Source organism: Drosophila teissieri, chromosome X (assembly GCF_016746235.2).
Source record: "Drosophila teissieri strain GT53w chromosome X, Prin_Dtei_1.1, whole genome shotgun sequence".
Taxonomy (NCBI): Eukaryota; Metazoa; Arthropoda; class Insecta; order Diptera; family Drosophilidae; genus Drosophila; species Drosophila teissieri.
Window position 1 is genome coordinate 22,508,548 of NC_053034.1, and position 72,089 is coordinate 22,580,636.

The following is a 72,089-nucleotide window of genomic DNA, read 5'->3' on the forward strand; positions in this document are numbered from 1 at the left end:
ACATTTTTTATTATTTTTATTTTTCCATAACGCGACCCCATATGCCCTAGCATTCTTATTCAAAAATATTTCTAACCTTATGCATAGTTCGTTTAATAGAAACCCCAACATTTAACCATAAATATTAATATAAGACATTACAAAATGAAGTAAATGAAATACTTTTAGATCTAAGGAAATGTAATGAATGGAAATTTCGATAGTAGTTTAAGTAAATGAAGGAGATTTTTTTTTAGTTTTCTTAATTTGTTTTGAGTAAGCGCTCAATGAAGTTGCATAAATGAATACTATTACTACATTTTATTTGTTCGGCCATCCAGCCTCTTTTGTAAATAAATTTATTATATGAACTTAAAAAAAATCATGAATTGCTAAACCTGTAATTATCCTGAGTTGACATGGCAGCTTAAATAAAATCGGAAGTCTCTATAGGGAATCTTCGAAGATGCTATCGTGAAGATTATGGTCGGGTTGGGTAGAGAAAGCGAGGTTCAAATTCCACCAAAGACCTTGCTACCGTTTAGTCTTGCTGTCGTCTGTAACATTTTTTTTTTTTTTCACTTGGCGAGTTCCGTTTTATTTTTTTCAGTTTTCTTCTTTTAGTATGGAATGTACAAGCCTAGTAACTTATAGTTTCCGTAGGAATCCTAACAATTAAAGTATGTGTGGACCGTTATGAAAGGCAATCCGACCCACCCCATCGCCGAAAGAGCTAAGGCACCAGAGGATTCCGCCCGCCGTTATTCATAATCGACTAGAAGAGTGAGAGCACGAATCACCAGAGTTTGGGTACTGTTATACCCCTCGGCTTCTCATGCTTAAGTCAACCATTACAGATAAAGGATTATGCTGGTCAGCTGGAGATATTCCGTATACATGTCGCAATGAAAACTTGTATCATTTAACAAGTATAATATAGTTATAGTTTTGTACTGAAATTAAGAAGAGCTTAGCAAAATACATTGAAGCTCTTTTATTTTACACCGTTTTTCGAACTACACACCAGCCCAATTAGCATAAATAATACAGAAAAAAATAACATTCCAACATAAGAGTTTTCAATGGAAAATCACACAGACGCTAGCTTCGCGCCCAAATTTAAGCACAGTGTAGCCCTGGGATTCCCACCCAGCTGGACACACTAAGCATACCAATTCATCCGTGCAGCCCTGGGATATCGATAAAACGTTATCGAAATTCGGCAGCTGGCCACACTAAACATACCAGCTGACCAAGGCAACTGCGCGGTCTCGACAGCGCATTATCGGAAGGTGCCCTCAATCCCCTAGTACGACCTGGGCACACTAGCTGTGGGCTATATAATCAGCGCAAAATTCCAAGCTAAGCTTAGTCACGTTTCGATGGCAATCGAGGAACATCAGAAGTAGCACTTGTGAAGATATGTAATCGTATCGATGATATATATTAAATTAAAGGCAAGAATCTGCATGTCTAATCTAAACTTTTTATCTTCTATAGTTTTCGAAATCTCAGCGTTCATGCGGACATGACGAGATCGCCTTGGCTATTGCTCTTGATTATGAATAAACAAAATAATTGATTTTTATAAATGGATCCAAATTCTTTAAGAACTGAAATTTAAAGTCATTTGGAGTAAATCCTTCTTAAAATTTAACCAGAACAGCTCAATCACAAAAGATTAATATAGATAGGATTTACCTCATAGCACTGGTTATGTTTTAAATCCAAAGAAATTAAGAAGTTATTGATCGTTTTAAAAAAGATAAGGATGCTTTACGTTCAAGGAAGCCAGAGTTCGCCGATTTATCTTCCGAATCTAATGATGAATATAATAAATTATTTTAAATTAAAAAAAAATTAAATTAACAATTAATTGCCGCAAGGCACAACACGAATCAAAAGAAGCGTTTCAGAACCTTTTACTTTTCAGAAGTATACTGCGAATATGATCCCGTGATTGAAATTGATAAATACTTTACAAACTTAAAATGTGTTTAACACAATCCATTTTTAAATGGGATCACTTCGGACCATCTTTCAAAAACTATTTCAAAGTCTCTGGCTTAAATTGTTTGGAACGCCGATGCTCAGATCAGCCCGGGTCTTATTAAATTTTGTTCTATTTCGAAAGTTGCAGATCGGCAGAATTTTTCGATATCGACATTCCCAGAATAAGAAATTCGACATTTTTAAAATCGATCGCTTGTAAATATTATAACTGCAGGGATATTTTTCTAATAGTTTTCTTTGTAAATGTAACAAGAAATCTCTTAATAATTTCTTCAAACATTTTAAGAGAAATTACTTTTTATATGATAAATTATGATAAATTAATACTTGAAATGTTATTGTTGAAAAGTCTAATTTTAAAAAATTAAATGCAAGATATTTAAGAAAATCTATTGAGTTTATTATTTGAGTCGGTGCTATACAAATCTTTTGTTTAACTTATAATATTTTAACAAGATATTGAAGTCCTCGTCTCTTAGAATCATAAGCCTATGACACTGGCACGTATCTGGTCCTTCCGAAGCGTTATCATCACTCCAGGGGCAAAGCTTGTAGTGGAATCCATATTTAGAATGGATCAGTTCTTTATCCTCCAAGTCCTCCAGAGTGCTCTTCAAATATATAAGCTGCGTTACGTGCTTCTCAAATATCATGTCTTCGAACTGCATCAAGAAGAGCTCAATTTGTTTGGAGTCCATTTTAGGTTGATTGTTTTACTCTTTAAGGTTCTTTTAATGACTGATGTTGGATTAAGAAAACTCAAACTGAATATAGGCAGACAAATGTTTGACGATACAATTGCTGCTGCTGTTCAATCGTGTTACGTACAATATATATAATATATATAAGTTATGCAACTCATGGTTGCAGGGGGGGTGACAACCTCTTGTCACTGAATAGCTCACCTAGTGAGTGTAACCAAAATCCTTGTCATTCTATAATGGTGAAAGTAGCGATCCTCAGAAATAGACGAGTCAGATGATTTAAACGTTATAATTCTATTTATTGAAATATTTTAGGCGAGATGATTCGATTTGAATAACAGCTGGATTGCAGTCGGCTTCGTTCTGGTGTCAGGAAAAGACTGACTTCTGTCGCCGGGCCTGGTTAGCACTAGAGCCACGGCTCCAGAGTCGTGGGAAGTATTTGTGGCCGGTGCGGGGTGAGGGGCGACTCCGCAAAGCACTTGGGTAAGCGGCCGTAATTTGATCCATGCCAAGTCGGCGGTCGCTTATCCAACGTCCGGCGGTTCTGCCGCTCTGCAACAACAATTGCAGATGCAGCAGTTTTTCGGCGGCGCGATCGCGGCCAACAACAAGAAGTGTCGCTGGCTGGCGTAGCGGTCTTGTAGCTGTGTCGCCTGCCGACGCAGCGCATCGCAACCGGCGGGTCATTGAATACACTGTTGCGTTGCTTGACGAGGGAGGGGGCGAAGTCAGCGTTTTGAAGTGGGCATAGCGGAGTTGAGTGACCGTCAAGTGGCGTAAGAGGAGGAAGCGCGTGTTAGGCAGGCTGGTGGGAGGGGGTAAGCAAAGGGGAAGGGAAGAGGGTTCATAACTCCTCCCCCCTCAAGATCTGCGTCCCGCAGATTATTGGGCCTTGGGTGCCCTGTTAGCTTCTTGTACCTCCAGGTCCAATGTGCCGTCTCTTATGATTGGGATCCCCTTGGTCAATGTTAGCTTCCTCCATACGGTGTATAGGGCCACTCCGATAACCAAGGCGACCAATGCTTCCACCAGGAAGGAGAAGGAGACCTTCTCGGACATACCGGAGAGTCTCTTCAGGTTCTCCATATTAAAGGCGTTGACGTAGTGCAGTGAAGGCGCGTATCCCGTGGCAGTTATAGAAGTGAGTACTGCCGGCATGACTGTAAAGTGCGTCGAGGAGTAGCTCGTGTAAGTTCTTCCGGCCACACTGATCGTCTCATTTGCGAACTGGACTATGTAAGTTCCAGCCAAGTGGTGGGTTCTGGATCCGACCTCCATCGTCCCGTTGAAATTAGACAGGAACATTGTCCCATCTTCGACCAGTTCTAGGCGCTCCTCATTGTTCCTGAGAAGTTCGCATTTAGCCTGGCCGCCCTTTAACAGCTTGGGGATGCATCCGTTCTCGTCTAGCTTCAGAAGACTCTTCTCCGGGCAAACAGTCGTGTTTCCCATGGAGAGGCAGTCGTCTACTACGGCGTAGGTCTCTTCGGTGGTTACGGCGACTTTGTCATATTTGACCATGACTTGTTTCCCTCCATGCGTTGTCGGAAGAAGAAGAAGAAGGCGGTAGTCCTTGGGGGCGACCTTGGGCATAGACAAAATGTACAGCAGCGCCGTTCCATTTGTTAGCACAGACGGGCGGGAAAATTCCAGTGCTTCTACTGTGTTCTGGTACGGCAAGTTCCTGACCTCAGTCAAAATTGTTTGTACCTCCCCGTGGTCAAGTAAGCGGGAGTTTACAATTCCTGTCTTAGCCCATTGGCAAGCTTGGGTCAGCTCGCCGACCTGACTATCGATGATCAGGGCCTTGTGCAGTAGCGTCGTTGCCGTGTGTACATCTCCATCGATGGCATTGACCCTCGCAGCTACCTCGTTCAGTTGTCTCAGGGACTCATGTGAGGCGTCGAACAGGCCAGCGTTTATCCTTACTTGCTGGTCGGCTGTTTTGACGACGCTTTCCTGCGCGCGAATTATGGCGTCCCAATCCGATGCGTCCGGAGAACCCGCAATCCACTTCCACGCGGACCCAATCCAGTCCAGTGAACGTCGTCCGCGCCGCGTTCCCATCAGTCTTGACAGGCCTTCCCGCGATTCTTCCAGGTAGTGTGTTACCAGCGCTTCAATCCTGGGATCCATTAGTAGCTTAGCCTCGCGTTGAACCTCCTGAACCAGTGCCTCGAGCCTTGCCAAGTCGATTACATGCGCCAGTTTGAATTGACCGTTGACCCGCCAAACTGTGCCTTCCTGCAGCGGCACAACCGGAGCTTCATATTTGAAAATGTCCGCAGCTCCCACCATTTGGGCCACGATGATGCTTGTAGCTTGCAGTATTAAATTTTTTGGGGTAGGTGTTTGATTCCTTATTGTGTGTTATGTGCTTAGGGTTACGTGTAGTAGGGGGGGGGCACAAGTGTGTGTGTGTAAGAAAGTTTGTGAAACACACATGTACTGTCCAGCGCTTTTTTATCTTTATTTTTTTTATATTTTTTATATTTTTTTATTATTATTATTACTATGATTTTTTATTATTTCCGCAAATCGGACTTATGAAAAATTTTTCCTGTCTTGGTTTTAATCGTCACGTTCCTATCCTCAGCAACCTCTTCGGCCCTGAAACGCGGCTTTTCTTTGGTCTTAATTTGTTTATTTGCGACAAATACCCTGTCTCCTTGATCGTAAGACACGGGTTCAGAACGGGTCTTATTGTGGGCCGCGTTTGTGAGTTTCTGCCTATATTCTATTAAGCCTCTAACATCCTCTAGGACCTTTGTCCTGAAGTTAGTCAGACCCTGATAGTTGATCCTGGCTGGGCGGTCGAAGAACAGGTCCGCCGGCTTATTCCCAGTCACCGAGTGAACAGAATTGTTGTATCTGTCCACTGCTATAGCGACCAATTCGTTGAACTTGAAGTCAGGGTGTTCACCTTTCAAACATCGGTAAATCTCAAGGAAGGTGGAGTGAAACCTCTCGATTTGACCATTGACTTCGCTTTTCTGGGTCGGAGTATTGTAGAGCGCAATCCCCAGCGTACGCAAATAGTTCAGTACCGTCGGGCACAGGAGGCCTCTCTCATTGTCTGAGACCAATACCTTCGGGACGGTGAAATAATGAAGCACCTCTACTAGTCTTTCTCGTAGATGAATTGAAGATTTTGATTCTAATGGGAAGAGCTTGGCAAATTTGGTGAACTTGTCTATACAGCTCAAGTAGATTTTCTTTTCTAAGGTAAAAATATCGATGTGAAGGATTTCGCACGGATATTTTGGGATAGGTGTCGATTGAAGGAGCGGTTTATTGGGGTGTCTCTCGTACTTGTAGAGTTTACAACACTCGCACGACGAGAGTTGCTTGCGGATCGTGCTGGCCATCTGAGGGAAATAAAATTTCTCCAAAATTTGCAGGCGCACCTCCTTAGCGCCCCTGTGAGCTCTGCGATGTTCTTTTTCAATAACTTCGCAGACATCCTCGGGATCCGACAAATCTGTCACCAACCTTTGCGTTATTCGTATTTTGAACGAGGCAAAATTCTCTAAGCATTGATGTTGGAATGATGACAGGTAAATTTCCGGAATCTTAACCCCGTTGATCACCGATGGTTTGAGGTATTTTCCCAGGGTAACGACCAAATCGGATAGAAGACCAACTCCAACCGGAATGAGATGACGCACGAAGCCCCTGTGCGGTTGCTCGCACAAATATTCCGATCGGTTGGGATCGAAAACCAATTGGTTGCGGTATACGTTAATGGGGACTTCTACGTGGGGGAGTAGGTGAGACGAGTCTTCGTCCGCGCTATGAATGGTGGTCAGATTAACCTGAAGCCGGGCCTTTTTAAGGCATTCAAAGACCAGGCGAAGGTTTTCCCAGTGGCTATCATAGTCGTTACTAAAGACGATGATATCGTCAATATATACGTAACAAATTTTGCCGATGTGTTCCCGAAGGACATCATCGATCATACGTTGGAAGATAGCCGGGGCGTTTTTCAAGCCGAAGGGAAGGCGGAGGAACTCATATTTCCCGTTAAGGGTGGAAAATGCCGTTTTCACGGTGTCGGATGGTTTCATGTGTATTTGGTGAAACCCCGAAGTAAGGTCAAGTGTTGTAAAATATTTGGCTCCGCCGAGGCTAGCCAGTGTGGAATTTATGTCCGGGATCGGGTAGGTGTCGGAAATCGTGTCCTCATTCAACCGTTTAAAGTCGATGACTAATCGCCATTGCTTTTCGCCATCCGGTTTCGGCTTTTTCGGTACTATCCACACCGGAGAGTTATACGGACTTTTAGACGGACGTATGATACCCTCACTCAAGAGTTCTCTGATTTGCTTATCCACTTCAGACCTCAAGTTCGCTGGGTAGGGGTAACTTTTCGCGTAAATTGGGTCTGAAGTGTTTGTGCGGATTTCTGCCCTTACACAAGTATCGACGGCCTCGCCCGGTGACAAGGGGTCGAAGAGCTGCGAATACTCGTCAATTAAGGCCTTTAAGGTCTGTTTTACACCATCCGGATGTGTTGGGTCTATTAAGGCATTCACGTTGGGGGACCTTTTGGCAAGAAGGGGGATCTTTATCCCAGGGGATATGACCAAGCAGTTGTTCTTTCTGTCTACTAAAGCCTTTAGATCTTTGAGGGTGTCGTCCCCTATGATACCATCGAAGGTATTCAGTTCGGGGAGGACAAAGAAGGTGAGGGTCAGGCCATTTCCTAATTTCTTAAAAAACTTCCCGGCTACGCAGCGCGTTATTGTAACGGAGCCCGTAGCCGATTGGACGCGGAAGGGGATAGGGAGGACAGTCGACCCGACGGCGATTCTGGGGCTGATGAAATTTTTGTTTGAGCCGGTATCGATCAGAAATTGTAATTTAGCCCCATCTTTCCCTTCGTATTCTAGGTATGGGACGCTGGAGAGGCCTCGGTCATAAAATTTGGGCCTTCAGTTCCCATTTCAGGGTCGTCCCTCTCTTCCACAGCCTCCTGGCGAGGCATCCTAGCGTCTTCAGCACAGAGCTGATCGTAGTAGCGGTCAGCTGGAAGGACCTCGCCATGCTCAACAGGAATTGTAATAGAAGGGTCGGGTATGGGCTCCATGTGGTATAGTTTTGTTGCCCTTTGGAACGGGTTCTGGTATTCGTTCGATGTTCGCTTTGTTCCAGAACCCTCGTTCTGGGGGGACCTATAGTCTGAGCGGTGGGATTGGCCCGACCGGTTCGACTCCATTTTTATGGCTGGCCTCGGGCCCTGGAAGCGGTTGTTGTTTTGGGGCCCACCATATCCCGAGCCTGGTGAAGGTCTACCGTTTCCCTGATAGGGGGAAGAAAAGCGAGGAGCGTTTGGCGGCCGGTAGAACCGGGTATTTGGTACAAAACTCGCCGGCGCGGAGGACTGGGTAAAGTGACCCCCTCTTGGGGCAACAGCCTGTAACTCCTTGCAAAAGAAGTATGCTTCTTGTAAATCTTTTGGTCTGCGCATGACCAGTAGCCTCGAGGCATCATTGCCGACTCCCCGGATAAAGACGTCAAGAGCCTTGTCCCTCGAGTGTTCTGAGAGGGCCCTAACTGCCTCCATTGGATAACCCATAGCCTTCAATCCGTTGAGGATAAGGGAAAGGTGCTTATTCACCTCCAAATAATACTCCTCTAGAGTTTTGTTCCCCTGGGTCAGTTGGCCAAGCTGATATTCTAGCGTACGCACATCGCGCTTGTCTGCGTAGTGCAGTGCCAGAACTCTCTTGATTTCCGGCCAGTCGTCGTCTTGAACCCCATAAGAGTCAAGAGCTTCCTCAGCCTCGCCTCTTATTTTTTGCCTAATGTGACAGACTATGGCGCGGAACAGAGGTCTCCCTTTGATAACCTCGTAATCGTTTAGAATTGCCTGCGCACGGTTAACCCAAGAAACGTATCTCTCGGCTTGACCTTCGAATGTTTGAAGTTCCTTAACGCAATCTGGAAGCGTAAAGACTTCCTTCAATTCGTATTCATTGCGCGCACGGCCAATGGCACCGGAGGCGTGACCACCGGATTACGACTTTCGTTTTCGGTCTCTAGCGTACTGAGCCTACCATTTATTTTTCTCATATCATTCTGTAACCCGGTCAACTGAGCAAGGAGCGCGTTAAGGGATTCTTTAATTTCTTCCATTACTATGAGCGTGGGGGTATCGGAAGTAGATATGATCGGACAGGCGGACGGTTAACCAAGGGGTCGTATTTTTAATTTTTATTTTAGAGGGTCAATTTTCAGGGCGTATTTTATTTTATTTTTTTTTGAAAATCAATATCTAGAACGTATTTTATTTTTATTATAGGGAATCAATTTTTAGAACGTATTTCTATTTTTTATTACAGAAAATCAATATTTAGAACGTATTTTATTTTTATTATAGGAAAGCGAGAGCTGGATGTAGATGTGGTTTCACTCACCCTTGACAACCGATGTTTGCGTGTTGAGGTGTATTGTTGTCTGTTGTGTACTTCTTTAAAATCTGAGGAAAGATAAAGATGTTTCTTTTTAGAAAATTCAAGCAGTAGTTGTGGGCAATGGTTTTTCGTTTTTTTTTTTTTATATTCGTTTAAGTTTCATGTTTTATTCTTTTATCTTTCATGTGGTTTTGGTTTTTTTTTTTATTTGGACAGTGACGAGTGAATTTAGTGAACTGGGTGCGGTGGTCCGTATTCTTCCTTTTTGGCCTTGGCCTACTAATGGTACGGTTGCCACACAATCTACTGGGCAGCTTCTTCGGGTGCCTCCACACCACTCAGCCTATCCAGCAGATTACCACATATTTCAGTTAGAGTTTATCTGGTGATTATTTCATCTTTTCATTTTATTTATTCCTTTTTTCCTTTCGGCACTATGTACATTGCACTCGCGAATAGGCTACAGCGAGTGTAGGCAAATCGCCGCAGTGGGTCATTACATAGGCTTTCACTATTATTTTTTATGAAGACGCTTTTGCGCCCGCGTATATCGCTCCTGGATGGAGACAGTATTAACGCTGTGGCGGGTGGTCTTTTTAGTTAGTTATGTGCGACTTTTTTACGCCCGTGCAGAATGTTATTCCCGCTACAGACTGTAGGGGCATTCTCACCGCGGCGGGTGGTCGTTTTTATTGTTTAATTGTTCACTGTCACATCACTGTCACTCTAATTTTTCTAATTTTTCACATTTCCACATTTCATTTTTTCTTGTTTCAATTTTATTTGCTTTATTTAATTTTTTTGGTTCGGGCGCCAGTTATGCAACTCATGGTTGCAGGGGGGGTGACAACCTCTTGTCACTGAATAGCTCACCTAGTGAGTGTAACCAAAATCCTTGTCATTCTATAATGGTGAAAGTAGCGATCCTCAGAAATAGACGAGTCAGATGATTTAAACGTTATAATTCTATTTATTGAAATATTTTAGGCGAGATGATTCGATTTGAATAACAGCTGGATTGCAGTCGGCTTCGTTCTGGTGTCAGGAAAAGACTGACTTCTGTCGCCGGGCCTGGTTAGCACTAGAGCCACGGCTCCAGAGTCGTGGGAAGTATTTGTGGCCGGTGCGGGGTGAGGGGCGACTCCGCAAAGCACTTGGGTAAGCGGCCGTAATTTGATCCATGCCAAGTCGGCGGTCGCTTATCCAACGTCCGGCGGTTCTGCCGCTCTGCAACAACAATTGCAGATGCAGCAGTTTTTCGGCGGCGCGATCGCGGCCAACAACAAGAAGTGTCGCTGGCTGGCGTAGCAGTCTTGTAGCTGTGTCGCCTGCCGACGCAGCGCATCGCAACCGGCGGGTCATTGAATACACTGTTGCGTTGCTGGATGAGGGAGGGGGCGAAGTCAGCGTTTTGAAGTGGGCATAGCGGAGTTGAGTGACCGTCAAGTGGTGTAAGAGGAGGAAGCGCGTGTTAGGCAGGCTGATGGGAGGGGGTAAGGCAAAGGGGAAGGGAAGAGGGTTCATAACTTATATATATAATCTAATATCTCGGTGTTCATGTGTGAACAATATATTTGAATGATATAAATCCTAGCACTTCAAAACTAAAACCAAAGTTTTCACCACTTCCTAATGTGTTGTGTTGTGTCTTGTGTTTGATAAAAATCTTCTTCTGAAGATTATATAAATTAATCTGTATCCATATTTATTATTTTCGTATAATGACTTTTATTTAAAAGGAAGTTATAATAATATTCATACATTAACCATTTTGAGAGTTCTAAAACCGTTACTCCTATTATATAGGTTTATCAAACATCATTTTGGACGGTGTTGACTCAATTGCTGCTAAGTTTGAACCAAATATTTCTACGCTATGAAAATCATTTCTAGCTATGCGCTGTCTAAAACCTGGAGAATTTTGTTTCGATTGATAATGTTTAACTAAAGCTACTTGACGACGCTTTGCTACATTCTCCATTGTTTTCCCGTAAACAGCATTATACATTAGCTTACAACATTTTTTTTTCAAAATCGTTGTCAGCCAATTTTCTCTGATGTGTGTTTAGGTCGATATAAGGCTTCAGCCAGCATGATTGCGTAAAGGACAAAACTCGGTGTACCTTTCTTACAATAAGACCATGCTCTAAACAAAGTTGAAGCTGTTTTAAGTGAATTATGTATACACTTTTATTGGTTAAATCAGCTATAAGCTTTCTTTGCTTGACCCCGGATGGAATTTTAATTTCAGGACAGAATGGTAAATAATTATGTAAATCATGCTTATCGGCAGGGTACTCTAGATCAACTTCTAGCATATACCCTATACCACCATCACATGCTATATTTTTATAGTCGAATGAATCAACTTCTTCTTTATCCAAAAACTGAAACCCTGATTGGGGTAAGGGCTGACTCATAGCCCACCCATATAAATTATTGGCATCAATATAACTTAAAAAATTGTTCGGTTTTTTTGGATCGAAGTTTTTTAAGTATTTATTATTTGCTATAGAAATGCGCTGAGTGCATTGAGACATCCCTCCCCGAATTGCTCCTTTTAAAAAATTATACATATCACCATCACTTATTAGTTCTAAATTTACATTAGTGAACTTAAGCATAGCATCCCATGATATTGATGGCGCAGTAACATAATTAACGGGATCTAACTTATAAATTTTGTTGCAAATTTTCCTAAAATTTTCAATCACATCTGCTAAAATTAATACGTCGCTTTCTAAGTATAGTTTTGAATAGTCTTTAATAGTTCTACAGTTAAATGTCTCTCATACTTTCTGTGCGATATTGAAGTCATCTATACTACAATTTTCTTCACTAAGAGAATTATAAAAACTATCAATGCTTGGTTGGGTATGAGTTGGGTATCATTAAACTTTTCAAAACTATCTAACACCCCCTTTCTCCTCACTTGCTTAAATTTTTCTCCCTAAAATTTCGTACTTAGAATTTTAAAATATTTATCCTCCATATAGCTTGATAGATTTTCTAAACTTGAATTTAAAAATCGGACTGAATCTATGTATCTTATTTTATATCTGCTTCTAGCATTGATTTTGATAGTTTGCGTAAGTGCTATATAGAGTTCTTTATTGCAAGGTATGGGACTTAATTCCTCCTCTAATTCAGTAATAAATAAATGGATATCATATTTAGATAAATTATGGAACACTACAGGAAAGAAAGGGGCACTTAATCTAAACCTAGGCTTACAATTCTTATGAATAGGACCTACGTATTCTCCAGAAAATTGGTCGAAGAATTTATCCAGGTCGCTCGCATTTATCTCTTTCTCACAGGCGCAACAATTACCATTTTGAAGCTGTTCATCTAATAAGTCACCACTCGGTTTCTTGCAGTTGGCCCAATATTTGCAATATAGACTCAAAGTTTATTCTTTAGGAGTTTTACAAAATGTTTGTATACAATCAACTCCTGAAAAATTATAAAATTTTTTAATTTTATTTCCCTCTGTAGGTAGATTAGGGTAATATTTATGAGCAACATAGAAAGATACTGCACATGCTGTATGCTTTTGTACTTGGGTGGTTGACGTAGTAGCAAAAGCATTCAAGCACGTTCTGTAATTGTAAAGAGGCTGCAAAATAAGCAAACGTCTACATTTGTTGAGTTGATCTTTCAAGCTGCATTTTATTTCTCTGAGCCCTAGCTTAGGGAGCTAATATGAAATTAACATGTTCTAATCATATCTCTAACTAGGCCAACGCAGTGGCCATATGTTCCCCAACATGGGAACGGATCTTAAGTGCGGGAATTTTCCACTGCACGGCATTCCTTATCTTCAAGGAAATGCTATACGACCGCTTGCATCCTTGTTTAAGGGATGAACCCACGGAGGAGTTCGTGGTAGCTTTCCAGAATTATATATCTAACGCCCAAGCGTTGTTTATTTTTAAATATAGGCAGACACATGTTTGACAATACATATGCTGCAGCGGTTCAATCGATTTACGCACAATATATATAGTGAAATGTTTGTGTTTTATGGGTCGAACTAATGTCCCGTCAGTTGACTAAGGACAACGCGTTGTGCAGTGCACTGCACAGTGCACAGTGGTCTGGCTTATATGGGGAGAGCGGCCAAAAACACGGCCAAAAACAGCAGACATATCGTTGTGAAATTTTTACAGTAAGCTCTTTGAAAAATAAGATTTGGAAAAAATCAAAAAAGTGGACGTGGTCGTAAGTATTTACGCCCACCAAAAAGCAAAAACCAAAAAAATTAATATATATAGAAAAAATACAACAAAAGGATAATATATATATCAAGATATACAAAAAATACTTACAGCAATTTTCGCTGTCCCGTTACTAAAGGATCTGAAAATTTTCCTGTATGCTGCAGTCGAAATTTTTGTATATTCTCATTTCTTGATTCAGCAGCTTCCTCTGCCAACTCGCCGATCGATACGAGAGCATTTTCAATTATGGCAGGCCCGTGTATTAAAATTTTATGAATGGTGGGTGGTGGGTAATACCAGGAATAAGTGGTTGTTAGTACCTTGGCTATGTTTAGTGCGAACGACTTAAATTTTTCAGCGTTAATACTGTAGCCTGAAGAGACCGCCTGGAGTGAAGTATCACATCTTTCAATGAGTTCTTTATCGATTCCAGTTATATCAGCTGATAAGACTGCATTATTAAAAAGTTCTCTAGTAGTATTTCCATCATTAGATGTACCACTTCCAACAACCTTTGGCTTGTCAACTATTAAGCCCATTTTTGACCGAAACTTCTACTTTTTCTTCTTTCTTTTCGTCGACCATAGTGAGTTGTAAAACATGATTAATACATAATTTTCTATTATCAACAGTTACTTCTGTTGGAAGAAGCATCTCTATTTTCTTCTTAAAATAATTTTCCTCCGAGAGGCTCAGTGCAGTTGATTTTTTTTAAAATGGAAATCGAATAGGACGGCAAAATCAAGTTGATTCACGCCAGTTTAGAAGAGGCGTGATTTCCTTTTTTACAATTTCGAAAGCCTTTTGACAATCTTTAGTCCACATTTTTCTTGAGCAAAGAATACAATGGTAGTATTTTTTTGGAAATAAATTTTAAATAGTGATTAGCCATTCCTATTAACGCTCTCACTTGAGTGACATTTGAAGGAACAGGACAATTTATTACACTTTTGTACCTGCCGTCTCTACTAATAGTAAAACCTAAATACGATACTGTATCCTGTAAGAACTTGCATTTGTTTGCATTTAATATTGTAAACGCTTGAACCAACTCCGGTGCGACGCTTTGCTTAATTAAGTTTTTCTTTATTATCGACTTTACTCTCCAAGAACCAGCGACCGAATGCCGGGCTTTGCTTCTTCGTTTTACTTATGCTCTCTCATGCGTGTCTGTATGCGTGAGAGCTAGGTGTATGTACATTGTTATCTCCTAAAGCTAGCTTATAAGTAAGAGCGGGACAACAGTATGGTTCTTACTTATAACGGGGATATGATCGTATACTTCTCTCTGCCACCATGGGCTTCATACGTTAACCTAAACTACTACATGATACATACATGGTACTGTGGGCCTAAAGGGTATCTATCCTACTACAATATACTAGAATATAATAAAATATAATAAAATATAATTGTTACCGCCGTAATTTAAATTCAACCGCCAACTAGGCGAAAAAGGCGTAACCCTGAAAACCTGTGGCAAAAGTTGTAGTAGTGGCTCTGCTGGGGGTTGTTGCGGCTGAGAACTGGATTGTTCTGACTTGAATTGAAAACGCAGAGGCGAGGGTTGTGGTTTCTCCAAAAGATAGTCTTTATTCAGTGGTTATATATGTGTTTAAAAAAGGTTGCTCCAAAATCGTGTCTTCGTGTTCTTGTAGAAAAAATGTAAGTAAAAAAAAAGAAAAGGTGTGACCAGCGGTCCCTAATGGAAGAATACTCCCTTTTTCAAAAGAGAGAGAGAGAGAGAGAGAGGGAATCCACCGATTCCCTTCTCCATTTAGGGACGCGTGGAACTGGCACACGGGAGCTGGAGTAAACATCCCGCCCGCCTTGCAATGCCACAGATTGCAAAAGAATCCGCGATGCATCAGTGGGTGTATGTTCCGGAGAGCATCCATCCTAGAACCGTGCTCTGTGCTACGATGCGCCCGTTCTGGCTGTGCATGACACCAGGTTGGATGAGCGTGGGATACACATCCGCACCTAGCACGACGGAGGTACCAGCCGGCCTGTGGAAACTGGGGTCCCACAGGATGAGGTTGGTGAACACTGTTTTGGCGGCGTCAGGCAGCTCTCGGGCAGGAGTCCGCATTCGCAGCTGCTCCTCGACGTGGAACACCACCTCAATCCGTGGCGTCTCTGTATGAATCGGGATGAGAGTGGCTCTGCACACCCTCTCATCACCGACTCCCAGGATAGGGAGGGCCATGGCCTCGGCCAGTGATCCGTCAATGCGGCTCGAAGTAGAGCACGCATCTACCATGGCCCGCACATCGAAGGGCTTGTCCCCGATGTCGAACCGCAGATTGACGGTGGGCAGGATAGCCGTTGCAGTGTGGAAGAGCACTGCCGAGAGGCGGGGTTGCTCGATGTTGGCCTTCGGCTCTGGCGTCTCGATGGGCCTGTCCGCGCTAGCGAAACTCACTCCGGCACGAGCCTCCGGAATGCTGGTGCGCCAAGCAGTTCGGGCATCATTTATTGATGAGGTGCGCACGGAGCCGCCGCTCTGCATCTAGCCGGAGAAACCGCGAACACGTCCGAAGCGGATGAATCCCCGGACAGACTCGGCATCGGAACGATCGAGTTCCTCGAGAACATCTGTCGATGAGCTGGCGACGTTGGTTGCGATGGGACGGCATGGCTGGCGCAAAGAGATGATAGAAGCAGAGAGAAAAAGAACGACTGGAGGATAGAACAAAAAAAAATAATAATTAGTGGATACGCTTTACTCTCACAGTTATGGACATTGAACGCATAGACATTGGACATGTTTGTCTACGGGAAGGAAAACTAATTTGGAAATTGGCCGTTTGAGGATACCACGGGCCGTGCGGACGTCTACGACGCGAACTTTGTCATCAGGCCAGGATAAACCCTTTGAACACGCCCTAACCTCCATCCATACGATGGAACGTGGTCTTCCTTGATAATTACCATGTCGCCTTCGGACATATGTTGGAATTTGCCACTTGGTCCTCTTATGGAACTCTTTCAGGTATTCAGCTTTCCATCTCGATGCGAAAAGCTGGCCAAGGGCTTTGAGTCGCTGCCATCGGTTCAGGATAGAACTGGTTTCGCCGGCGGTGGGAGGGTCGGCGGGGACGAGTAGCGGTCCGCCTATCAGAAAATGTCCCGGAGTGAGAGCGAGGATATCCGACGGATCTTCTGACATCGCGGAAATTGGTCTGGAGTTGAGGCATGCCTCGATCCGACACAGTAGAGTGGATAACTCTTCAAGGGTATACTTAAAGTTACCTGTCGTCTTGTAGAAGTGAGTCTTGAAACTCTTGACTCCTGCTTCCCACAGGCCTCCCATATGGGGGGCGCCTGGAGGGTTGAAATGCCAGGATAGGCTCTGGTGACTAAATGACGAGGTAGCCTTTTCCTTAACCGCAGCGATGAAATCTTCTGTGAGGGCCTTCTCCGCACCCACAAAAGTCTTTCCGTTGTCCGAGTAAAGATGGAGAGAACACCCTCTTCTGGCCGCGAACCTTGAGAAGGCTCCGAGGAATTTCTCCGTGGTCAAGTCCGAAGTGGCTTCCAAATGGATGGCCTTCGTACTGAAGCACACGAAGACGCAGACATAGCCCTTCGTGATTCGACAAGCACGACCTGAATAGCTTTTGACATCAAACGGTCCCGCGAAGTCGAGTCCTGTGTGTGTAAAGGGTCGCGAATAGGTCGCTCTGGACTGAGGTAGTTTACCCATTAGCTGGGACTGCACCTTCTTCCGGTGAATGACACACACCTTGCAGGTCGTGGTCACACGTTTGATCAGGTTCCGCAGCTTCGGAATCCAGTATCTCGTCCGGATGAGATGAACCATAAGCTGGTTTCCCCCGTGTATGGAGATACGGTGAGTAAATGTGACCAGAAGCTCTGCTAGTTTGGAATGGTACGCCAAAAGGATAGGATGACGTTCGTCGTAGGATAACGAGTCAGATGCAGTCAAACGACCGCATGACCTCATGATGCCGTCAGCATCCAGGAACGGATTAAGGTTGAGGATACAACTGGACGAGGGAAGCTGTCCTTTGGATTGCAGGATGTTGTATTCCTCTGGATAGTCGGCCCGTTGAGTTTGCCTAATAAGCATGAGTTGTATATGGGCGAGTTATTTACTGCTTAAGTCTGTAGAAGAAGGCGTAGGAATGCGTCTGCAGCGGTTGATGAACCGCGATTGAAGTTTGAAAAACGCTCTAGGAGATCCCATGCTGGACACGCTAAATGGCACCGGACGGATCGTCTTTCGAGTTCAAGGTCCGATACCACATCGCTACGAAGGTGGTCCATTGACATGGTGGCTTGTTCAACCATGCCAACACAATGGTGGAATCAGTCCAGAAAAACGTCTCTATTCGACCAAACGGGATGTGAGGAAGAATTGCAGCCCACAGGTCAGCAAGAAGAACTGCACCACACAATTCTAAGCGCGGGAGTGAAACGGTTTTGACAGGGGCGACTTTAGTCTTTGAAGTGAGCAGACTCGACGAAATGCCTCCGTCGTATTGGATGCGAACATAAATCGCTGCCCCATAGGCCTTCTGAGATGCATCACAGAAGCCGTGGATCTGAACTTGTGCTCCCGGTCGGAATTGTACCCAACGCGGGACGCGAACCTTGTGGAGGGAACTATGGCTGCAAAGGAAATCATGCCAGCGTTGCCGTAGCTCTGCAGGGAGAAACTCGTCCCATCCAATGCCGGCTCTGCATCCTGCATTAGGATCTTGGCCTGGACTACAAATGGGGACAACCATCCAGCGGGATCGAACAGTTTTGCGATTTGCGATAGGACGTTGCGCTTGGAATAATTCGCATTGACAACAAGCTCAGTCGGGACAAAATAGAACTCATCCGCCTTGGCGTTCCACCGTACTTCCAACGTTTTCGTGGTGCTCACCTCTTCGATGTCGAGGAAGTCACCTGAGAGCAGGTGGTCTGAAGGAAGTGCCTTTAGGAGCGTTCGCTCATTTGCTGTCCACTTGAGGAGAGGAAATCCTGCGGAGCTCAGAGCTGTCCTCAACTCCTGAATGGCTAAAGTAGCCTCGACCTTCGTGTGGGCTCCTGCAAGCACATCGTCCACATACATATAATCTGAAATTATTCGAGACGCCCGTGGATATAGGGCGTGGACATCCTCGGACAGCTGCCGCAACGTTCGTAAAGCTAGAAACGGGGCACAATTAACTCCAAACGTGACAGTCTGAAGCTCATAGTCTCTGATGTCCCCACGATCATCTCGAAAGAGAATTCTCTGAAAAGCGGTGTGTGCAGGGTTTAGGAGAATCTGCCTATACATCTTGGTGATATCGGCATTAAAGACAAATTGGAATGTTCGCCACTTTAGGATCTGGAGGGTGAGATCGGACTGAAGTACTGGCCCTGGATGCAGGATGTCATTCAGGCTGTTCCCATTTGACGAGGGACTGGATGCGTTGAATACCACACGAACCTTTGTGGTAGTACTTTCGGGCTTGAAAACCGCGTGGTGGGGAAGATAAAAATTCACCGTGTCCGTATTCGGAGGCACAGGCTTCATGTGGCCAAGATCTATGTACTCTTTGATCACTGAGTCATAGGTATCTTTGAGAATAGGATCCCTCTTCAGGCGAGTCTCATTCCTTAGGAATTGTGCGAGAGCGAATGATCTGGAATGCCCCAAGTTGATGTGCTCAGCATCCTTGAAGGGTAGGGATACTACATATTTCCCGTCCCGAGACCTGATAGTCGTTCGAGCGAAGTTTTCTTCGCACAAGTTGTCCGACTCCTTTACCACTTTACATGGAAGATCCTCCACCTTCCAAAATTTTGTGAGAAGTGTCTCCATGGTAGGTTCCGATTCTATGGATATCTTTGTTGTGAAGGACGAAACCCTACTAGTGGCTGTAGAAACTGGGCCGGTTAAAATCCACCCGAAAATGGTCTCTTGCCCTAGCAGTGACCCACATAAGTTTGGCTTCAAGCCTGAGAGGAGGACAGACGGAAGAATATCCGCCCCTATTAGAAGGTCGATCTGGGAGGGCTGGAAAAAGAGTGGATCAGCCAACGGAATATTGGGAAGTCTTCCGAGAATGCTGCGATCGATCGAACTCGTCGGCAGATTCCCGGCCAGATTGGGCAACACCAACGCAGTCGTGTCTATCTTGAGCATCGGCTTCGCCGCCGTGCCCATCTGGAAATGACACATCCTTTGTGAGACACCTGTGTTGGTTTGGTTCAGCCCCGTGATTCTAGTTCTCACGGCCTGACAAGGAAGCTTGATTCGTGTTGCAAGCTTCTCGGAGATGAAGGTGCCCTCTGAGCCTGAGTCTATCAAAGCCCGTGCGGGAAAGTTTTCTCCCTGGTGACAGACTTGGACAATGGCCGTTCCTAAAAGGATGCCCTGCCGATTGGAGGCGAAATGAACAGAAGTGTTCGCAATGGGCTGATCTGGATTATGAGCCTGCGCTGCGCTGGTTGAAGTAGCAGGACTTTCCTTATGAAGCAGCGTGTTGTGGCGGCCCTTGCACGTAAAACAATTGTGTCTACTTGTGCACTCTCGAAGATTGTGTCCTTTGGCGAAGCAATTAAGGCATAATCGCTTCTGCTTGATGTATGATACTCTTTGTGGTTGAGTCATCTGGAGGAAACGAGGACACTGCCGAACTGGATGTGACTCTCTGGAGCAGAGATCACAGGAGCGTACACGTGGGCCGACTTGCGTTCCAAAGGAGTTTACCCTTTTCGGCTGTGGGTTCCTGGGCTCCTTAGTATGTTGTGAGTTGGAAGTATGAAGTCGAACCTCTTCAATCGCTTCTAGCGTGCGATATCTCTCTTCGAGAATCGAATTCATCTCGTCCCAGGTAGGAATTTCGGACTTGTTGTTTAACGACTGCTCCCATAATGAGAGAGTGACTGTTGGCAACTTCGAAGAGCAGAAGAAAATCAGAATGCAATCCCAATTTTCTGTGGAGACATTTGAGTGTTCCATGGCAATCAAACACCCTTGAATCGTGCTCTGAAGATCCTTCAAGGCCGTTCCTGATTCGGTGCTTATCTTCGGGAGATTGAACAGAACCTTCAACTGGCTATTTACTAAGAGTCGCTTGTTTTCAAAACGCTCTTGAAGTGCAGACCATGCGGATTGGAACCCAGAATTTGTAAGGGGGGACTTGCTAACAATAGCGTGAGCTTCGCCGCTTGTTTTGGCGTTTAAGTGGAATAATATTTCTACTGGAGTCAGCCTGGAATTATCGATGTAGATCGCTGTGAATAGGTCCCGGAAGGTGGGCCACCGCAGATAATCTCCAGTGAAGATTTCCGTGTCACATGGCGGAAGCCTGCAACCCTTCGAGAACGTCTCAACGGACGGATTTGAACTCCCCTGAGAACTGGGGGCGGACAGACGGGCAATATGTTCGTTTAATTGGGAAGCACACCTCTCATAAACCAAGTAGCAATTCTCATATTTGCTCTGAAGCTGCCGAACGCTTTCGCCACTTCCTTCGTGTAGCCCTTCACGGGAGACTGCTTCGTATTCCCGCTCAACCTTGTCCCAGAGGGACTGGATTTGGTCTAGGCGGATCTTTAGTGTAAAAGCATTAGGCTCGGCAGAGGACGAGGATGCCGCACAAATCTGGCTTTCAAATTTGCTAAGCCGGTCGCTGGTGGCTATAAAATCAAGCACCGCAGCGTCTAAGGAGGTTCTAGTTTTTGATCTCAAATTCCCAGCGGGTCCGGCCCCTGCGTCCCTTGGGCTAGGATCCCGCTTCTGGCCTGCTTCAGACATCATTATAGTTGTTTGAGAATAAGCGCAAAATTAATACCAGAAAAAGGAATAGAGGACAACCGTGTAAACTGGTGACTTGATTCTTCCGAATAAATTGGCTGGAAAATGATGCTTGTAATTATTTTATTATTTATTGTTTATATACAAGGTTCAAGGATTTGCTGTAGGAATGGAATAGTAGACACGTGTTAATCTCTGTACTCAAGCCACTAAAACGATCCAAATACAGTTAACTAACGTCGAGATGCAAGTATCTGAAACGGTCGTTTGATCTGACGCAAAGTTTACTTTGCGGAAACCGTAAAACAAATATGCAGACCTGAGTACCGTCCGAAAAAAAAAAATCCAGAATGTAGAAGTACCGTCCACCAGAAATGCGGAATGGAGAAAAGCGGAATGGTATGGATGTTAACTGACGGAAAACCGAAACAATACGGTGATTTGAGTACCGTCCGAAAAAATTCAGAATGTAGTAGTACCGTCCGCCAGAAATGCGGAATGTAGGAAATGCGGGATGGTACTGATGTGCACTGACGGAAAACCGAAACAATACGGTGATTTGAGTACCGTCCGAAAAAATTTAGAATGTAGCAGTACCGTCCACCAGAAATGCGAAATGTAGAAATGTAACGCAGTGTGAAGACACTGTTACTGTGGCCGAAGTAAATGTAGGAATATGTAAATGTGTATGTGTTGTATGTTTATGTTTATATGGACAATTGGGAACTATTATTTGCACAAATTAATATTTGTTTATGCAAAAAAACGATCAGTTGAACAAAATAAATTAATGTAGACAATCGATGACACTTGGAATTTTAGAAACCAAATGTCTAATGTACATATGTATGTTTGTAGGGTTATGCAAAAAAAACCCGATCACTTGCAAAGAATAGAAGAATGTAGAAAATCGTTGACACTTGGAATTTTGGAACCAAATGTGTAATGTATGTGTGTAGGTTTATGCAAAAAAAAAACGATCACTTGCCAAGAATAAAAGAATGTAGGAAATTGATGACACTTGGAGTTTTGGAACCAAATGTAGAATTAGAACTATCACACATATGTACATACATGCAGGAACGATGTAAAAACTTCTGCCGGCCAAAGGGAAAATTGAAAAAGCGATATGGCGGTCGGCAAAAGGCTTACAATTGGACAAAATGGCGTGCAGTACTTAGCTGTGGACTATCCCTCGAAGATCCGGCTGACGAAGGACCACAAAATGTAGTAGTGGCTCTGCTGGGGGTTGTTGCGGCTGAGAACTGGATTGTTCTGACTTGAATTGATTTGAATTGAATTGAATTTCTCCAAAAGATAGTCTTTATTCAGTGATTATATATGTGTATAAAAAAGGTTGCTCCAAAATCGTGTCTTCGTGTTCTTGTAGAAAAAAAAAGTAAGTAAAAAAAAAGAAAAGGTGTGGCCAGCGGTCCCTAATGGAAGAATACTCCCTTTTTCAAAAGAGAGTGGGTGGATCCCCTTCTCCATTTAGGAACGCGTGGAACTGGCACACGGGAGCTGGAGTAAACAATGTCATCAAAATTTTCTGTGCTACCCTGTTTGCGGCGACGCATAGCAATTTTAATTTCACGATCAGATCTCTGATCTTGTTATCTTTCCTTTAAACGCCTGCATAACACGTTCCAATTCATGTTTACCACCGATCTATGAACACGCCAGGCCGGTCCTGCAAACAGTAAATTAGCGAATTAGGAAAGAAGTTCGAAGTTTCCGTTCAGGCTTTGCGAAGTTTACGCGGTAAATAAAATCCTCAATGGCAATGTCGTTGGCTGAACCGCTGAATTTAATACGCCAATTTGATATAATGTTGGAAATCCTATCAGGTCTATCCACAGAAAGATCACTTCGACCGCTACGAAAGTCTGGTGAAGTCCTAACATGTAAATTGTTATTTCTTTCTGAGTTTATTTCGGGAACGTCTCGACCGAAATTATTATGTATGTCTTGCTGCAGCTCACTCTGTCCATTATTTACCAATGTGGATCTATTCAGTTGAGTGAACGCCATAGTGATTTGTTCTGTCACTGATTGTAGCATGCTTGCTTGAAAGGCCTGCATTGAACTTTGAACTATTTGCTCAACACGGTCTTCTGTCACAACTCTGGAATCTGAACTATCCCCGCTACAAATTTCCTGTTGGGAATTCGGATCAGACTTCTCATTCTGTTTGGCTGTATTCCGAGAACCTGAACGGGTCATCATCTTGTTACCTTAAGATTTAGTTGACAGAGGCAAATGAGATCCTAACTCGGATTGAGAACATGGCTGGCCACATATGGGGCATTTGGCATGGTTCTTAAGGTAATTGTCAAGGCAAAGTTTGTGAAAAGAATGTTTACAACGTGTTTCAACCAAATCCAGATTACGTACTGGCCCGTTGCAGATGGTGCATGTCACCGAAGCATCAGTCTCTAAGTCAACTAAATTTTCATTACTTCGCATCATCATTTTCGAAGCTTTTAGAATACAAACTGGTGAATATATAAAGTCTAACAATTCCTCTCGTTAGAACAAGAAAGATAAGCGATAAGATCAAACGATCAATAGTAGGCAAAAACGGTAAGATCCAACGATCAAAGGTAAGCGAAAAAAGATAAAAGTTAAGCGACCAAAAAGGTAAATGCGGGTCTTACCCTGAGTAGTAAAGCAGTAGGTTGTATAATTCAATAGGTACGAAAAGCTAACGGGGTGTGAATACAGAGTTGTAAAATAAATGTCATTTATTTATTTATGAACTCTTACCAATTAGAAGAGTAACTAGCCAAATCTATCCAGCTAGAAAAATCTCGATCCTAAATGATAAGAAGGTAATTTTTGAATAGTGAAATCCTGGTATAGAACCGACTTTAAATCAGAACTATAATCAATCAATTATAACCAATTACCCAAATTGGATTGTTTTTTTAACTATAATGTTCGATTATTACCGAACTGATAGAAAAAAACATATAAAAGCATAACATTTCCGCCGGTATGGCTCCGAAACTCTCCAGAGACCATAAATTCCAGGACGGAATATGAAATACCTAACTGAAACTAAAAGTGGATGGATTGTTTATTAACGGGAAGCTCGGCTGTCAAACGACAAGTGCCTAATCAGGCATCGGGCTGGCCCCACGTTGGGCGCCCATTATAACTGTAACGAACACACTCATAGAGCGTTGTCCACCTCAACACACTCTGTCTACTATTTTGACCGGCATGCTCAGGGAAAATGGGCGTGGGTTTTGTGTTAAGATGAACAAGAGTGTCACAGCTACAATACTGTCGACAGAGATACGATAGATGCAAAACAATAACCAATCGGTTAAGAACCAGACAAGAAAGTGTACCTATTGAAGATGAGGCCCAGATGTTATTGGCCTCATTCCATACCCACCCTACCTGTGAAATCCATTCGGACTCCACCCTTTTACAACCGCTGCTTTACATACCCTGTGGTGCCCAACAAGACATCAGATTAGTTCATATAATTGAAGATAAAGATAATATTTCGATACATTTTCGTAAACCTAATCCTTAAACTAAAAATTACGTTATTTACGTTAAGGAAATCTCTTATTGAGTAATTTTGCTTATTTACGACATAAGAAAGGAAAAATATTTAAGATAGGAATGCAAATATTGGTATTTAACATTACTACCTTTGTTTGTTTGGCTTAATTTACATTAGAATTATGTATGATTAATTGATTTTTAAACTTTAAACTTCTTTAAATTAAGTGATCTAGATATACGATTAATTAAGGCAAGGTATTTTTAGTACACTATTTAGGAATACCTGGCTTTATATATGCATGTGTGTTTTTATTATTTTTGTTTGTTCACGGCTATGCCGTACTTACGCTGTGAGGAGTCTTAAAACTCCCCACAAATCCGGGTGTAGGAGATCGGCATAGCAACAGCGAAGACGGCTGGAATGCGAGAGGAGCCAAGGGCGGTCAGGTCGAACGGGAAATAATGGACCTTGGACCCCGGCAAAGCGGAGAGACCGTGAATTAACGGTACCGCGCTGGACCTTGGACTCGAACCCGCCAAGGGCGTAGAGGTCATACGGTAACGGTGCGGACTTTGGACAGGCACAAAGAGGACGCACCGTGAACTAACGGGACATGTTTGGACCTTGTACCCGAGCGAGCCGTGTGCAAAACGGGAAATAACGGGATTCCCGCAGCCGATATAAGGGACGGCGCCGGCGCAGCTCGGGACAGTCAAGAAGAAGTACGCGAGGGCCTTACAGCCATACGGAAAGCTAAGGAGTACGCGACGAGTCGATACCGAGTGACAGTGAAACGACGGGAACACAAGTGCGTCAAGCGGGCATCCAGAGTGGAGCGCCGCACGTGAAGATCAGCGAAGGACGAGCGAACACAAGGACCTAGCGTGGTCAGAAAGGGACAGTGGAGTCAGTGGTCGCAACGGTGGTTCGGAGGGAAGCGCTAGCTTAACTCGTGGACGATACACCCTGCCCCATAACATCCTAAGCCCCGGTCGAGCCCGCAGGCTATCCTTCGGCGAGGACCTAGCGTAGACAGAAAGGTGTAATTAATATATTATCGCCATGTAATTAATATAATATATCTTTGTCAAAAGAGAGAGAGAGCGATCCGGTCACTTCATGGTTCTTTATTTGAATGAATCTTCTGAGCTGATTTTGGGTTCAGCTAACCCGCACATATATTGCTTATCTCTATATATTTCTGAATTGCATTTATACATATACATATGTATGCAGAAGGCATGCATATGTTTATGTATGGCTTGACCACTTGAGCTGCAAAGTGCATGCTCAGCATTCCCAGGCTCCGCGATCGGCTTATGTATAAGCGTTCGATCATATTTCTTGGGCGCTGGAATGCTTATATTATTGTTGTTGGTCATTTTGGGTATTTGTATGTCTTTATTTAGTCTGGCACAATGTGACTATGTACAAACGTTAAGACATACCCATTCTTTGATATATGGAAGGGTAGATATGCTACACCTCCCTTTTTAAAGAAATGACGTAATACATGTAGTCATTTAGTTTTAGTGTGAATTTATTGTGTTTTTTTTTTTTTTAATTATATATTGAAATGAAATTTATTTGTTTCTTATTATATACTTAATTATTAGTAATGCTCTGTCTCGAGGGTAAAGGCATTTGTGTGTAATGACAAGTAAAGTTTTAAATTGAATTACGTTATGTTTTAAGTTTAAATTTCTTAGAAGAATATATATTTTTTTTTTGTATTTTTATGTATTTTTTTTTTTTGGGGTTGATCAGACCTTTTCTTTAATGAAACGTTTCATCGATTATATATTTTTAACCTATCCTTATGTACTTTTTGTTTCTTATTCTTGTTATCTTTAATTATAATGTTATCCCTATCTTCTATGGTTTCTACCGTATAAGGACCTAAATATGCTGGATCTAACTTATGACCCGCTTCGTTTCTTAGACTTACTTTATCTCCTACTTTTAATTCAAAATCTAACGATTTCTTATCGTAGTTTTGTTTCCTATAAGACTTAGCTTTTTCTAACATAAGTCTAGCTCTGTTGTATGCTATTTCTAATCTAAATTTTATTTCCTTAGAGTAATCTTCTACATTATAAAGTGGTTCTACTCTATTTATTTTATTAAAATCTGCGAACTGTCTTGGTAATCTACCAAAGACTAGTTCATATGGACAGTACTCATGCATGACTGATGGTGTTGTGTTGAAACAATATGTGAAATATTGTATCCAAACGTCCCAATCAGTTTTATCAGCAGAAATGTACGAACGAATGTATTCATTGAATGTTCTATGACTTCGTTCTATTGTCCCTAAAGTCTGGTGACGATATGCTGTGGATGTGAGATTTTCAATCTTCATATATTTACACATGTCTAAAATTACTTTGTTTTTATACTCGGTACCCATGTCCGAAATGAACGTCTTCATTGGACCGTACTTTAGTATAAAATTTTCGAATATAGCTTTTGCGACTGTATTTGCGCTCTTGTTCGCAACAGGTATGGCTACCAGATATTTCGTTAAATCACATATTAGTGTGACGATGTATTCATTGTTATATTCTGATTTCGGTAGTGGACCAACGGTGTCCACTATCACTATATCGAAAGCATTTGCTGGGGTTTCTGTTTTAGTCATTGGGGTCTTTGTGTGTGTCGTTGTCTTCGACATTTGGCATTTATGACATCTACGTATGTACTCTTTTATATGACGAGTCATATTTTTCCAATAGTAGTGTCTTTTAATTTTTGCTAGCGTTCTTGTAATGCCTGTATGACCTCCTTGAATTGGATCGTCATGGAATGTAGACAGTATTGATTGTATCTCTTTTTCATTTTGTATAATGGTCACCGGCTGGAGTAGCGCTACTCTCAATGATTTTAATTTCTTGTTGCCCATCTGCTTAAGGGCATCTATTGAAATGGATTCAAAGATTTTTTCACTCGGTGCCAATTTGAGTTGGCTGATCTTTAGTATACCGGCTTGCGTTTCAAGCCTTTGGAAGAACTGATCTAAATCTAGAATTCCATTGGTATATAAATCGTCAACTTCAATTCTTGCAATAACTTTATTTCCTCGTTTTAGTAAACAAATAGATTCAGTTATTCGCAAGGTCACTACTTTTCGTACTTCATCATTTGTTATGACTTCATGTACGTTGGGCTTGGATACATTTTGGATACTTTGCCTAGGCAATAGTTCCTTATTTGATACTGTACAGTTTTTATCCTGTCTACTTTGTTGCCTGGTAGTGACTTTCAGGACTTTATGTTGCATGTCTTTTAATTCTTTTATATTTATACGCGAAAGTGCGTCTGCTACGAAATTATCTTTCCCCTTTAGGTATTCTACAGTGAAGTCGTATTCTTCAAGCTCTAGCCGCATGCGAGTTAATTTGGAACTGGGATTAGTCATAGAGAATAGATACGTTAATGGTCTATGGTCCGTTTTAATAGTGAAATGTTTGCCATAAATGTATGGTCTAAAGTGGGTAATTGCCCAATGAATTGCCGTGAGTTCTTGTTCCGTTGTACTCTTGTTGCTTTCCCCTTTTGTAAATGAACGAGATGCATAAGCTATTGGGAGTTGAATCCCTTCACGGTTCTGAGTTAGAACCGCTCCGCAAGCTAGTTTACTAGCATCTGTTATAATGCAAAATTCTTTGCGAAAATCAGGATATTGTAATAACGTGGGGTGCATAAGCTTTTCTTTAAGGTATTCGAATGCGTTTTGGCATTCGTTTGACCATTCAAAAGGGACATTCTTTTTACATAATCTAGTTATGTGCCGTGAATAGTCGGCGAAGTTTTTTATAAATCGACGAAAATAGTTGCAGAATGCTACAAATCGTCTTGCGCTCTCCGCATCATGAGGGACAGGATAATTTTTGATGACGTCAAATTTCTTGTCATCTGGCAAAACTCCTTTATCAGTGCATTTGTGGCCTAGGAAGGTCACTTCATGCATGAAAAATGAACATTTTTCTGGATGCAACTTTAGGTTATATTTCCTGCATACATTAAAAACATCAGTTAGGTTTTTAATCATGTGTTTTTCGGAACATCCTATCACCATTAAGTCATCCATATAAAGGAATGCCTGAGAAGGTTCCAAACCGGAGAATGATATGGTCATCATTCTCTGGAATGAATTTGGTGCTATTTTAAGTCCAAATGGTAATCGCGTGAAGCGATATGAGCCATTGCTTGTTGAAAATGATGTTATGTTTCTTGAGTTTTCTTCAAGTTCTATTTGATGAAAACCTGACATCAAGTCAAGGCATGAAAAGTATTTAGCTCGACCAAGTTGATCTAAAATGTCATCAATTCTTGGGAGTGGAAATTTATCAGAAAGAAGTTTTTTATTGATTTGACGATAGTCAATTACTAATCGCCATTTCTTTTGTTCTGAATTCGGTAATGATTTTTTCGGAACTAACAAGAGTGGGCTGTTGTACTCGGATACAGACGGTTCTACGATTTTGTCGTTTATTAATTTTCCTACTTGTTTTTGAATTTCATCAATATGGCTATGCGGACTTCTGTAGTTTTTTATATAAATGGGTTCATCATCTTTAAGTCTTAATGTTTGTTTATAAAAATTATTTGTTGATATTGGTTCGGTTCCCAGTCCGAACACATCACTATACTTTGTGCATAATTCAGTTAATTGGCTTTTAAATTGCTCTGGAAAATTTTTCTTTAGTTTGGAAAGTACTTGTTCGCTTCTATTTTCTGGATCGATGTTATGAATGTCGTAATCTTTTAGGTTTTCATATTGGATTTCGTTTACTTTGACCAATTGGTCGAAATTAGTTGTGTTTAGAAGTCGAATGTATACATGTTTGGATGCTGCTATTGTATTTGCAATATAAATTCCATTATGTATTTCCTGATTAGGAACGAAAATGTAATCATTTACGGTATTAATGTCTATTTTTCGAATAACTTGTGATCTGGCTGGCAGAAGGACTGTATTGTTGCCTGCGCTATATGTTATCGGAACGTATATTGGATATTTTAAATTTTGGGGTCTAATTATAAGCCAGTCTTCACTTGGTTTGAAATCTAGTTGGCAATTGAATTTTTTTATAAAGTCAATTCCTATTATTCCATCACATGGTATTGAAAAATTTGAGTCTACCAAATGAAATTCATGTGGAATAATATATTTTGTTGATCGAAGTTCTATTGAGGTTGTTCCATGAGATTTTATTACGCCTTGGCCTATGCCTTCGATGTTTATTATTTTTTCATCGTGAATTTTGAAGTTATCAGAATTTACTTTTAAAAGTGAGATTTCTGCACCCGTATCTATGAGGAATGTTAGTTTATTTTCAGTTGAATGATTATAGAAGGTTACGAATGTATTAAGACTATAATTGATGGTATGAACTTTTGCATTTATTGATTGTTTCCTAAAGGGTTCTGTGAGTTTTCCGACGTATTTTGCAACATCCTCACATTGTTGTTGTTATTGCTCTGATTGGAGTTAACTCGGCCTCTTCCTTGGTTTTGACCTCGTCTTCCTCCACGGTAATTATAGTTATTATTGTTGTAACTGCTACCTCGGTTGTAATTGTTGTGGTAGTTATTTCTGTCACGATTATAACCTCGGCCTCCTCTATTATTGTTATTTGCACCTCGTCGATAATGGAGAACAGTGTTACTTTGACCTGTTATCTCGGTGCAAGAGTTGACAAATTTGGAGATGGCTTCATTCATGTTTGTGAATGTGCCTGCTTGCATGATAAGTTTAACTTTATCGATGGAGCAATTTTGTGTCATGGCCTTTACAGCTGCTGTAGTGCTGTATTTATTTGCAATGGATTGGCTGATACCTTCACTGATATAGGCGCCTTCAAGGGCCTTCGTCAGTTTTTCCACCTCTTGGGTGTACTGGTTGGCCGTTTTGTTTTTCTGTTGCAGATTGAGGAGCTTGGCAGATATGACTTCTACCGATTCTCCTTTTACTGCAGTCGACAGTTGGGCAATAATTTCATTAATTGTTTGCTCATTACTGATGAGATTCCTAGCATGGCCTTTAAGTTTTGTTTTTATAAGGCTTACGGCTGTTGTCTCATGAGCGCCCTTTAAGCTGTCTAATAGACCTAGAGCGTCTAAGAAGCTTTGCAGATTTTCATGCCTACCATCAAACTCTGGTATCAGAGATGTGGCTAGCCTGATGAATTCTGTTACTGTCTGAGCCATTTCGGAAATTGTTATTGGTTCAGGCTTAAATTCGATTTGATCGCTTTCCTCTAGTGTTTCAATGTCACTATCGGATTCAGCGTCGCCTGTTTGAATAGATTCATCTAGCCCTTTGAACTGGTCAGGATCGAATTCCACCAATTGATCTAGGCTTTCTGGCACGTTAATTGCAATATGTCTCCTGTTTTTGATATTATTTAATCTTGTATTAAGGGATTTTATTACCCTTAGACATTTGTTGCAGTGCTCAGGTGTGAATCTATTTTTATAGTTATTTACTAAAGTAACTATATTATTATATTCGCCTACTACAATTTCTGTGTGGCTTTTTAGGGTCTCTGGTTTAATTACTGCATCTCTATTAATGCATTTGTAAGATTTGTCAAATCTATAGCGAAAGTCGTCAATGCGTTTCGCTATTTCGCTCCATTCCATTCTTAGATTGTAGCTTCTTGATCATTTCTTTTTTTTTTTTTTAAACCAGATCTAGATGGTTGGCCCTGCTGACATATCTTTTTTTTATAATTTTATTATGCTTAACATAAAGTGTAAGCAAAAATTGTAGAACTAGAACTACTGTTATAATTAGTAGTAAAAGTCGCAAGGATTCAATATCTTCCCTATGATCGATTATTTTTACCTCATTTACTACATTGGCAGTGTTGTCACTTGCCTCCTTGCTAGAGCTAAACCATCCCATTTTAAATTATATATTCAATGGAACCCTTCATTAAAAGAAAAAAAAATTAGATATTCTATTTCTTCTACGAAATCAATGAAAATAAAATTAAAATTTTCTCTTTTTTTTTTTTTATTTTACGCTTGTCATTGTACCAAAACCTTTTTTTTTTTGAGTGTGAAAAAGTTAGTGTGTGAGTTAATGTGGTTAGCTTACAGATTTAATTACAAATTTTAAAAAAAAAAAAAATTAAAAATCCAACCACATTTGTTAGTAAAAGCCTAACAGAGATTAGTATTTTTCAAGCAGCGGTTTCCCGCATCGGCTTGAATTTAGAAGTTAAAAACTAAGGCAAATTGGGGCATTGGCAAAATTTTGCAGCCCGTTTGCGTTATTTCGCACCTTGCGAAACTTGGAAACTTGTCTTCTTGGATGCGCTCTTTGTAGCGTTTTTCGGCTGCCTTGTTTAGGCAAATTGGGGCATTGGCAAAATTTGCAGCCCGTTTGCGTTACTTCGCACCAGTGCGAAGTTTTTCTTCAATTTGTTCCAAACGCTCTTTGTAGCGTTGCCGGTTCTCTTCATCTTTGGCGAGCTGGGTCATTTCTTTGACCAGCCGCCGTTGTTGGAGAAGCTTGACCCGACGGCCACTTCTTTTATGTTTTTTAATTATTTTCTTTTGCTGTCGAGCCCGATACTCAGCTATTGTGAGTGGGCGTGGTCCGTCTGTTGGGTTTTCTAAAGCTTCTTTTAATGTTGGCGGATCTTTCTGCCTTTTTGGCTCCGCTTTTTCGAATTCTGGCTCATCCGCCATTCATTTACACGGTATTTTTTTTTTTTTACACATTAAATCACTTCGGTCCGGGTTCTCTTCCGGATTGTACAAATTATTAATTTGCCGTTTATGATGTAGACGGCTGTGGCGGAGGTCTTCCCCTTCCGGGTGGTGCGCTGCATACACTGCCAGAAATCAAAATTTCACTCACAGTTTGGTCCTGTCACGGTCGCCATGTAATTAATATATTATCGCCATGTAATTAATATAATATATCTTTGTCAAAAGAGAGAGAGAGCGATCCGGTCACTTCATGGTTCTTTATTTGAATGAATCTTCTGAGCTGATTTTGGGTTCAGCTAACCCGCACATATATTGCTTATCTCTATATATTTCTGAATTGCATTTATACATATACATATGTATGCAGAAGGCATGCATATGTTTATGTATGGCTTGACCACTTGAGCTGCAAAGTGCATGCTCAGCATTCCCAGGCTCCGCGATCGGCTTATGTATAAGCGTTCGATCATATTTCTTGGGCGCTGGAATGCTTATAATGCGTTAAGACATACCCATTCTTTGATATATGGAAGGGTAGATATGCTACAAAGGGACGGTGGAGTCAGTGGTCGCAACGGTGGTTCGGAGGAGAGCGCTAGCTTAACTCGTGGACGATACACCCTGCCCCATAACATCCTAAGCCCCGATCGAGCCCGCAGGTTATCCTTCGGCGAGGGCAACAAGTGCCTGGCACACGCAGGAAGGGACGGTGGAGTCAGTGGTCGCACGGTGGTTCGGAGTGGAGCGCTAGCTTAGCTCGTGGACGATACACCCTGCCCCATAACATCCTAAGCCCCAGGCGAGCCGGTACGGATCCCCGTCGGCAGCGACGCAGGCGTACGACGGAAGGACGACGAGAGAGCAACGACGTGCATCCAGCGGCGAGGATCACCGAATCCTGGTCAACAAGTGACGATAAATAAAAGTGGTTAAATCTGAGAATCCGTCTTCTTCTTGGTCGGGCAATCACACAAATCATAAATTTGGTGGGACGAACAAACAAAATCTTTGAGCTAGCCGTTGCATTTCGTAGCGAGCAGAAACAAGAAAAACAGTTCGTTACATCTGGCGCCCAACCGTGATTGTCCTGATCAAAAAGAACAGAGGAGAAGATGGGGAAATCGTGGCTATACAGCCTGAAGAGGGATGACTTTCCCGCAATAGCAAGCGCCCTAGGCATTAAGCTCGAAGGGTTGGTCGAGGATATGCGGAGGACGCTGTCCGAATTTATCCAGCAGACCACAGACGAGCCCGAAACAGTCGCCATACTCGAGGCGTTGGAGAGGGAGTACGCAAGAAGACCGGCCCCGGAGATCAAAGTCACCGGTGTGGAAGGCCTGGTGGGGAGCCTCGATGTCCACAGCATGATGGAGGCCAGCGGGAGCAGACCCGAAAGGCAGGAAACCGGGAGTGAACGGCGGGAAAGCAGCCGCGAGAGAAGGGAGAGGCGGGAGCCCAGCCGCGATCGGCGAGACATCGCAAGGGTAGCCCCTCCGGATTACGCAAAGGTGGCGAAACAGGTGCGGGAGTGGAGCTTCCGGTACGACGGCCACGACAAGCCATTGGAGTTCCTGGAACAGGTGGAGTGGTCAGCAATGACGTACGGCCTGGATATCAACCAGATCCCACGAGCGATGCCGGAACTGCTGAAGGGCAGGGCCCTAAAGTGGTTCATCGCCAACAACAGGTTCTGGGAGACATGGGCAGAGTTCATCCATAGCTTCCAGGAATTCTTCCTGCCCAGAGGCTTCATGACGAAGCTGGCAGACCAGGTCAGGCAGAGGAAGCAGCGGCATGGCGAATGCTTCAAAGATTACATGGTAGACATGCAGACCCTAATGCGGCCCTTGGGGATGTCCCACAAAGAGATCCTGGAGGGGATAAGGGAGAACAGCACTCCGGCTCTACGGATGTTTGTCCGCCCATACGAGTGCCGAAACCTGGATGCTCTGATGGTCCTGGCCGACGAGTTCGAGGAACTGGACTCCCAGATGGAGCGGTTCGAATCAGAGCGAACCCAAAGAGCCCGCCACCAGCGGGATTTCCAAAGAGGGGAACAGCACACGGTGTGCAGAAGGTGCCAAGAGGAGCCCACAGGACCGTCGAGGCACGAGACGAACGGGCGAGGACCAGACCCGGCGCGGCGGGGGTTTGTGCTAAGCCCAGCGCAAGCCTGCCATAGATGCGGAAGCCAGGAGCACTGGATGCGGGAGTGTCGGAACCGACCGATCACATTTTGCTGGTCGTGCGGGCGAATCGGCCGGAGGACCGCAGAATGCTGCCCAAGATCGGGAAACGCCACGCGACCCCAGCCTCAGAGGGGCAACCAGGGTTCGCAAGGTGCTGCCCCTAAAAATTAATGGGCAAGCTGAAGGCGGAAGAAAGGCAACTGTCCGCCACAGTGCTCATAGACGGAATGGAAGTTAAGGCCACGATGGACACCGGAGCCACAGCAAGCTTTATTTGCGAAGAGTTGGCGGACAGGTTGCGGGCAGTGGGAGAGGTCGTAGCCACGAGAAGAGAGGTGCGGATGGCTGATGGTCGGTTCGAGGAGGTCACATCGCTGCTCGAAGTAGACGTAGGACTGGGAGAGAGGACCGTAAGAATGCAATTGCTAATCCTCCACAACATCATCGACGCTCTAGTACTGGGATGGGATTTCCTAACGAAAGTTGGAGCCAGGATAGCATGCGCGGGTCTGAGCGCAACGATACCGGCGGGACAGCTGGTGCGAAGCAATGCACGCGAGAAGCTGTCAGTGGCAGTAGTGGAAAGGACGACCGACTTTGCGGAGGAAGATATAGACGGCTTCCTGAAGGCAGAGCTAGCAGATCTGGGAAGAGTCCAAGGGACGTCAACGGTGGCGGTGCACAGAATCACGATGAAAGACGATCAACCGGTAAAACAGCGCTACTACCCGAAGAACCCGAAGATGCAGGTGGAGATCAACGCCAAGGTCGACGAGTTGCTACAAAAGGGGTGCATCGAGCCGTCTAGGAGCCCGTACAGCTCTCCCATAGTGATGGTGAAAAAGAAGACGGGTCAGTGGCGTTTGTGTGTGGATTTCCGCCAAATAAACGCAAAGTCCGTGAAGGATGCGTACCCGATGCCAATGATCAACTACATTTTGGATCAACTAAGGGAGGCGAAATACATAAGCAGTCTGGATTTGAAGGACGGGTACTGGCAGATTCCGTTGGCAGCAGCAAGTCGGCAATATACGGCATTTACGGTGCCGGGAAAGGGCCTGTTCCAATGGAAAGTAATGCCGTTCGGTCTGCACTCCGCATCGGCAACGTTCCAGCGGGCGTTGGACCAGGTGATAGGACCAGAGATGATGCCACACGCATTTGCGTACCAGGACGACATAATTGTGATCGGACGGACACTACAAGAGCACAAGCGTAACCTGAAGGAGGTGTTCCGGAGGCTGAGGGCGGCAAACCTGAAAGTTAACGCAGATAAGTGCAAGTTCTTTCGAAAGGAGCTACAGTACCTGGGCCACCGGGTGACGGATCAGGGCATCGGAACGGATCCGGAGAAGGTAGCGGCAATAGCTCAGCTAAAGCCCCCGGGAAACGTTAAAGAGCTGCGACAGTATCTAGGAGTGGCGTCGTGGTACAGACGCTTTGTACCGGATTTTGCAACGTTGGTACAACCACTGAACGCACTCCTAAAGAAACAAGCAAAATGGGAATGGACTGACGCCCACCAAGAAGCATTCGAGGCCGTCAAAACTAGGTTGGTCGCCGACCCGATCCTGGCATGCCCCGACTTCACACGGACGTTCGTGCTACAGACGGACGCCAGCGACTACGGGCTGGGCGCTATCCTCACACAGCACTCCGAGCAAGGCGAGCGGGTGATATCCTACTCCAGCAGATCGCTGAACGGAGCGGAGAAAAATTATTCTGCAACAGAGAAGGAATGTTTAGCAATAGTGTGGGCTGTCAGGAAATTAAGACCATACCTGGAGGGCTACCATTTCAAAGTGATAACGGATCACATGGCCCTGAAGTGGCTGAACAGCATCGAGAGTCCGTCCGGAAGGATCGCGAGATGGGCATTGGAGCTCCAACAATACGACTTCGAGATTTCGTACAGAAAGGGCCAGCTGAACATCGTCGCGGACGCCCTATCGAGGCAGCCGCTGCAGGAAACGAGCCGCAGGATAACGGAAGAAGGGCAACCGGACGAACAGCAGGAGTGCAAGTGGATAGATGCGGATTTTGTGGGCCCATTGCCGAGGTCAAGGCACGGCAATTCGATGCTGCTGGTCCTGGTGGACAGGTTCTCCAAGTGGACCGAGATCGTTCCGATGCGTATGGCGACCACCGAGACGCTGCGAAAGGCCGTGCGAGAGCGGATAGTGGCTAGGTACGGAGTGCCAAAGGTCATGATCACGGACAACGGAGTCCAGTTCACGAGCAGGGCATTCAAGAGGTTTTTGGAGGAGCTGGGTGTAAAACACCAGCTCACGGCTCCATACACCCCACAAGAAAACCCGACCGAAAGGGCCAACAGGACCGTGAAGACGATGATCGCGCAGTTCACGGGGGCCGATCAGAGGACATGGGACGAGAACTGGCCAGAGCTGCAGTTGGCGGTGAACACGAGCGTGGCAGAAACCACTGGATACTCGCCGGCATTTATAACGCAGGGAAGAGAACCGAGGCTGCCGAATGCGTTGTTCGACGAACAGACGGCCGGAACGGGCAGATGTCCACAGACGCCGGCGGAAAACGCGGGAAAACTGAAGGAGATCTTCGAACTGGTGCGGAGGAACATGGAGAAGGCAGCGCAGGATCAGGCGCGCCACTATAATCTCCGGAGGAGGCCGTGGAAACCCAAGGTGGGCGAAACTGTGTGGGCCAAGGAGCACCACCTATCAAAAGCAGCTGAGGGCTTCGCGGCAAAACTGGCACCGAAGTTCGACGGGCCGTTCAAAATAAAGAAATTCACGTCGCCGGTGATTTGTATTTTGGAACACGCCACAACGAAGAAGACAAAAACGGCTCATATTAGCGATTTGAAGCCGGGAAGCGCGGGCGCCGGCGGGCCAGAGGACAACGAGAGCGACACACCACAATAAAACCCTTTCGCGAAGAAGGGGGGAAGACGATACAGGGTATCGAGAAGTCGGAAGTCGCAGTTAATCACTCACACACACACACACACACACACAAAGGCCCGTTGGAGCGCGAGAGCGGGACAGGGAGGGTACACAGCCGGAAAACCGTTAACGGCTAACGCACACGATTGCGAATTCCGTAGGAGGCAGGTGCACGGAGGAGAATCCCGTTACCGGTACAGGCCCCGCGGAATAACGGCGGAAAGGAATAAATCGAAAACCGAGGGTTCGTCGCGGCGGAAAAAGCTAGCAGCATTCTTTTGAAATCAAGTCGGCACGAGATGAGCAGCTACGTAGAGAACAACCGGGAGGTGAGGGTGACCGGCACCGGGGAACAGCCCGGAGCGATATGGAGGGCGGACTCCGAGTCCTACCTCCAGCTTCTGGCGTCACCCTTGGTGTCGCGATCCCCATCCCCGGTCCAGGAGGACACGGAGGAGGTGCCCGACACGGAGCTGTCGGAGGACGAGGCGATGGAGGCGATGGAGGCGATGGAGGCGATCCGCGATGAACCCGTGGGTTACGTGTCCCTCTCCTCAGAGAGCGAGGAGGACGACGGGGGTGAGACCGTCACCCCGGTGGTATCCTCGGAGGAGGACGAAGGAGGCCGGAGCGCGAAGGCGAGGATGGCCTACCGCAGCGTGCGGCGGGCGACACAGGGCCACGGTCGGATTCGTTTGGGAGAGGCGATGCCGTCGAAGGACCCGCGGGAGGTGCGCGAATTCGCGGAGGCACGGATCGCCACGCTGCGGCGGTTCGAGCGGATGGTGGTGGAGCGGAAGGCAGCCGCCGCCAAGGCCGCGTGGGAAAGACGCCTGTCGGAGTGGCAAGAGGAGGAGGAGGCACTGTGGGTGCCCCACGCACCGTCGTTACCACCACGGCAGCCGCCGTTGCCCCCGACCCCCCCGCCGCCGTCGCAGCCGCCACCGCCACCAACAACGCAGCAGCAGCAGGAGCAGCCGCAGCCGCCGACGCCGGAGCCGCAGCACCCGGAGATGCCGCAGCCACCGACGCCGCAGCCACTGCCGCCACCGCCGCCACCGGCGCAGTCACAGCCACCAACGCAGCAGCAGCAGGAGCAGCCGCAGCCGCCGACACCGGAGCCGCAGCACCCGGAGATGCCGCAGCCACCGACGCCGCAGCCACAGCCGCAGCTACCGCCACCGGCGCAGTCACAGCCGCCGACGCAGCAGCAGCAGGAGCAGCCGCCGACACCGGAGCCGCAGCACCCGGGGATGCCGCAGCCACCGACGCCGCAACCGCAGCCGCCGTTGCCGCCGACGCCGCCACCGGCGCAGCCGCAGCCACCACCGCCACCACGCACGCCAACACCGCCGCCAGCACCACCGACGCCGCCACCCCAGGATGAGGACGGGGCCCCGGTGCGAGCGGCAGCAGTCCTGGGAAGTGGACCAGGCGCACGTCGCGCAAACGCTGCGCACGATCGGCCTGGGCGGCCGCCGGTGGCACCAGCAAACGGTGACCTGGACGTGGCCCGCACCGCCGGAGGACACGCCGGAGGCCCGCGTGTGGGAGGAGGTGGGCGCGGTCGGACGGAGGCCGGTGGAGAAGCGAGCGCGCGACCCGCAAGTTCGCGCACGGGTAGAGGTCGAAGACGCGGGAGAGAACCCGGAGAAGGGTCCGTGGGTGTGGCCCGTACCACCACCACCGAAGCTCGCGCGGCAGGAATCGTGCCCCGAGGCAAGATCGCCACCGCAGCGACCATGCCTCCGCAGGCAGCAGTCGCTGGGCGGGAAGCCCTGGAAGGAGCTCGAGCGCGCGGAGTGGCCACCCAGAGTGGTCGAGGAGGCCGAGGCCCAGGCGAGAAGAAGCCACAAGGACCGCTGGGCCAAGCTGTTCGCGCTGGACGGCCAGCGGTTCCGGCTGAAGGTGCGTCGCGGCGGGGGCATTCAAGTCTATGTGCCCGAAAAAAAAAAAAAAAAAAAAAACGAAGACGACGACTGAGAGTTGTGGGTCAGGGGAGGGTAAGGGCACATGTTGCACAGTAAAAAAATAGGTGCGAGACATCTGCAGCAGCCAGGCACGCGGGCCAGCAATCGGACGCGGGGCCAGGCACGCGGGCCGGCAAGTCGACGCGAGGCTGCCGCAGGCGCGGAGACGGAAGAGGAGGCCTCCAGGGCGCTTGAGGACCAGGGGCAGCCGCCCGGAGCATGGAGGGGCATTTCATCCGAGATCCCTGAAGAAGGGCCTCCAGGGTGCCCGTGTCCAGGGCCGGCAACCCTGGAGCATTAAGGGGCTTCATGGCATGCAAGAGGAGCTAAAAAAAAGAGAGGATGTGTAAATATGGCGTTTTTTACAATAAATTCCGTAAACTTACCTCCATTGAGCTGCAACTCCGAAATCCACGTGACTGGAGAAAATCGGGATGGGGGCGCTACGATAATAGCGGTCGATCGATAGTGAGATCGATAGGGAACAAAAATACTGGATATTAAATTGATTTTCAACACGCTGCCACACTATTGGCAGCAATCGGCACGACATCGGAACATCGGAACAGGAAGTGGCAACGCCGGTCGCCAATATCGATAACTCGATCGCGCAATCAGCGATGGGACAATATCGGTAGGAGTCGGAGATGGCAACGCCGGTCGCCAACATCGATAAGTCGATCATGGTGAGTATCGGTGGAGTTGCCAGGGATGCGAAGCGAGGAAGAGGCGGCAAGTTTAAATGCGGAGCTGGTGACGAGAAGCGGATGGCAACAGATACAGGAGGCTGGAGGAGGGCGCAAAGATCAAGATGCCGAGTCGAGACGTCGAACGACAGGGTCTACTAGGCTGAGGCTGCCGGGCTGAGATCAAGGAGGCGCAGGTCGACGTGAGGAGGATGGAAGGTTAAGGATCAAGATGCCACGTCGAGATGCTCGAATATGCTGAGACGTAAGGCTGCGATCAGGAAGGCGCAAGGAGGTTCAAGATGCCAAGTCAAGACGCTGAACGACGGGGTCTAATAAGCTGCGACTGCCAGGCTGAGAACAAAGGGCGCAGGGTCGACAAGAGGTGATTGAGGAAGTTGCCCATGCAAGGAGACACCGAAGCAGAGGACCGCCGGAAGCAGCATTCTTTTGAAATGTTCCGAAGAAAGGGGGAGATGTGAGGAGTCTTAAAACTCCCCACAAATCCGGGTGTAGGAGATCGGCATAGCAACAGCGAAGACGGCTGGAATGCGAGAGGAGCCAAGGGCGGTCAGGTCGAACGGGAAATAATGGACCTTGGACCCCGGCAAAGCGGAGAGACCGTGAATTAACGGTACCGCGCTGGACCTTGGACTCGAACCCGCCAAGGGCGTAGAGGTCATACGGTAACGGTGCGGACTTTGGACAGGCACAAAGAGGACGCACCGTGAACTAACGGGACATGTTTGGACCTTGTACCCGAGCGAGCCGTGTGCAAAACGGGAAATAACGGGATTCCCGCAGCCGATATAAGGGACGGCGCCGGCGCAGCTCGGGACAGTCAAGAAGAAGTACGCGAGGGCCTTACAGCCATACGGAAAGCTAAGGAGTACGCGACGAGTCGATACCGAGTGACAGTGAAACGACGGGAACACAAGTGCGTCAAGCGGGCATCCAGAGTGGAGCGCCGCACGTGAAGATCAGCGAAGGACGAGCGAACACAAGGACCTAGCGTGGTCAGAAAGGGACAGTGGAGTCAGTGGTCGCAACGGTGGTTCGGAGGGAAGCGCTAGCTTAACTCGTGGACGATACACCCTGCCCCATAACATCCTAAGCCCCGGTCGAGCCCGCAGGCTATCCTTCGGCGAGGACCTAGCGTAGTCAGAAAGGGACGGTGGAGTCAGTGGTCGCAACGGTGGTTCGGAGGAGAGCGCTAGCTTAACTCGTGGACGATACACCCTGCCCCATAACATCCTAAGCCCCGATCGAGCCCGCAGGTTATCCTTCGGCGAGGGCAACAAGTGCCTGGCACACGCAGGAAGGGACGGTGGAGTCAGTGGTCGCACGGTGGTTCGGAGTGGAGCGCTAGCTTAGCTCGTGGACGATACACCCTGCCCCATAACATCCTAAGCCCCAGGCGAGCCGGTACGGATCCCCGTCGGCAGCGACGCAGGCGTACGACGGAAGGACGACGAGGGAGCAACGACGTGCATCCAGCGGCGAGGATCACCGAATCCTGGTCAACAAGTGACGATAAATAAAAGTGGTTAAATCTGAGAATCCGTCTTCTTCTTGGTCGGGCAATCACACAAATCATAAATTTGGTGGGACGAACAAACAAAATCTCTGAGCTAGCCGTTGCATTTCGTAGCGAGCAGAAACAAGAAAAACAGTTCGTTACAACGCACTTTCCATCGATGTCAGCAGGCCTGATGACAGTTGATGATTTGCTGTATGTATTAATATAAATTGGGAAAATCACATATATATTTGTCAGATCTTCAGTAAATTTCACACGTGGTCAAATGTTGAGGGCAAAAAACCAATGCAAGCTGCCTTGGCGCCGCGACCAATAAGACTTCTACCTCCAAATGTAGGACAGGCAGCAGACGCAGTTAAAGTTAGATAACGATTTAAACTATTACTTGGCAGTATTTGCCTTGAAAAACTCTTATCCGGTCTACACGATGCTCGCGGATTTATAATCAGGGACTATTCACAAAGTTAAACTGCCCTCGATCACGCCTTCCAGAAAAGAGAACGGAAGTATGAAAATCAAATGTGACCGAAGCTTGCCACAATCCTACTCGGGAATTTTTGTGGTATTTCTATAAAATATTCAATTTTGCCAGGATTTTAACTTGGCTATAATGGTTCGTTACCAAATGAGTGCGATAGCACATACAAGGTTGCCATTTTGCCTCGACTCCCACAGAGTCAAACGGGCAAGTATTTGTAAATTGCAATAATTTTTTGCCAATCCAGGGAGGTCCCATTGATAGACCATTATGCAATATTGTATAATATATTATATATTATATATTGTATAATTGTATAATAATTCCACGTTAGGGCATTTTTTTTTAGATATTTTCCTCTTGGTTTTTTTTTTTGGCTGTTTCACTAATTCCATATCCAATTGTCTTCTTCGACATTTTCTTCTGTGGGCTTTATCGCTTTATTCTTTACCTTCCAGTTTTTTTCTTGTAAAAGGTATTCCACTTCGCTTTCTTAAAGGATTTCCTCCAGGAATTCCTTGGTTTCCTCGCGGCACCATTTTTTGGGTGATATTTCTTTTATAAAGCTGGTAATATTAACGGTCTTTCGTTTCATCGCGGCTCGTTCCAGCTTGCAAACGGCTTCGATGCAGCGAATATGTTGCACCACGAATTTATCCGCTCGCACTGGTCGGTGGAAGATACTCATATCCGTGTTTTTTAAATCCTATAAATAGGCTTCCACAAGTGCCGAAGAGCCGATATCATATATCGAGCAGAACTTTTCCTTCATCACGTTTGCCCATAACACAAAATATTTGCACAACTTTATTATTGGTGACATCAGATCAGGCAGAAAATAAGGATTTGGCCGACAGCGGACAGAATTGCATTTTAACGCTTCTTCTTCGGCAGCGTTTTTTATATTCAGGATAAACTCCAAAACGTTCTCATCAACTTCCTTCTCCTTTCTCATTATGATCCTGGTCAGCAAATGTAGGTATTCTGGTGAGCAGATTCTTTTCTTTCCTGTAGCTCGAAAGAAAGTCTCCTTTTTCGTCTTCTCCTGAGGATTGGCTTAGTGCGACAATCAGCTGATTTTATTGTTTCCGCAAAACTGTCCTTTGTCTCACATGTTGCCGCTAGACCAATGCATCTTACATAACAAACCTTTAGGTTCGGCAATTTTCCTTTAAAAACGGTCTTCCGGCATATCATTTTAATGAGGTGGGCCATGCCAAGTCTAATATAGCAGGGTGGCAAATCCGTCCATTCCTCCGGCAAAAGACTTTGGAAACATTTTTGTATATACGTCTTAATGCGGCACTCGTTAAAGCTTGAGCTTATTTCATCGTGCAATGCCAAGGACAAATCGGACCCAACCTCCAGTGGGAAATGTCCTGATTTCGATATAAGTCTGCTCAGCCAAAACTGTATGCTGGCTGTATCATGTTTAGCCGACAGCATTTGAAAAACTGGAAATATGCTGTCGTCAATTTGGTATAAAACAAGAGAGAACGCTATAGTCGAGTTCCCCGACTATCTGATACCCGTTACACAGCTAGTGGAAGTGCGAAGGAGAGTCTTCAACACTGACAGTTTTTGGCGGTTTGTGGGCGTTAGAGTGGGTGTGGCAAAACGATTTTTGGTATATTGAGTTAATTTTACAAGACTAACAAAAATGTGAAAAAATTTCAAAACATTTTTCAAAAGTTTGTGGGCGTTAGCGTGGGCGTGGCAATTACAATAGAATTACAATTACAATACAATTAAGAAAATGAAAAAATATCAAAACATTTTTTAATAGTGTGGGCGTGGCACTTTTGGGCGGTTTGTGGGCGTGGCAATATAAATCGACAAACTTGCGTTGCGTCTATGTCTCTAGAGTCTGTATGCTTTTTCTCAACTTTCTAGCTTTTATAGTTCCTGAGATCTCGACGTTTATACGGACGGACAGACAGACGGACATGGCCATATCGACTCGGCTATTGATCCTGTTCAAGAATATATATACGGAAACGCTTCCTTCTGCCCAATACATACTTTTCAACAAATCTAGTATAGCCTTTTACTCTACGAGTTACGTGTAAAAAAACATAACTTGAGTTGCCGTTCGGTTTTTGAATGGGTAACACAACGCTTCCAGTTGCGTCGACAGAAATTTTTCTAATGGTTTTTAGCCTTGATGTATATGTTTTTATTTGGGCTCCCGTGCAGTAAATGCAAAAAATTTTATCCAGTCCAATATCAAGGATGCAGCTAGCCAATTCACCCTCATACTTTTAACGATATAATGATGAAACTGGATCACGATCCTTGGTGATTCCTAGATGCCTGTTGGTTGCCTATTCACGAAGTTTTCGAGGAGTTGGTAACTTTGGGATGAAACTTGGTTCTGGGTCGTCATCATTTATATTGTCGGTGGCCTCCTTCCTTCACAATGCGGTTTTTTTTTAAAAGCAATTCGTTCCCAATTTCAAGTCTTCTGGATTCAGTGCACCGTCGTTTGTTAATATGGGGAATACCTCGGATATCGATATGCCGCAATGTTCATCGAGTTTCACAAGGCAATGTCCTTTTAAAATTGAGCTGCACTCGTTACAATAGCCTTCAATTCTAAGCCATATATTATCCACTTCGTCGGTAAGTTTTGCCCTTATGAAGTTAAATGTACACGGAAGAGGAACTTTTTTCGTATATCAGCTTGGCTATTATATCCGTCCAGTTACGTTGCAGATAGCTGTTTAATCTCAATTCCGTTTTTGGTCCATTGTATTTCCACAATTCCTGGTCTAATTCCAGGTTAACATATAAAATAGGCAATGGTCCATTTTTAGAAGCTTCTATGGTCTGCAACTCTGGGTCATGATCTGGAGATGTGCTATTTAAAGTGTTATTATTGCCAGTGCTATCCAGCTGCTTAATGCCACATCATTCTTTCACCACGGTTATAATGTTATTCCGATGGATTCTGGCGTAGAAATTTAGCGTCTTCGCGCTGATTGTTCCTTGCAATTTGTTACTAATATCCATCCAAACATTATCGCTTCTTGACTTAAGAGTTCCAGTCTCCGTAAAAATATTCCCTTTGCAAAATGCATACAAACATATATTTTTCTGAAAGATAATTTTATTCTCTATTTGATAGAACAAAAATTTTTTTGTTATTTAACGTACAACAAGATCGAAAGTCTACACATTCGTGGAAGCGGACGTCTTTCGATAGCGCTGCGCGAAAATCTCGTGTTAACGTGGTTGTGCTGAACAGTGTTAGCGGCAAATCTGCAAAAACAAACGGTGGACTTGTGCCATAGTTCTGCGCGTAACCTAGGCGTGCTGAATGACCGCGTGTTGCAGGTGGTTAGCAAAATATATAAGTTTGCAATTCTTGCAGCTGATAAAACAGCTGACAGCGCTGCCAACTTATCTCGGTGGGCGATCATGAGCGAGTGGCGTTGCCACATCAACCGTAAGACCAGTGCTGAGGTGCGAACGTTGGGCGCGTAATTTCAAAATTAAATTCAAAATTTGATTTAATTTAATTTAAACAAATAAGTGCCACGCATAAAAAGCTCGAAAAAATGAGCAGCGATCAAAAGAATGAGCGTAGAAGCTCCGTCAACCCAAGAAATGCTTGCTACTCCTATTTCTCAACTAGAGATATAGATCAAAATCAGAAGTCGACAAAGAGCAACTCGACTCTACTGACCGTCGACAGCAAGAGAGCCAGCTCTTGCTCACCCTCTCTGCTCACCCCAACTCCCGCATCATGGAGTTACCAATGCCAAACCCCATCACCGCCGGCTTCGCTGAATGAAGCTCCAACAACAAGCAGTGCTAAAATTTCTGCAGTAAACTCACCACCAATAATTAAACCAACTCCCAATACTGCGAGTTCGGTCCCAAAGGCCGCACAACAAAATAAAATGGCAACAAAAACAGTTAGCCACGATAAGCAACAAGCGGGCCCAGCTATACAGACCGGTATGGACCGCTACATCCAGATTAAGCGCAAGCTTAGTCCACCCAACACGGTTGGCAATAAACCAAAGATCAATCGAACCAACAAAAGCACCGATCAAACGAGGAGCTCCAATGAAAACCGATTCTCCATCTTAGCAGAGGCGGACAACAACCAACCAGAGTTGGGGCAGGAGACCCAAAGGAAACCTAAGCCCCCACCTATTTACATAAGGGAAAAAAGTTCAAGCGCCCTGGTCAACAAAATTGTTGCGCTGGTCGGGGACGAGAATTTCCATGTTGTTCCGCTTATTAAAGGGAATATACACGAAACAAAGGTTCAAACGAAGTCCGAAGAACACTTCCGAGCTGTGTCTAAGTACCTGGAAGACACAAAAAAGAACTTTTACACCTATCAACTAAAAAGAAGCAAGGGACTGCAAGTTGTGCTAAAAGGTATAGAACCTGACGTCACCCCCTCCGAAATTCAGGAAGCCCTTAAGGCCAGGGGCTTCTGTGCCAAAAATGTTAGCAATATTGTTAACAGAAACAAAAAACCGCAACCACTTTTCAAGGTAGAGCTCGAACCAGATAGCAAAGCCTTAAAGAAAAACGAAGTGCACCCGATCTACAAGCTGCAGCTCTTACTGCATCGAAGAATCACCGTGGAAGAACCCCACAAACGCAACGGCCCTGTTCAATGCACAAACTGCCAAGAGTATGGACACACCAAGACATACTGCACACTTCGGACGGTCTGCGTAGTCTGCGGAGACTTCCACAACTCCGTAAACTGCCCCGCAAACAAAGAAGACCCCCAAATGAAAAAATGTGGCAACTGTGGAGGAAACCATACGGCAAACTACAGAGGCTGTGCGGTCTACAAGGAGCTGAAGAGTCGCATGCGACGAGCGACAGCTACGCACCAACAACATTTCGCCAAGGCAGCCAGATCATCTTTTGGGCAGCTAGATACAACCAAGGGAATCTCCTACGCCGAAGCACTAAGAACAGGCATGGAAAATCCGCCCCAGCCTCACTCAGAAAATGCTCAGCAGGTTCCAGTGCAGCCGCAAAGCAAATTGGAATCTATGATGTTCACCATGCAACAAAGTATGATGGAACTTATGTCATTCATAAAAACAACCATGCAAACCCTTGTTCAGAACCAGAACATGGTAATTCAGTTGCTTGTAGCACAACAGTCCAAATAATAAATGACTAACCTACGTATATCCATGTGGAATGCCAACGGTATTTCACGGCATAAACTTGAAATAACTCAATTCCTAAACGTAAATCACATCGACGCCATGCTGCTGGTTGAAACGCACCTCACAGGGAGATATAACTTCTATATAAGAGGCTATACCTTTTACCGCACAGATCATCCGGATGGCAAGGCCCACGGCGGAACGGGCATCTTAATCAGAGAACGCATCAAACACCACTTTCATCAAAGGTTTGCAACAAATTACCTGCAAGCCACGTCCATAAAAGTGATCTCAGGAAACGGCAACCTTTGCATTGCCGCTGTCTACTGCCCACCTCGATTTAATATCTCTGAAGGTCAATTCATGGACTTCTACAACACTCTGGGGGATCGCTTCATAGCCGCAGGAGACTACAACGCCAAACACACGCACTGGGGTTCACGCCTCGTGACTCCCAAGGGAAGGCAACTGTATAATGCACTTATAAAGGTGAGCAATAAACTGGACTACGTTTCCCCTGGTAGCCCCACATATTGGCCTGCAGACCCAAAAAAGATCCCAGATCTAATTGATTTCGCGGTGACAAAAAACATCCCACGCAATTTAATAAGCGCCATAGCACTACCGGATCTCTCATCTGACCACTCGCCTTTGTTGATAAGCCTTCTTCAAAGCCCAGAAATTGCGGACCACTTCCACATGCTGACGTCGCACAACACTAACTGGATGAAATACAGAAAGTATGTGAGTTCCCACATTGAGCTAACTCCCCAACTAAATATCGAAGCGGACATCGACTGCTCCACCGCCGCACTGGAAGAGGTACTCGTCACAGCAGCTAGGATCTCAACCCCAAAACGGAAGGATGCGGAATTTAAGAAGTTCAAAACCAACCGGCAAATTGAACAGCTGGTTCTGGAAAAGAGGCGTCTGCGACGAGCGTGGCAAACCGGCAGATCGCCATGTTCAAAGCAACGTCTTACTGAAGCCACCCGCAATCTAAACCGGGCCCTGAAGCAAGAAGCTGAAAATGAACAACTTAAATATATTGGAAAACTCTCGCCAACTAGCACAAAGCATCCCTTGTGGAGGGCTCACCCAAATCGAAGCTCTCCAATTCAAACCGTCACTCCTATAAGGAATTCTTCAGGGTGCTGGGCCCGCAGCGACAAAGATAGAGCCGAATCATTTGCCTTACATCTCAGAGGCGTTTTTCAGCCGAACCCTGCAGCAAATGATTATGTTCCTCCGCAAATCCACCTCGAAACTGAATCCACGCCAACTACATTTCAGCCGACCGAGATCAAAAAAGTCATCAGGGAGCTAAAACCAAAAAAGGCTCCAGGCGGTGACCTAATAACTACAAAAATGATAATGGAACTTCCGTACTGTGCTATTAAGGTCATCTGCAAACTCTTCAATGGAATCATAAGTCTCGGCTACTATCCAAGGAAATGGAAAAAATCAATTATTATAATGATACCGAAGCCCGGAAAAGATCACACGATTCCGTCATCTTACAGACCAATAAGTTTATTATCATGCCTGTCCAAATTATTCGAAAAATGCCTTCTAACGCGTATAATACCATATATGGGGGCCCACAACATTATTCCAGCCCATCAATTTGGCTTCAGAGAAAAACACGGAACTATAGAGCAGGTAAACAGAATAACATCAGAAATTCGCACAGCCTTCGAACATAGGGAATATTGCAGCGCGATATTTCTCGACGTATCTCAAGCATTGGACCGTGTCTGGCTCAAAGGTCTCATGCATAAAATCAAAACACACTTGCCCGGGTACACCCATAAACTCCTTGAATCCTACCTCTACAATAGAGCCTTCGCAGTAAGATGCAATACAACAATTTCCGATAGCTACACTATCGAAGCTGGGGTCCCTCAAGGTAGCGCACTTGGGCCAACTCTATTCGTCCTTTACACAGCAGATATTCCCACGAGTGACCGACTAACAACATCCACCTTCGCCGACGACACTGCGATCCTTAGCCGCTCCAGATGCCCAGTCCGTGCAACAACCCAACTCGCCAACCATCTCGTGGTAGTCGAGAAGTGGCTATCTGACTGGCGTATTAAAATAAACGAACAAAAGTGTAAACACATAACGTTTACCCTTAACAGACAAACTTGCCCTCCGCTCTGTATGAATAGCACGCAGATCCCCCAAGTTAATGAAGTAACGTATCTCGGCATCCACCTCGACAGACGTCTAACATGGCATAGACATATCAAATGCAAGAAACTGCACCTAAAACTGAAAGCCAGCAGCCTCCACTGGATTATAAACTCACGATCGCCCTTGTGCCTGGACTACAAGGTCCTGCTCTACAACTCCACTCTTAAGCCAATCTGGACGTATGGCTCCCAGCTGTGGGGGAACGCGAGCAGAACCAACATAGACATCATTCAGCGAGCCCAATCAAAGATCCTGCGAACTATCACTGGGGCACCATGGTATATTCGTAACCAAAACATCCACAGGGACCTCGGCATTCTCGCAGTAAAAGATGAAATAGACAAGCAAAAAGCGTCGTACAATGAAAAACTATCTGTCCACCCAAATCCTCTAGCAAGGGTCTTGACTCGGGTCTCCAGCCGAACCCGCTTGCAACGTACAGACCTTCCAACCCAGCCATAACTTGTCAGGGCCACTGTCTCAGTCTACATGACTCCTAGTTAGGTTATAGTATAAGATTTGATACACTTATTGTTAGTCTCGTAAATGAGAAGATTCAATAAATAAAAGCAAAGCATTTAAAAAAAAAAAAAAAAAAAGTTTTTATAGACTTATTTTGTTTATTCATATTCAGGAGCAATAGCCAAGCCGATCTAGCCATGTCCGTATGAACGTCGAGATTTCGGAAACTATAAAAGATAAAAAGTTCAGATTAGACATGCAAATTCTAGTGGCGATATCAACTGTTTTGGCCTCTTTAAAATAACAAATTATTTATTTTATACATAACATGGGAATATACTAGATTCGTTGAAAAGTATGTAACAGGCAAAAGGAAGCGAATTTGACCATACGCGTTTTTGCCCATATATATACTCTTGATCAGGATCAATAGTCGAGTCGATCTGACCATTTTATTATTTGTCTTTCCAATTTCTATCGGTATGCCAAACAATTGTTTACCACACCCACAAGCCGCCCATAACCCCCGCGCCCCAATGCCAAAAAGAATGTTTAACTTTCTCGATCGCTTTAGCTGAGTAACGGGTCTGATAGTCGAGGAACTCGACTATAGCGTTCTCTCTTGTTTCTCCCTGTTTTCGTTCCGACCGAAGCAGATAAGCAGCCTCAGCTGCAGCTTTTATCGCGCCTGAGCTCCTGTTAGTGCATCCGAATTGGATCAGATGTGGCGAGTGTTTACGATCCGTAAGGCGCATTCAAATTGTTTTCAAGCACCCGTTAGTATGGTGTGCGGGGGCTGGGCCGCGGGATGTGGGGTGCGGGGTCCGTGGTCTGGGCTGCGTGGTGCGGGGTCCAGGGTGCTTGGTGTGTGGTCCAGGGTGCTTGGTGCGGGGTCCGGGGTGCTTGGTGCTTGGTCCGGGGTGCATGGTGCGGGGTGCGGTACAAGACAAACAAATATGTGAAAAAATTTCAAAATATTTTTCAAAAGTATGGGCGTGGCAGTTTTGGGGGTTTGTGGGCGTTAGGGTGGGCGTGGCAAAAGTTTTTCGTAGATCGATAGAAATTGACAATACTAATAAGAAAATGAAAAAAATAGCAAAACATTTTTCAAATGTGTGAGCGTGGCGGTTTTGGGGCGTTAGAGTGGGCGAGGCAACATGAATCGAGGCTCTTGAGCTGCGTCTGGAGTCTGTATGGAGTCTGGAGTCTGTATGCATAGTCTCAACTTTCTAGCTTTTATAGTTCTTGAGATCTCGACGTTCATACGGACGGACAGACGGACATAGCCAGATCGTCTTGGCTATTCATCCTGATCAAGAATATATATACTTTATATGGTCGGAAACGCTTCCTTCTGCCTGTTACATAATTTTCAACGAATCTAATAAACTCTTTTACTCTACGAGTAACAGCTATATCTATAACCATATGATACTTGTCAAATGGTGAAAGTATTCCTTTGCGACATGTGTACGGAATATTTCCAGCTGACCAGTCTAATCCTAATATTCTAATAATATTCTGTTTATATAATGTTGATGCTAAGAGTCTCATGATCCAATTCCTTTATGTTAAATGGCGGTTTAAAAGGAAAGAAAGTATGACTTCCTGATGGCAGATACTATTATTGATCATCCTTGCATGATTTTAATAGTGTAATTTTATATTTAGGAAATCAAATAAGCAATACGTATGGTGACAACATTGCGTTCGATTGTCAGCCCTTGAGATCTTTATTAAGATTGGGTATCTTTTTTTCAGCATTTTTGGAATTCCAAATTACAACAGATTATTTATTTTTATCACAAACATATAATTCCCAAGAGTGCAACCTACAAAGGTTAACTATTTTATAATCTGATTAGAAGGGTTCATATGATACAGACGTTCAAATAGATTTAACTTGATTGTGTTTCAAAATTCCCAAAAACATGAGTACAAATAAAACGGTATGTACTTATATATAAACTCTCGCTATCAACTAAGCAACCTGTTTTAATAAAATATAACACAAACAAGTCAAATTCCCAAAATGAGCAAACAAGTTTATTATAAAATTTGTAAAAAATACCTTAAATAAAAGTATGTAACAGACAGAAGGCAGGTTTCCGACCATATAAAGTATATATAATATTGATCACGATCAATAGCCGAGTCGAACTGACCATGTCCGTCTGTCCGTATGAACGCCTCGATAGCTACAATGTTGAGATAAAGTATGCAGCTTTCAGAGACTTAAGCGCAGTGCAAGTTCGTTTCTGCGGGGTGCATGGTCCTGGCTGGCAAAAGGAAAACCTTTTGATATTTGTTGTATTTTTTGATGTCTTGTAAATTTTTATCGAATTGCTAAAAAGTTTATGTCTCATTTTCGGGCACTGCTCTGCACTATTTGGAAAAAAACAACAAATATGAAGCGGCAGAGCTTCGTCCGAATTCGGCTTAACTTCTGTATTCGAAACTTCGCTAGACGAAGCCTGTAATATTTCTTTTTTCGAACATTGCGCGAGGAAAATTTCGGGCAGGGAATTTCAGTACTTAATTCCAATACCTCGCACACAAGGGTAAGGGGGCAAAATTGAACACAAGACAGCCACACTCTTCTTCCCGCTCTTATTACACTTCAGTACCAATCCCTAAGGAATCCCTAGAGATTTCTCAGGAATCGTTGAGGAATCCCACAAACTCTCGCTAGAGAGCCTCAAAAGGAGAGTGGCGAAATCTTTTCAGGCCAAACAGAAATGACGGAATGTTACCCAACCGCGTTTCTCCACTCACGACGCAACCATTCAGAAAAGGCTAAACCGATGGCGCAGGAATGCCGGCAAAGGCGGAACAAATTCTACAAACGGCAAGTAAAAGTCGTAAACTTCAAACTAGGCTAAAACAAGGATTATCGAGGAACATGGACCAAATACCTACCTACAAAATAGCTTCTCTAACGACGAGGAGAAAATAGACATGTTAATGAGACTTATACTATACATTAGGGACATCCACTTATGAAACTAAATTTAAAATAAAATAAATAAAATTAATAATACGGAGATGAAGGAGTCGGTTGGCTAAAAATTCTTGATGAAAAGCGAAGAAAGGCCCTCTTCAGCTCCATTGAAAACCTGCAAAGCAATGAACTTATATCTTCGTCTCAATATCCTGGGGAAAAATTAGAAAAAAATAATAAAGTTCATTAATAATTAGTTGAATATCCACAGCAATACTCACCTAAGCTATCCGACGCCTATCGACGCAGTGACCTTGCTGATCCTGACGATGCGCACCTGAATGAAGACACCCTCCTGGCCATGCACTGAAGAACCTGCAAAGATAAGAGACACGAGCAGGATAAACGAACGGCTAAAGCATGAGGAAACTAAGTCGACTCAACAGCATTATTCTTTACACAATGCCACTTATCTGAAACTTTTGTCGCCAATCCATCGTAACGTTCTACACTCCACTGCGCAAACGAACATGCAAAGAAGAGACACAAGACGGATTAACGCGTGGCGAAACATGGTCAAGCTAAGTCTACTTAGCTTGCATTTATGTTCGTACAACGCCACCTACCCGTAATATACTGCAGCTGATCCGTTAAAGTGTCAAACTACTGCCGCTCTTTTTAATCGGAAGCTCCACTGGCGGTAGAAAAGGGGTCAGACTTCCCAGTGCTGATTCTACTCCTGCGCTGTCGCGAGTGGTGACTGGATCCCTCAGTCAGTACAAAATGTCGCTCATTTAGCCCTTATTTGACAAAAAATCTATGATCCTTAAAAGACGTCTCCTTCATACAATGCTTCCTCGTCGATGTTGGCCGAATGCGCGGTTCCCCTGCTCCTTTAAGTAACCGAAATTGTGGTCCTCGAATTTATCTTTTTGTCCCGCAGCGACATATATTCCTCGACATGCAGACAGAATTCCTGAAATAAGCAATATAAATGAATAATAACACAAAAGCGACGCAAAGGGATAAGAAAACCAATTAACAAAAATAGCAAACCAAGCGATACTTGCATGGCACAAGACCCCTGATCCATTCCCTCCAAGGACCTGCAATCCTGACAGCCAGCCCGACTGCTGGGTTAGTATGGCTGCAATGTTGACATCAATCGCCCCATCGATTTAAAATATTCCACAACCGATAGTGTCAAGCCAGGCCATTTCAAATCGTGTTTCGACGAAAATCCTGAAAAAAAACACAATAATTAATAAACAATACTAAAGAGTTAAAGGAAACGGAACAAACACACCTGCGGCTTGAAGGATGTCGCACAAGCGCTTTTTTTACAATGAATTATATACTTTATTGAACATCTTGCTGTAGTCCTCCCTAGCCCAAGTTGCGTGGTGCTGCTGCTCGCCGAAATGCCTGAATCCTGCCACCACGAAAACGCATTTTGGCCCCCTGACGGCAGCATAAACCACTCCTTGCATGATGTAACCCCGGATGCATGCTGACGAATCTCTTATAAACAAAGAATATAAATATGTAATCGGCTCAAAATAAATCAAGGAAATTATTTAAAAGATCACAAACCAACGAAAACGAGGCTGACAATCCTGCGAATTTACACTCCGTCTCCATGCTGCAGTCATCCGTCGATGAAGTGGACCTCTTGCGCACGCCTACTGCTAGCCAAAATGCCTAAATTCGTCAGTCGCGAATTCACACTCTGACCCGCGTCAAAAAAATTATCACCAAATTTAGCTTCCTCGCAAAATTCGCTGAAAACTAAAAACAAAAACAACTCAGTCAACAAAACAACAAAGATGCAATTAATCACTTATCCTTTCACAGCCCTTGGCAACGAATCCTCGCCTGGTGGCTCCAGTTGGCTGACTCCAGGCGAAATGGGCTTATGATGGGGCCCTCGTCCGAGCGTTTCTTCTCCTGCAACGAGTTATCCTGGCCGATCCTGTCTCGATTCTTGACTGCCGTGAGGGAATTCGTAGTTAACACAAGTTACACAAGCATTTCTCACGGGGTGAGCACTATATATATACATATGTATATGAAAAAAACAAACGTAGCCCTCACCCAAACGGGAGTGCGGTAATAAACTATAAAACTAACCCCAGTACCTTTTTATAACTTATACTCACCATGACAAGAAACCTAGCTGCTGAAACCAAACTGGCTGCAACTTCGATGACTCCCCTCGGCGATGACTGGCGGAGCTCCTAGCGATATGGCGGTACCGTCCTTCTGGCGGGGGTTGCTGAAAATAAATATAAAAAACACTGTTATTCTAGTTTGAAAACAAATATTCGAATTCTTGCACTTGTCGCCAATGTAAACAATCAATGAAAGCGATAATGTTACCAGATGTCGTTTTTGTGTGATCCATAAGTAACAATAACGTAGACTTACTTACCTTATTAACACTACCCAAGTCTCAAACCAGGCAATTTTGTACTCAAAACACAAATTCTTGTACCTAGATATTACAACTAAAGTGTAATCAGAGGTAAATTAAATTGTGGATACCGAACCAGAAAGTCAGTCTGTCTCCATAACTTCACCCGCAATTTTATTTTAAAATAAAAAATATATAAAATATAAAACCGCTTGCACTCGCTACGATAAAAAATTGAAAAGAGTTTTTCGCACGCAATGTTTAAAATCCATCTATAACTGAAAAACAATAAAAATAATAAAAACCCGGGTAAATTCGGAAAACCAAACGAGCTGCAGACCGAACTTAAAGGAGAAAGTAACCAAAGACCAAATCCATAACGAGTAGCCAAGGAGGAAAAACTGTGACGCTTAAAATCTGAGGATTGGTAAAACAAAAACTCGCCTATTGATCCTGATCAAAAATATATATATTTTATATCGTCAGAAACGATTTCTTCTACCTGCTACCTGCGTCGGCCCCTAGCAGGCTGGTCGGCGTGATCCCCTCGTTGATCAAGCTCATCCTGCGGGCCCTCTGGCTGGGGCCATTTTCCTGATCGCCCACAGAAAAGTGGTTAATAGTCTGAAATGGAGTCGTTATTTCAAAACGTATTTATTTTATTCTTCTTAATTTTTACTTACACATTTAAACATGGAAATTTGTCGCGACATGTCCGTAAATTGTTTGTTGGTTACCCCATTTGGCAAAAAAAAATATTGCAGGTCGCACTCTAATCGAAATCTCGATATAATGGTAAATTAAAAATGGAAAATGTCTGCGCTGCTTCTACACGAAACAGAAAAATGCAATTTCCTCCAAAACTGTGGATCAAATTCTAATGAAACTTTTTGCATAAATAATGAATACAATTATAAAACTTTTAAGACACTGTGCCACGTGGAACACGCTCTGTGAGCGGAGTAATTAATATTTGTATTTAGCGTGGTTATTTTGTATACTCGTTAGTTGGCTGTTATATTCTTCATTGCGGTTGCTACGTTCGCATAACCAAAGAACAGCTTCTCAAATAGAGCGTGTAGCATATAACGATCCACTAATACTGAGCTGGTGGAATATTAACGTGTTAGCGGAACACGCGATGTCCTCGGCATTTCGGATATCTAGTCGGCTTGGGGGTGGATCAGCAAAAGAAAGAACCGCCACGTTAAAATGCCCGTATGCTATTGAAAAATAATTAAAACTCGCGTACTATTTTTATGGACAAAAAAGGGAACGAAAAGAAGAGGCTAGAATAAGAAGAAAAGAAAGAAAAAGCTACAGAGAGAGAAAATAAGGGATACACTTGCCAACATCACTTCTTCTATCACGCCAGTCTGCGTAATGCCCACCTTTCCATGATCCTTATGGTCCTACAAAATACACTTAGGATCCCTTGAAGTGACTGCCTTCTACTTATTCCATGACACTCTGATATCCATGACCCCCGGATAAGGAGAAATTTATCTAAAATTCATTTTGATATCCTTTTATTAACATAGTAATTTATAAACTATCAATTTCATATTCATATTAGTACTACAAGTATATATTTTTGACTAATTCCCCTAAATTCCTATTTCATTTCATGTTATATCTCAAGTATTACCATTAGTTATGTATAGATAAATGTATATAAAGAAATTAGTTATATAGTATATAAGTATTGTATTTCATTGGCAAAGAGATAAATGTTGCTGGAAAAGAACTGGGTTAATCTTATATAAACAGTGTACCTAATTAATAGGTAGGATATATTAATAGTAATAATATTAATGAAATATTTAATAATAAGAATGTAACATGGGAAGGTATATTGTTGTATTACGTTAATCAAAATTCTTCGTTTTCATGTAAGTTAAAATTCAAAATTCCAATGCAAAAGACGAAAGGCGTAATCAAAACAAAACTAATTTTAATGCGAAACAATTACAGCAGCTTTTAAAGCTCATTGCGTATTGCCGATGAAGAAATAACTAAATAAAGAGTAGAATAAAACAATGTACATATGTAATAGAGCACTTACAGCAAATCCAATTCCGGCGGCGAAAGATCTTTGGCTGCGGCGATCGGTTGGGAAAAAGAAGGTTCTTGTTTTTTGGTTACAAAGTTAGATCGGCTTCGGTTTGTTTCTTTTCTTCCCTTTTTTTTGGTAATATAATCAGATTAATATTTAGGAATTGTTTTTATTACGTTCGTTTGATTTTAGCTTGCGTTTATTTTTTTTTGCGATTTCATTATTTTTTTTCACATACTTTTCTTTTCACTTAGTCTATTAGTTTTCACCCGTTCACTTCAGCAACATTTTCTCTCTCATTTGATTGTAGCTCGACGTCGCATCGCCTGCACTGGCTAGCAGCTACGTTTTCGTTTTCTTTTCCTTTATTTAATCACTTTTTTGGTTTTTGCAGGCGGCACAGGTATTGCTTTTATGACGTCATCGTTGCTTTCCGCCTAATCTTTGCCTATGGGACTGCTCACCAGGTGCCACGCTATAAATTTTCCCGAAATGAAAAATCACCAAAGAAAAAAAATAAAACCAAAATCACTCCCTAATTCTTTAACCGGGGTTATTAAATATTTACCCTGCACTCAGGCGTGGCCTGCTCTAATAATAATTCGACTGCTCTTTCTTTTCCACTGGCTTTTAGTACTTGTCGCGTGCCCTTTTTTTGTTTTCTGTGTCGTTCTTTTGTCTTTTTTTGCTTGTTTGAAAATTTTATTGTGTATCTAGATAAAATAGCGTATTAAGCTTTATATGCAAGTTTTTCTGTTAGCATACTCACAGCTTGCACTTAGCTTGTCGTTATTTTGAAACACATTGCTAATGCAATTCAATTACGACGACAAAAAAACCAACTACTCCCGGACAACTGCTTTCGATGATGGCCAAAATGGAAAAGAACGATCGGGATGCGTGGGCTCAGAAGTTACCCCAGATCGGAAATATAGGTCCGTCAAAGTGGACAATAATGACAGTCCACTGGCAGCCAGAGAACTACCCTATTTTCGATGTTGCCAGTACGTCAGGTCTCAGTTTCCCGCCATAGATGGCGCCACCCTATCTTGAAGGACCAGCCATACAAATGAAATTTTCCTTTTTTTTTTTATTGGTTTTCCATATCTAGCTCGACAAGCCCTTCCTACAAGCGGCTGTCATATCCTGGACAGTTTTATTGCCTGTCTTTTCGCGGTGAGCTCCCATGCGTTGGTGATCTCGGTTTGCCTTCTTCTTCGACTTCTTTCTAGAAGATGAAACAGCAGCTGCTGTTGGCGGTGAGGATAATGCGTCTGACATGATTATTAATCAGATTCTTTTACACGGTAAGGGTAGATGGAGTTTGCTATAAAGCGGCAAGTTTGAAAAGGAATGGTTTCCTCGACAGTGTCAGATATCCAATTACAAAAGTTTTAAGATACCGTGCAACGTGGAACACGCTCTGTGAGCGGAGTAATTAATATTTGTATTTAGCGTGGGTATTTTTTATACATGTATGTTGGCTGTTATGTAGCACAGCTTTGAACACGATGAATGTAAAAACACGTGTCGTGTTCCTCCAAAACTGTGGATCAAAATGTAATGAAAATTTTTGCATAAATAATAAATAAAATTACAAAAGTTTTATTATACCGTGCAATGTGGAACACGCTCCGTGAGCTGAGCTATAAATATTTTAAGTTAGCGCAGAGCTCTTATTGTTAATAAAGCGGTTCACGACATGGATTGGCTGCGGTACTTGTACTAGAGAAAGAGGCATTTTTAAATGCCTTTAAACTCCTCCCACTGTTGCGCGATTTTCTGGAAAACTGTCGATAATTTTTTGATGCATTTTTCCAGGATCAGTACTTATCACGGCATTCCGGAACACGCTCTGTGAGCACCACAATATAAAATGACATTTAAGGACTCATTTTTGTATGGGATGGTGCATAGATGGACCCACTGTTATGCCATTATCTCAAAAACTGTGGATAATTTCTGTATGAAATTTTCCTGAAAAGTCCTTGAGAAAATGTCCTTTAAGGTGGTCTGGTGTGCATTATTATCCAATCTGCGAGTGGAGATACTCCTTAAATAGTAGGAAGCCGATTTTTCAATTGCATATTTTATATACTTTCTTGAGTCCTGTAAACTTAAGTAGCACATAGATAGTTAGATCTTTCTTTTCTTAACATTTTTGCATTTTTATTTTTTGCAATTCTTCTCTAAATAACGAAAATTTCCACCGTTCCGCCCTCGCCGCTAATTTAACGCACATGTTTTAACCAATATAATAACTTTGCAGTCGCTACAGGCGCCGTTACCAATTTTTAATAATATCGGAAATTTCGGGCCTAATTTTTGATAAAAACTCGTCGCAATTAAAAGGCCTATTATGTCTCATAAAAACTTCAATTGGCAATACTGGGCGGCAATGGATATTATTAATTCTTAGAAGAATAGGCCATAACTGTGCTCTATAACTCTTATAAATTGGAAGTCAGTCAGTGTTTATATCGATGCTCAGTCTGTCCGGCAATTGGGGAAACGCTGATAGTTTCATTGTTTTGCTATACCGAGATGTAACTAGGGGCCGCCCGCTACTATACTAATATCGGGTTTTTCAGAACAATTAAGTTTATAAAAGGGCTTAACTTTCAACTTATGAGCATTTAACATCTCAATAAGTTCTATGGCTCATCCTCGTGTTGGCTTATGCTTTAAGTACCAATTTTTATGTGTTTTTAAATCACAGGTATCACGAGCATGTCCACTTAAGCTATCTAGAGATCATCACCTTAAAAATTTGTTCTTTTCCTGTTCTGGGCTTGACGTTATTGAGAAAATATCGCAGTCAGACGAAGCCTCAGAAAATAGTGTATTTGCCATGGCAATATTTTTTGAATTATAGGTATAATTTTATAGGTTTAATTTTTAAATACCTTGATAGAAGTTTTTGTTTTACCAATCCTCAGATTTTAAGCGTCACAGTTTTTCCTCCTTGGCTACTCGTTATGGATTTGGTCTTTGGTTACTTTCTCCTTTAAGTTCGGTCTGCAGCTCGCTTGGTTTTCCGAATTTACCCGGGATTTTTATTATTTTTATTGTTTTTCAGTTATAGATGGATTTTAAACATTGCGTGCGAAAAACTCTTTTCAATTTTTTATCGTAGCGAGTGCAAGCGGTTTTATATTTTATATATTTTTTATTTTAAAATAAAATTGCGGGTGAAGTTATGGAGACAGACTGACTTTCTGGTTCGGTATCCACAATTTAATTTACCTCTGATTACACTTTAGTTGTAATATCTAGGTACAAGAATTTGTGTTTTGAGTACAAAATTGCCTGGTTTGAGACTTGGGTAGTGTTAATAAGGTAAGTAAGTCTACGTTATTGTTACTTATGGATCACACAAAAACGACATCTGGTAACATTATCGCTTTCATTGATTGTTTACATTAGCGACAAGTGCAAGAATTCGAATATTTGTTTTCAAACTAGAATAACAGTGTTTTTTATATTTATTTTCAGCAACCCCCGCCAGAAGGACGGTACCGCCATATCGCTAGGAGCTCCGCCAGTCATCGCCGAGGGGAGTCATCGAAGTTGCAGCCAGTTTGGTTTCAGCAGCTAGGTTTCTTGTCATGGTGAGTATAAGTTATAAAAAGGTACTGGGGTTAGTTTTATAGTTTATTACCGCACTCCCGTTTGGGTGAGGGCTACGTTTGTTTTTTTCATATACATATGTATATATATAGTGCTCACCCCGTGAGAAATGCTTGTGTAACTTGTGTTAACTACGAATTGCCTCGCGGCAGTCAAGAATCGAGACAGGATCGGCCAGGATAACTCGTTGCAGGAGAAGAAACGCTCGGACGAGGGCCCCATCATAAGCCCATTTCGCCTGGAGCCCAACTGGAGCCGCCAGGCGAGGATTCGTTGCCAAGGGCTGTGAAAGGATAAGTGATTAATTGTATCTTTATTGTTCTGTTGACTGAGTTGTTTTTGTTTTTAGTTTTCAGCGAATTTTGCGAGGAAGCTAAATTTGGTGATAATTTTTTTGACGCGGGTCAGAGTGTGAATTCGCGACTGACGAATTTAGGCATTTTGGCTAGCAGTAGGCGTGCGCAAGAGGTCCACTTCATCGACGGATGACTGCAGCATGGAGACGGAGTGTAAATTCGCAGGATTGTCAGCCTCGTTTTCGTTGGTTTGTGATCTTTTAAATAATTTCCTTGATTTATTTTGAGCCGATTACATATTTATATTCTTTGTTTATAAGAGATTCGTCAGCATGCATCCGGGGTTACATCATGCAAGGAGTGGTTTATGCTCCCGTCAGGGGGCCAAAATGCGTTTTCGTGGTGGCAGGATTCAGGCATTTCGGCGAGCAGCAGCACCACGCAACTTGGGCTAGGGAGGACTACAGCAAGATGTTCAATAAAGTATATAATTCATTGTAAAAAAAGCGCTTGTGCGACATCCTTCAAGCCGCAGGTGTGTTTGTTTCGTTTCCTTTAACTCTTTAGTATTGTTTATAAATTATTGTGTTTTTTTCAGGATTTTCGTCGAAACACGATTTGAAATGGCCTGGCTTGACACTATCGGTTGTGGAATATTTTAAATCGATGGGGCAATTGATGTCAACATTGCAGCCATACTAACCCAGCAGTCGGGCTGGCTGTCAGGATTGCAGGTCCTTGGAGGGAATGGATCAGGGGCCTTGTGCCATGTAAGTATCGCTTGGTTTGCTATTTTTGTTAATTGGTTTTCTTATCCCTTTGCGTCGCTTTTGTGTTATTATTTATTTCTATTCTTTATTTCAGGAATTCTGTCTGCATGTCGAGGAATATATGTCGCTGCGGGACAAAAAGATAAATTCGAGGACCACAAATTCGGTTACTTAAAGGAGCAGGGGAACCGCGCATTCGGCCAACATCGACGAGGAAGCATTGTATGATGGAGACGTCTTTTAAGGATCATAGATTTTTTGTCAAATAAGGGCTAAATGAGCGACATTTTGTACTGACTGAGGGATCCAGTCACCACTCGCGACAGCGCAGGAGTAGAATCAGCACTGGGAAGTCTGACCCCTTTTCTACCGCCAGTGGAGCTTCCGATTAAAAAGAGCGGCAGAAGTTTGACACTTTAAAGGATCAGCTGCAGTATATTACGGGTAGATGGCGTTGTACGAACAAAAATGCAAGCTAAGTAGGTAGGTAGGTATTTGGTCCATGTTCCTCGATAATCCTTGTTTTAGCCTAGTTTGAAGTTTACGACTTTTACTTGCCGTTTGTAGAATTTGTTCCGCCTTTGCCGGCATTCCTGCGCCATCGGTTTAGCCTTTTCTGAATGGTTGCGTCGTGAGTGGAGAAACTCGGTTGGTTTAACATTCCGTCATTTCTGTTTGGCCTGAAAAGATTTCGCCACTCTCCTTTTGAGGCTCTCTAGCGAGAGTTTGTGGGATTCCTCAACGATTCCTGAGAAATCTCTAGGGATTCCTTAGGGATTGGTACTGAAGTGTAATAAGAGCGGGAAGAAGAGTGTGGCTGTCTTGTGTTCAATTTTGCCCCCTTACCCTTGTGTGCGAGGTATTGGAATTAAGTACTGAAATTCCCTGCCCGAAATTTTCCTCGCGCAATGTTCGAAAAAAGAAATATTACAGGCTTCGTCTAGCGAAGTTTCGAATACAGAAGTTAAGCCGAATTCGGACGAAGCTCTGCCGCTTCATATTTGTTGTTTTTTTCCAAATAGTGCAGAGCAGTGCCCGAAAATGAGACATAAACTTTTTAGCAATTCGATAAAAATTTACAAGACATCAAAAAATACAACAAATATCAAAAGGTTTTCCTTTTGCCAGCCAGGACCATGCACCCCGCAGAAACGAACTTGCACTGCGCTTAAGTCTCTGAAAGCTGCATACTTTATCTCAACATTGTAGCTATCGAGGCGTTCATACGGACAGACGGACATGGTCAGTTCGACTCGGCTATTGATCGTGATCAATATTATATATACTTTATATGGTCGGAAACCTGCCTTCTGTCTGTTACATACTTTTATTTAAGGTATTTTTTACAAATTTTATAATAAACTTGTTTGCTCATTTTGGGAATTTGACTTGTTTGTGTTATATTTTATTAAAACAGGTTGCTTAGTTGATAGCGAGAGTTTATATATAAGTACATACCGTTTTATTTGTACTCATGTTTTTGGGAATTTTGAAACACAATCAAGTTAAATCTATTTGAACGTCTGTATCATATGAACCCTTCTAATCAGATTATAAAATAGTTAACCTTTGTAGGTTGCACTCTTGGGAATTATATGTTTGTGATAAAAATAAATAATCTGTTGTAATTTGGAATTCCAAAAATGCTGAAAAAAAGATACCCAATCTTAATAAAGATCTCAAGGGCTGACAATCGAACGCAATGTTGTCACCATACGTATTGCTTATTTGATTTCCTAAATATAAAATTACACTATTAAAATCATGCAAGGATGATCAATAATAGTATCTGCCATCAGGAAGTCATACTTTCTTTCCTTTTAAACCGCCATTTAACATAAAGGAATTGGATCATGAGACTCTTAGCATCAACATTATATAAACAGAATATTATTAGAATATTAGGATTAGACTGGTCAGCTGGAAATATTCCGTACACATGTCGCAAAGGAATACTTTCACCATTTGACAAGTATCATATGGTTATAGATATAGCTGTTACTCGTAGAGTAAAAGAGTTTATTAGATTCGTTGAAAATTATGTAACAGGCAGAAGGAAGCGTTTCCGACCATATAAAGTATATATATTCTTGATCAGGATGAATAGCCAAGACGATCTGGCTATGTCCGTCTGTCCGTCCGTATGAACGTCGAGATCTCAAGAACTATAAAAGCTAGAAAGTTGAGACTATGCTACAGACTCCAGACTCCATACAGACTCCAGACGCAGCTCAAGAGCCTCGATTCATGTTGCCTCGCCCACTCTAACGCCCCAAAACCGCCACGCCCACACTTTTGAAAAATGTTTTGCTATTTTTTTCATTTTCTTATTAGTATTGTCAATTTCTATCGATCTACGAAAAACTTTTTGCCACGCCCATACTTTTGAAAAAACAGTTGATATCGCCACTAGAATCTGCATGTCTAATCTGAACTTTGTATCTTTTATAGTTTCCGAAATCTCGACGTTCATACGGACATGGCTAGATCGACTTGGCTATTGCTCCTGAATATAAATAAACAAAATAAGTCTATAAAAACTGAAATTAAATTCATTTGGAGTACATGACGAAATTTATTTTTTAATAATAACAGTGCAGCTGAATCACAACAGATTAATGTAGATGAAATTTATACAGCTGATCAAGTTTTAAATCTAAAGAAATTAAGAAGTTATTGATCGTTATAAAAAAGATAAGGACCGATGCTTTACGTTCAAGGAAGCCAGAGTTCGCCGATTTATCTTCCGGAACTAATGATGAATGTAATAAATCATTTTAAATTACAAATTAATTGAACGTTAATCGACAGAAAGGGAAAAGTTCGTTCCACCGTGTGTTTGAATTTGATGTCGCAAGGCACAACACGAATCGAAATAAGCGTTTCAGAACCTTTTACTTTTCAGAAGTATACTGTGAATACGATCCCATGATTGAAATTGATAAATACTTTACGAACTAAAAATGTGTTTAACACAATCCATTTTTAAATGGGATCACTTCGGACCAGCTTTCAAAAATTGTTTCAAAGTATCTTCCTTAAGTTATTGCGAACGCCAATGCTCAGATCAGCCCGGGACTCATTAAAATATTTTCTAATTCCAAAGTTGCAGATCGGCAGAATTCATTCTTTAAATGCCGTCTCTATCTCCACATGATTTGTTCTAGTTGTGACCCTTAGCGCTGTGCTGCCGAAACAACAAACAGTCGAAAATACAAATCAAAGTCAGACAAAACAATTTAAAATACCTAAATAACTGTAGGGATAATACAAATTAAGTTTATTTGTTTGGGTAATGTTCACAAGGTTTTAAATTATGATTGTAAATTGAAAAAACTACGACTCTCGCACTATGGACACATCGACTAACCTCGTTAAAAATTCAGCAGCGACTGACTTCAACATATTCTTTGAGAGACACCATGGGAGATAGAGACTGTTGGCAATGCTATTGGGGGATCTGGCTGATGAAATACTTGGCGGTTCTGGGTGAAATAAGAAACAGTGTGTACACTCCCAATACATCTAGGTTGCCTAATTATACTTACTTACACCAATCCCACATAACTTACCTGACTTATTTCCTGTAGTCGCTTCTAACGCATGCTAAGCGGTAGACGAGCACTTTTAGCGCAATACAATATTGCAAAATCTTACAATAATAAAATCTTACAATAATTTTACATCTTACAATAATAAAATTGTCAATCTTATAATGCCGTCTCCATTTCCACATGCCTCTGAGCCAGTAGTGACCCTTGGCGCTGAACAGACGACCCACTAAAACGACGAAAAACTTGTCCTCAAATTCCAAATATTCCCGCTGTAAGCCAACTCTGCAAAGGAAGTAAACTAATAAACACAATCACAAAAATCACGCACAGAACAACACGGAACTACTACAAACGCATTACTTACCTAAAACAAATAAAACATGACTATAATCCTCCATCAAAGCAAACCGAAGTCACCTATGTACCTGAAAAACAATCCAAAATCAAACAAAACAAATTAATATACATAAAATACTTATTTCATTTTTATCGCATCCAATTCCATGGTCAAACTCGACGCTGCGGCCCTGAGAAACAACTCTCGGCCTTGCGGCTCCAAGATGTCACCCCACATGCAGCGGACACAGGACGCGGTGCTCCTGGCAATGCTCGGGGATCCTCGACCGAGACCCACTCAAATGACGGCTGCGCGGGACCCCTATCCAAATTCTCCCCACTCGACGACCGGCGGCAAATCCTGCAATTTAGTAATTGCATAGAACGAATAAATACCGCTGGAGCAGTAGAATCCACCAGAAACTGACGGCTGCGAGGGAATTCCTCGTTGTAATCAATAAATAAATAAATGTAAATAAATTGTGGAGGCTTGTGGCAGATTTCATTCTGCTCCCGCTTGTCCACCAGTAAAGTTAAAGTTTATTATTTGAGTCAGAGCGAAAACAACCCTTTTGTTTAACCTATAATATTTTAACCGATATTGAAGGCCTCGGCTCTTTCGAGTTTTGTTTCGAGTTCATTTTAGGTTGATAGTTTTACTCTTTAAGGTTCTCTTAAAGACTGATGTTGGATTTAGAAAACATTTATATGGGAAAATTGCATTTACTTATTTATTTACTGATAAAAGTTAAATTCGCACATACCTATTTCTGTTTTCAATATAGGCAAATTAAAAACCTAGATAAAATAAACGTCTAGTAATGCAGGATCATATTCGTCATCCACTGATCGTAAATAAATGTTAGGTTGACTTGCCTCGATGAACTGATTAAAGATATGATCATCATCAGGGAACTCATAGATTATTGGATCTGTATGCTGTTTATCCAAATCAAATTGCTGTGCACATTGCATTTCATGGTCGCCTCCATTGTCTCGTATTGATCTTTTAAAACGTCCTGCGTTGCCGCTCCAAAAGGAAAACGCTCCACTCAAGAGACGAAAATGCTGTTCCAATGTTTTTGTTGCGGGTAGATGACATAGATGGTTCAAATACTCCCCTTAAGAATCGATTTATCGAATCCTCTAAGTCGGTAGCCTTCACATAATTTTGATTCGAGCCTTCAATTATTACTACTTTAGAGTCTTGGGTTAATGGAACATTTGTTTCATTTACTGAGTCAACAAACTCTACAATAAGATCCATTTGTATGCAGTGCCGAGGTATTATAAGAACTGATCCTGCGCAATTTAAGGTAATCCATTTTTATACAGCCATAGGACTTTCATTTGTCTTCGTTTGTCTGTATATTAATCGTTTGTTTACTTTTTTGATTATTTGAGATCATAGGTGTTTAGTTTTGTGAGACAGGCAGGGAGCCAACATATTGAAATTTCAATACTTTTGCTGCGGCTGGCAGCTGATAGCTTGGCGTTTAATATTCTTCACTGTATAATGTTGCAAATTTGGTATGGGTTTTGTTATGGCTGCAATGGTCCTCGTAAAATTGGAGATTAAAACTGAATAAGCTGGTTTAGAGCTGGCATCGGAGGCGCAAAGCAGCTTACGTAAAATTAAATAAAGAATTAGCTGCCTAGTTTAAATACAACACTAGGTTTATCCAAGAGTTTTTTTTGTTTTTAAACGTGCTGGACCATTCGGAAAAAAATTGGGCTAGTATAGATATTAGGTATAGCTCATAACTAGTAAACACGTACCAACTAAGCTATTTATACCCGTTACTCGTAGAGTAAAAGGGTATACAAGATACTAGATTCGTTAAAAAGTATGTAACAGGTTGAGATTCAGCATGCCGACTTCAGAGACATAGAAGCAGCGCAAGTTGGTCGATTCATGTTGCCACGCCCACTTTAACGCCCACAAACCGCCCAAAGCTGCCACGCCCGCACTTGTGAAAAATGTTTTTATATATTCATTTTTGTATTAGTCTTGTAAAGTTCTATCGATTTGCCCAAAATCTTTTTGCCACGCCCACTCTAGCGCCCACAAACCACCAGCTGAGTAACGGGTACCAGATAGTCGATGAATCGTTTTCTCTTGTTTTTTTCTAATGATTATTTACTACATGTATTTTATCCTTCAATTCGTATTACCTTTTTCCTAGCTACTGCCAAAACTACACGTCGTCCGGTATTATTTATTTATTTTTACGCGCCAGTCCCACGGCCACACCTCCCGCCCAACCGACCAAGGGCCGCTGCCGCGTATCGTACGACTCGAAAAGAATGAGGAATCGACAAACTTGCGCTGCTTCTATGTCTCTGGAGTCTGCATGCTGAGTCTCAACTTTCTAGCTTTTGTAGTTCCTGAGATCTCGACGTTCATACGGACAGACAGACGGACGGACAGACGGACATGGCCAGATCGACTCGGCTATTGATCCTGATCAAGAATATATATACTTTAAATGGTCGGAAACGCTTCCTTCTGCCTGTTACATACTTTTCAACGAATCTAGTATACCCTTTTACTCTACGAGTAACGGGTACAAAAATAAAAATTAATGTATAAATTAAATAAAGAAGTTATACTTAAGTATACAAAACAAGAGAAAATGCTAGTCGAGTTTCAAAACTATCCGATACTCGTTGCTTAGCTAGTGGAATTACAAACGAGAAATTTCCACAATTTTTGGAATATCCGTAGGAATTGGAAAAATAATAAAATAATAATACAAATTGAAATTTTGGGCGGTAAGTTCGTTTGCAAATCGATTGAAATTTACAGAACTAATAAAAAATTAAAAAATAACAAATCATTTTTCAAATGTGTGGGCGTGGCAGTATTTGGCGGTGGCAACATTGGCTGCCTATTAATCTCAACTTTTATAGCTTCTACGATGGAGGCGTTCATAATACCTCTAGAATTTCCTAGGCAATTATTTGGAAATTCTCTAGAATTCCCCGGGAAAGCGTCGGTAATACCTCAAGTATTGTTTCAAATTTCCTAAAAGCTATATTCCCCGTTAAAAGTACAAAAAATACTCCATAAAAATCTCACCAAAAATTATGCATTTAATTTCCATTTAGTATTTTGATTTATTATATAATTTTTCCGGCAGGACCAGAGGATACGAGTTGTTCAGCTTATAAGCTTTTTTTATAGCTGTTTTTATTAATAAGACGACGATTTAAATGTAGAGATTTTCAAAAGAATGTATTTTATTTTAGTTTATTAAAGCGATAATTGGCATCGATGGGCATATGTATATATTACGAAAGCAAATGATAAGCTAATTGATAAAGCTAATTGATGATAAAGCTAATGGCAGAGCGAACAACAGAACGCTATGTCAAAAGAGAGGGAGCGCATAAGAGGAGACCTTAGATGATCCCGTAAATTGTCTTCAGAAACGGCCACACTAACCATTGAGGAACGGTCACATTCGGTGTGGGCAAATACAGAACGGTCACTCTCTATCGCACGGGGGCGTAAATAAGTGCGGCAGCTGACACTAGCAGATTACTTAGCTACGGAAGCGACTCGTGCTCCGCTGACGCAGAAACTTTCGAACGAACAAACTTCTCATTACCTTGAAGCCTCACACTCTACCGTTCCACGACTCACATTGGCAGCCTAGGTCCCCGCACCGTAAAATTTACTTAGCGAAACTTTGAAATTAATATAATAGACTAATAAGTTGTATGTAGATGTACCTAAAATCTCTACTGATCTATGGGTCACAGCACCCGAGTTTTGCGTAACCATCGCCGAAACTCAAACGTCGAACACGAAGGCTCTACCCGCGATATGGGTACCAAACACAGCCACCACGATACTCCCACCAAGGGGCCTACCACAATGAGCAGTCTTGGAGAGCTGCTCAACCCGTGGTACCGAAATTAGAGGCCCGGTCGGCCTCACACCTTTGCCTCCGACTATTACGGGGGAACGACCTATTGCCGCATCAGTCGCCTCTTACGACGAGCAACAGCGGACTGTGGTAGTATTCTCTCCCGCTAACCACACGGGGCTAAAGGCCCCTACTCCTGCGGAACGGTGCCAGCCGTTGGGTCCTCTCTCGATCCTCCAGGATTCTTTCGAACGTCCAAGTCCATCGAGGTCTCGCAAATCTGCATACAGGGGGCAAGCGCAGAATACGTGCATCCAGTCCACATATGGATTATCACATTTTGGCGCAAGCAGTGGTATCGCTGAGGGCTCTCCCGTGCAAAAATGCATTAAACGACCCGTGCCCAGTAAGCAAGAAAGACGCCTTCATCGAGAAACCAAAGTTTGGATCCCGATAAACGAGAGTGACATCTGGGATAAACCTATGCGTCACCCGTCCTGGTTCGCTGTCCTCGTCCCATCTGTTTTGCCAACTCACCAACATGCACCCCTCCAAGCGAGTCTTTCTCAGCTCCCAGCTTAGACAAGCGATGTCATCGCCGTAGAGCCAGTCGTTCTCCTCCAGCGGGTATCCACGTTTTAGCTTGTATTTGACCGCTAATTGCTTAGCAGCCAAGTCAAGCGGGGGGGCTCCACCAAGAACCTGCAGTGCCACGGTGGACACTGTTCGGCAAACCGAAAGGCATCCGAGCAGGTTCAGCCTCTGGCAGGAGGCTAGTCGCCTCTTGGCAGCTACTTGCCCGGCGGTGTCATACCAAACAGCACACAGGGTGCCATGAGTCCGTCATATATGGTCCGCCTGGCTCGAGGACTGAAACCCCAGTAGGCTCGAAGCACACGCGCCAATGCTCCAACGACTCCGGTCATCCGCTGACGCAGCGAAGCTATGTGCGTGAGGAATTTCATTCCCTCACTGACCGTGATGCCAAGATACCGACAGGTACGCACATACGGCAAGTTCGCTCCAGCAAACCTTACCGTGGGCGCACGTCTCAAAGTACCTTTGAGCAGCATTATTACCGTCTTGCTGGTCGAGACGGCAACGCCAACTTCCGCTCCCCACGTTTCTACGATGGACATAAGTTGCGCTCCTTTTTCCTCTAACACGACTCGGGAGTTTCCCTCGACGAGAAGAAGAAGATCATCCACGTATGCACTCAGCAGGCAATACGGCTCGAGGCGCTGAAGCAGTACATCCATTAGCGTGTCCCAAATAAACGGGCCGCTAATTGACCCCTGCGGGCAACCTCTAGTTACCGGCACATCCACAGCACCGGAACTGCTTCGGATCACTGCTCTTCGGCCGGAGAAAAAACTCTGCCACAAGCTCATTTCCCGGCATCCCAAGTCGGCTAGTCGGCGCAGTGCAGCACTCCATTCAACGTTGTCAAATGATCCTTTGAAGTCCACGAATGTGCCGAGCACATATTGCGCCGGGCTGGCGTCAACACTGCTCTTCACGTGCCTCCAAGCATCCTCCACACATCGTCCTTGGCGAAATCCGAATTGCCATCTGCAGCCTTCCGGAAGAACTTCTCTCGCTCGATTCACCATGATTGCCTCGAGCACCTTACCAAAAACTGGCAGCAAGCATATTCCCCTGTATGAGGAGGGCTCACACTTGTCCTTCTCGGGTCCCTTGAGCAGCGCCACTACTCGTGGACACTTTCACTCGTTGGGAAAGTATCCCGATCGGATGCATCGGCAATACAACGATGCCAGGTGCTGAGGTATGGCGCGCCAGACTGCCTTGCAGATAGCGCCATTGATGCCGTCCAAGCCGGGCGAGCGCTTGCACTTGAGCCGGGCGATACAGGCTTCAACCTCGTGCGATTCAAGGGCCGGTGGGACTTCCTCCACGATGGCAATCGGTGCATCGGACTGCGCAACTGGGAAAAAGTTGCGGAGGAGCACTCGTGCGCAATCACCCCAATCAGTGATCAACTCGCCATTCACGCGGAGGCACCCAATCTCCGTGCACTTTCTGCGGCCTCGGCATATCTTGTAGACGCGCCCCCATGGGTCATCGGCGTTTTCTCCCACGAAGCGTTTCCAGTCATTCATCTTAGCCCTCCCAATAAGCTTCTTGTAGTTGGCTGAGGCACGCCTCAGCTCGACCACCAAAAGCTCTGCCGCGGCATCATCATCGTGACGCCGAGCATCCTGGAGTCGGCGACGAAGTCTCCGGACTTCGCGTCTCG

The 72,089-nt window shown here is 43.7% G+C and overlaps 2 protein-coding genes and 2 long non-coding RNA genes across 4 annotated transcripts; 1 reads left to right on the plus strand and 3 right to left on the minus strand.

Moving 5' to 3' along the window:
* Nucleotides 1-15,850: 15,850 nt before the first annotated feature.
* Nucleotides 15,851-17,434, minus strand: LOC122624982. The gene is made up of 3 exons (XM_043804792.1): nucleotides 16,232-17,434; nucleotides 16,074-16,113; nucleotides 15,851-16,020 (listed from the first exon to the last, which is right to left on the minus strand). The coding sequence occupies exons 1-3, from the start codon at nucleotides 17,432-17,434 to the stop codon at nucleotides 15,851-15,853; spliced, it is 1,413 nt and encodes a 470-aa protein (XP_043660727.1).
* Nucleotides 17,435-17,764: 330 nt separating this feature from the next.
* LOC122624983 lies at nucleotides 17,765-21,106 on the minus strand. The gene has a single exon (XM_043804793.1). The coding sequence runs from the start codon at nucleotides 21,104-21,106 to the stop codon at nucleotides 17,765-17,767; it is 3,342 nt and encodes a 1,113-aa protein (XP_043660728.1).
* A 31,034-nt stretch (nucleotides 21,107-52,140) lies between these two features.
* On the minus strand, nucleotides 52,141-53,852 carry LOC122624469. Its single transcript, XR_006326472.1, has 3 exons — nucleotides 53,526-53,852; nucleotides 53,181-53,415; nucleotides 52,141-53,111 (listed from the first exon to the last, which is right to left on the minus strand). It is a non-coding gene; the product is annotated as an uncharacterized LOC122624469 (long non-coding RNA).
* A 7,286-nt stretch (nucleotides 53,853-61,138) lies between these two features.
* LOC122624517 lies at nucleotides 61,139-62,556 on the plus strand. The gene is made up of 4 exons (XR_006326479.1): nucleotides 61,139-61,542; nucleotides 61,615-61,829; nucleotides 61,893-62,064; nucleotides 62,159-62,556. It is a non-coding gene; the product is annotated as an uncharacterized LOC122624517 (long non-coding RNA).
* Nucleotides 62,557-72,089: the final 9,533 nt, after the last annotated feature.

Coding starts and splice junctions, on each gene's coding strand:
- LOC122624982 (XM_043804792.1), bottom strand. CDS start 17,434: ATGCTTATTAGGCAAACTCAACGGGCCGACTATCCAGAGGAATACAAC. Junction 16,114..16,231: donor GTTCCATCGTATGGATGGAG/GTTAGGGCGTGT, acceptor TCCTTCCCGTAG/ACAAACATGTCCAATGTCTA. Junction 16,021..16,073: donor TGCGTTCAATGTCCATAACT/GTGAGAGTAAAG, acceptor TCTATCCTCCAG/TCGTTCTTTTTCTCTCTGCT.
- LOC122624983 (XM_043804793.1), bottom strand. CDS start 21,106: ATGTCTGAAGCAGGCCAGAAGCGGGATCCTAGCCCAAGGGACGCAGGG.